Here is a 63,629-nt window from a genome sequence, read left to right as displayed (position 1 = left end):
CCCTGTGACATTTGGGGAAAGTGTCTTTTTGGTTTCCCTCCCATGCTGGAACATGCTGACTCTGGAGAGTTATTCTGGGCACGAGAGCCCTCCCTCCCGGCAGGCCTGGCCGCTGTGGACAGAGGTGTGCCTTAGGCTCCCAGCATTCCTGGCTCTGAACCACGAGCATCTTCCGGAAGGCAGCTCGGTGGAGGAGAGCAGAGGGAATGTCCACTGACCAGCCCATCCCTCAGATCCCAGAGGGCCTCCCCCTGCAACAGCACCACCTCCGAGCAACCTGCTCCAGGAGCAGGCAAGGGGAGGCAGCCACCAGCGCATGGTGGTGTGCAGTGCAAGGCTTAATTGATAGTGGAGCTATGGCTCCTGTGGAGACAGCTGGGGTGTGAGGGACACAGGCTAAACTTCCCCTCTGAGCCTCAGTTTCCTCATTCATAAAATGGGAATGATATCTGCTCAACTGTTTATCTCTTAGTGCTGCTGTGAACCTCATCCAAGAGAAGATTCGTAAAAATGTTCTTTATACTTTGAAGCCCTGCATTCACGTGAGTTGTAATTAGTGTGGGCCCACGATAGGGCATGAGAGCAAGTGTGGGTTAGGCAACCCCGCACACTTGCTCTTCTCCCTCCGATAGTTGGCATCCAGCCCTTAGTTTCTGTAGCCCTGAGCTTCACCCCTCCTGACCTGTGGCTTGTCATGTGACTTGATCCTGGGGGAGAATGCCACGTGAATGTCTGGTGCACCCAGGAGGGTTATTTTCAATACAGATGAAGGAGTTGATATTCAGGTTTGATGTCCCTTTTTTAGCTCTTTAAAGACACCTATCGTGGGTTCAATAGTGGCCCCCAAACAGATATGTCCACATCCTAATCCTGGGAACCTGTGACTGTTAATGTGTTTGGACAAAGGGTCTGTGCAGGTATAATTTAGTTCAGGATCCTAAAACGAGGTCATCCTGGATTATCAGGGTGGGCCCTAAATCCAATGACAATGGGCCTTAATACAGAAAGGCAGAGAGAGGGCTGGCCAGTGTCTAATGCCGAGGTCGCCGGTTCGATTCCCACATGGGCCAGTGAGCACGCCCTCCACCACTAGACTGAAGATAGCCAGCTGCCGCTGAGCTTCTGGAGGGGTCAGGCGGCTCAGTTGGTTAGAGTGCAAGCTCTCAACGAGGTTGCCAGTTCAATTCTGCGTGGGATGGTGGGTGCACCCCCTGCAACTAAGACTGAAAATGGCAACTGGACTTGGAGCTGAGCTGCACCCTCCACGACTAGATTGAAGGACAATGACTTGGAGTTGATGGGCCCTGGAGAAACACACTGTTCCCCAACAATATTCCCCAACAAAGAAAATAAAATAAAAAATCACTTTTCAATACAATGCAGTTTCCTACATAAAAAGAGACAAAAGAGATGTCCTGACTGATCTTTTTTTAAAAAATGCTTGAAAAATAACTCTGATGATACTAAAAATTGTACTTTTTAGATATGACAAAACTATTCTAATTATGTAGCGGAGTGCCCTTAGGAGAGCTAAAATATTTAATGGTGAACCGTCATATTGTCCGCAATGCACTTGCAACATATTTTTGCCAGATATGGCAAAACTTTAACACATTTTGAATCTAGGTGATCAAATTATGGATGGTCACTAAAAAATAAAGTTATAAACTGGCCACAGACTGAGATAAGGAGTGTTTTAACCTCCTGGCGGGACAAATACGCCTTCCTAACACCAGGAGGGTGGTGCCACATGGGACTTTTTGGACTCCTCCGAGTTCCTATTGGAGGACGGTGACAGAGGAGCCCCAGCACAGGACCTTGGGACCTCCGCTTCAGGCGGGGGAGGGCGAATGCTCACAAAGCAGATGAGTTAGACCCTGGGCTCACTTGTGCCTCTCCAGCCATTGGCCCTCAGCCCCAACCGTGCAGCGAGGCTGAGGGCTGGATGCTTGCGGGTGCTTCCTGCTAGCGTCCCCTCCCAGGCCGGGAAGGATCACAGTCCTTCCTTGCTTGTCGATAACTCTCTGACCAAATATTACTGCGGGCAACGGGCAGGGCACGCGACGCCTTTGATGTGCCTCAAAGTCAACAAGCTCCGCTGCAGACTTTTGTACCCAAACTTTGTTTTCTCCCTGAGAGGACCGGGCGAACCCCAGGTCTTCAGCTGCGCAATCTAGGCCAGAAGCCGCAGGGCAGTTTTTCCCGTCTGTTTTCTCCAGGAGCTCCCCTGAGCCTGTGCTGCTCCTGCAATCCTCCTAACGCCCATTCTACAGAGGGAGAAACTGAGACTTGGGTCAGGCTGGGTGACTTGACTGAGGTCACTCAGAAAGCAAGGCGTGGGGCTTCAGACCCCGTCTTTCCTCCTCTCGACAAGGCCCTGTGTCCTTTGGGCGGTGAGGAGGGAAGAGGCTGAGGCGGGAGTGGGCCAGAGCGGTTCGGGCATCTGGGTACTGAGGGGGCTGCCGGCTCGGGCCTGCAGGGAGCCGTGAGGCCACGAGGGGGCAGCAGCATCCAGCCCTGCCAGATTCTTCCTGGCGCTCTGGTCGGAAGGAGACAAAAGTCATATAACTATAATGTCATGGCTGAGATCTAACTACTGTTAGAAGAAACAGCTCTTGTCAAAGTGGGGAATGGGGTCTCGGAAGATAGATCTCGCCAGAGAAGCGACTGCACACACCTGAGGCTGTCAAGATAAGATAAAAGGAAAGAACGCAGGTTCTCAGATCAGTGGACATGGTTCGGTTCAAATGCTCACTGTATGACCTTGGCAGCTTGTTGAGCCCCTGGGGACCTGTTTCCTAGTCTGTGCCGCTGGGGATAATAGTAGTTGCCTGGCGTGGCTGCGTTGGGAATTTAAATACCAGGGTAGAAAATATGAAGTATTACTACCAGGGTGCAGAGGGCCCCAGGGCTGGGCTTCCTGCCACTTTCTGGAGGAGGGTAGCTCCCCCTGGGGCAGGGCCGCTCGGAGTCTCCCTGGTCAGCTCATGACTTTCACACTTGGGGGCCCGCAGTCTTTGTCAGCCTCAGAGCTGGGGAGCTGGGATTTGCAGCCTGGAGCTCTGCCCTATGAATTCCACGCAAACCACTGCCTGAGTCACCAGTGTGGGGTCAGGGATATTAACACCCTCCCAAATCCCTTCAACCAAGGTGGGGGCTGCTGATGGACGCTTTGACAGTTGTCCTCCCCACCCTGCCCCCATCAGCTTTGCAGGGTGGCTTGGGAAGAAAAGCTCTAGGCAGATTGTCACTGCCAGCCTGTCCTAGCCGCTTCCCAGTGGCTCAGGACCCCCAGCCGTGGGCAAGCCGATTGGCAGGCAGAGAGGATGCTGTCAGGATCCTCCCCCACTCATCCCTTGCCAGCCCCAATAGACTGAGGAAGGGTCCAGGGAAGGTGCAAGTGGCCTGGGGCAGCCCTGTGTTAGAATACGGTTGGTGTCTGCAAGGCTAGAAGTTGGAAACGAAGGAGCCAGGATTAAGAGGGGAGGAAGTGTTTATGGGTTTAATTAGGTTAATGGGATTTATTTTATATTCTGATTATAAAATTAACCCATGGTCACTGCAGAAGTTTGAAAAGCTAGGAAAGGATGAAGACAACACAAGTCAGATATAATCTCGTGGCTGAGCTCTAACTGCTGTTAGCGTTTTTTGTATGTCCTTCCAGTCTTTCTTTTCTAGGCACATTCACGGAGATATTTTTAAAGTAAAATCATAGTTAGGAGTTTCTGTTTCTGGCAAAATGACAGGCTAGCTATCCAGAGAGCCCCTTTTGGTACAAAATATGTAAAAATACTGGAAGCAACATTAATTTTAAAAACATTTTTTAATGCATGGTAGAGTTGGCATCTAAGGCCAGAAATAACAAGAATGTCATCCTCATATTTTTGAAGCAATTGGCAATTTGAACACTGATTATAGCAGAAAAGTGAATACTGACGATATTCGGGGATTATTTAACATTTTAGGTGAGAATATGGATATTTTGGCTATATTTTTCAAAGAGTGCCTATCATTTGGATACTGAAGTATTTTCAGATGAAATAGTATAATGTCTGGAATTTGGTTCAAAACCATATGGAGGGCTGGTGGGCTTCGAGATGGGCTATGTGGTGAGTTTGTTGGGGTCATTATACTATTCTTCATATATTTATATATTTTTTAAATTCTCCATTTAAAAAATCAGGGAGGCTGCAGCTGGCCTTGCTCTGAGGGCGTCTCTGAGCCCAGGAAGCTCAGAGCTGGGTAGCCCTGGTGAGGCAGCATGTGAGAGACGGGAACAAAGCTCGGGGTCTGAACAAGGAGGACAGTCAGATCAGGAACCCCAAAAAAGCTGAGAACCCCCCAAAAAAGGACATATCCAGTGAGTGAACAACAAAAATAAGATCTGCCCCATGGAGGGTAGGAGGAAGGCCTCCCTATATTGGCCTTGGCACTGAGTAGTGCAGAAAAAAAATTCTCCCTGAGAATGTCTGAACACAGCCCTGCACTCCCAGGGGTTCGGAGCCAGAAGCCACGTAACACTCACAGTGGGGTCATCTAATATAGTCCCAAGCAGTAGAGCCCCAAGAGGCCCAGCAAAGCAAAGGCAAGTCTGGAGCCAGGGCACTTCAGACCGCGCTCTCAGATGTCCCACCAATAAGATCACACAGTGCACAGAGCACGTGGGAATGAGCCACCATGAGCAAGCGTAGGAGGAAAAAGCCACAGTGACCCAGAGCCCTGAAAACTGGGACCATCAAACTGTCAGTCACAAACTATGTCAAAGTATAATTCAAATATTTAAAGAAATAAGAGGATATTGAAAGTATGCTAAAGAAGTAAGAAACCATCAGATTGGCAGGTAAATTGGAGAGCAGGACTAAAGAGCAGTTCCAGAAGTAAACATTATAATTGAAATGAGACACTGAATGGATCGGTTAAACATGACAAAACCTGTGAATGTACTGGAGGTACCTGGAAGGAACTACCCAGAGTGAAGCGCAGAGAGGTGAACAGGTGAAAAGGAAATGAACTCGCACGTTCCTCGTGGGAATGGAAAAGGGTGCAGCGATTTTGGAAACAGTCTGGAAGTTCCTCAAAACGTTAAGCATAGAGCTTCCCTATGACTCAGCAAGTCCACTCTGGGGCATCTACTCAAGAGAAACGAAGGCATAAATCCACACAAAAACCTGCCTATGAATGTTCATGGCCCATCCTTCTTATTAGCCAAAAAGTGGAAACAACCCAAATGTCCATTAACAAAGAATGGATAAACAAAACGTGATATATCCACACAATGAAATATTATTCATCCATAAAAAGGAATGAAGTACCAATATATGCCACTGCAGGACTAATCTTGAAAACATTATGCTATGTGAAAGAAGCCAGGCACCAAAGACCACATATTGTATGATTCCATTCACTGGAAATGTCCGGAATGGGCAGAGCCATAGCGATGGAAAGTGGATTGGTGATTGCCAAACTCTGGGGAAGGGAGAATGGGAGTGACTGCTGTCGACCAATGGTCCTTCACACTAATTCAATGCCAACAGGAATCCCCAATTGGGGAGGCAGCAAAGGAGGTTTTATTCAGTGCAAACAGCTCAACTGTGATACAGCACAGCTGTGAGGTGGCCCTTCCCAGCTAGTTGAGCTCCACTCCAGACTTGTCCAGTGAGAGGTCTTCAGTGTGTCAGATCCAGTTGAGGAAACAAAGACTTCAGTCTTCTATGGAAAGGGAAAGGAGACTCTCTAAGCCCTCAGGGAGCTGACTTATACAGAGAGAAGTCCCTGCCCCTGGTCCCTGATTGGTCCATTCTCATGTAATTGAGGACTCCAAATCCTCACAGTTTGATTGGTCCAAAAAGTACCGTCCTAATTGGTCAGAATGGAACTGCTCTGATTGGTCAATGAAGATGCTAATGAGGATGAAGCTGCACAGCTTCTATTGAACCAGAAACATCTCAGTCCTATTAGTTAAAATACAAATCCAGCAACACAGTGCGAGTAGGCAGCGGTTCAGTGCAGGAGGCAGGCGGTTTAATGCAGGCCTCTCCCTGAAGAGAAATTTGTGTGAAAGGCACCTGTTTAGCAATGGCCGCTAGAGTTTATCAATTTGAGCCCAGTTAGCCTCCAAGAGCCCTTCTCAACAGGTACGTTCATTCTCGGGATCAACACTGCTAATGAGTATGGGGTTTCTTTCTAGGGTGATGAAAATGCTCTAATACTGTGATGACGGTTGCACAACTCTGTAAATATACTAAAAACTATTGCATTGTGCACTTTAAATGGGTGAATTGCATGGTATGCAAATTATATATATATATATATATATATATATATATATATATATATATATATACATATACATATATACACATATATATGTGTGTGGTTTTTTTAAAGATTTTATTGGGGAGGGGGAACAGGACTTTATTGGGGAACAGTGTGTATTTCCAGGATTTTTTCCAAGTCAAGTTGTTGTCCTTTCAATCTTAGTTGTGGAGGGTGCAGCTCAGCTCCAGGTCCAGTTGCTGTTGTTAGTTTCAGGGGGTACAGCCCACCATCCCTTGCGGGAGTCGAACCGGCAACCTTGTGGTTGAGAGCCCACTGGCCCATGTGGGAATCAAACCGGCAGCCTTTGGCGTTAGTAGCACGGAGCTCCAACCACCTGAGCCACCGGGCCGGCCCCTGCAAATTATATTTTAATAAAGATTTTCTTAAGGTGATTACAACACATGGAAGGTGGAGAAAAGATCTAACAAAGTCAGTGTTACAGAAAGAAAAACCCAGAGAGGGAGCAGAGGCAATATTCAACATGGTAAATGGTTGAAAGTTTTACAGAAGTGAGGAACACACCGAGTCCTCAGGCTCAGAAAGCCCAACGACTCACAAGCAGGATTGAAAAGGAAATCCACACTGAGACACGTGATGGGTGTTTCATTCGGGGTCCACCCTCTGGAGTGCCCGAGAAGCCCTTCACTGTGAGGGTTGCACGGGCGGCCCTTTGCTGAGGAGAAACCCGGAGAGGGAGCAGAGGCAATATTCAACATGGTAAATGGAGGGGAGCACCCAGAAGAGGTGAGGAGCCCTCCTCAACCACCACCGTCCCTCCAGTGCCCACCAGCTCCATTATCACAGAGCAGGCAATGAAGGGTAGGTTTGGGGCTGAAAGGCAGTAAATTAATAACTGGCAGGAGAGTGAAACAGCAGAACACCAAAAAGAAAGCTCTTAAAACCAGCCAGAGAAAAATGACAGAATGCCAATGAAGAAAATTCCAGTTAGACTGACAACGGACAGCAGAGAAAGATCATTAAGGCGCAGAAAATACTCTCAACCTAACGATCTTCAAGAATAGGGACCAATTAAAGACTTTTTCAAACAAACAAAACTAAGAGAGTTTACCAATAAACCCTCAGTGGAGAAGCTGTTCTTCCAAGGCAACGGAGGCCTGAATTGCAGGAGGGAATGGTGAGCAAAGAAAATGGTAAACATTAGGTTAAATCAAAATAAAAGACTACAAAATGATAACAATGTCTAATTTCTGTAAGAGAGGAAACAATATAAGCCTAAGAAACTAGGTAACAGCGTTCTCCCCCATTTATTCATTGTTTGTTTGTTTTTTAAGTTGCTTATCTTGCATTTTCTAGCTATTTAATCATATCAGCTTAAAAAAAAAGAGGATGATTTATCTACTTCTTTTCCAAAGTTCATACGTAGTTCATTCATTTCCTAACTGCGTTTTTCATTTGGATCTTTATATAGTTAAGCAGGTAATACATTCTCATAACTTTCATGAGATACAAAAAAAAATTGCATTTTATTTGTAATTGTTGTCTTTGTTTTTTTCACCTAACATTGTGTCCTGAGCATTTCCCCATATCTTTAATGGTTCTTTAAAAGCATCATTTTTAATAGCTGCTTAATAATTTCTCTCATGGCTATCCTACAGCTTACCTGACCATGCTAAGTAACATTTAGCTGTCTTCTCATTCCTCAGTGTTACACCTAGCACTGCAGCTCACATCCCTGCGCGCTCTTTGCTCTCTATGGCCTCGTGTGGTAGCACGGATGAGTCACCCGAGTCAGACTTTCTTTAGACTCCAGATTACATAGCTGTGGCATAGGGCTGGAGGTTGAGAGAGACTCGGGGGTCAGGGTTCAAATCAGAGCTGAGACAAAGGGTGGAGCCTGATTACACAGCTCCTGTGTGCCTACTATGTGCCAGGCACTGTTCTAGGAACTTTGCATGCCATGCGAAGATCCCTGTCATCATGGAGCTTACACGTTTCAGGTGGGGATGGGGCAAACCACAAGTAATACATGTAATGAATAAAGAAATTGTATACTATGTGAGAAGAACTATAGAAATAAAGAAAATGTAGAGCAGAGTTGGGGGATCAGGAGATGATAGGGTGGTCAGGAAAGATCTCATTGAGAAGGCAGACTACGAATGAAGACTGGAAGGAAGGGAGGATGATGGGTCAAGAGGACACCTGGAGGAAGAGCATTCCAGACAGAACAGCCAATGTGAAGTTCATGGGTTGAGAATGTGCCTGTGTCTGCTTTAAAAAATATGTTTAATTACAAGAGCATTTTCCCATCTCGTTAAATGTTATAAAACTGTTTTCTGAACTCTGCAAATAACAAGTAAGCCTGATGGCCTACACCGCCCCCATCCCCCCACCCCCAAAAATGAGGGGAAAACTCTCTTTCCCACAGTGTTTTCTCTGAGCTATGGGGCTGCATGGCAGGTCCTGGGAATGGTGGCTGGACTGAGGACTGTAGTGCAGTGTCCAAGCCAATCCCAGCACTGGTGTCAGATACCACCCCCCAAAAAAAAAAACCCAGAAGAGTTAATTCTTGACTTCTGAGTTTCAAAACAGACCCTTGAAACTCACAGAAGGGGCAATAAACGCAGAAAGTCAGGAGGGATGGTGAACTTGACCAGCCAGGAGGACGAGGCCCCGAGGAGCACAGCGTTTAGAACCAGGAGTCCACACCTGTGGTCTCGGGACCCCTTGACACTCTTAAAAGTTTTTTCAGGGTCCCAAAGAACTCTGTAAGGGTTTAATCTATTGATATGTACCATATTAGAAACTAAAACTGAGAAATCTTTAAATTGTTTATTCATTTAAAAATAGCAATGATAAACCCATTGCCTGCTAACACAACTCTACTGCCCTTTTTCTCTGGAAGTCCTGCCACTCACCCTTGGGTCTTCTGGATCTGACTTCCAGAGCTCTATCACCTTTGTATTGATTTCCATTTCCACCATGATTTTGTTCTGTGTTGTCAGTTTTCCCATCTGATTTTTCAGAAGGTTCTCAGCAGTGACCATTGTTTTTTTCACTTCCTCTTTTGAATTTTGAATTTTGGAAATGACACCTTTTTCATTTCCGAAAACTCTCTACAGCTCTTGTGCATCATCGCCTTTGGCGTACCACCATCATCACTTTCAAAGCCTCTTCCACGAGTTCTGAGACAGCAGGAGCCACCTGCTCTGGCTGGGTCTCACTCCCTCCAGGTACTCAAGCTCCGAAATGGGTTGCCATTGTCTTCTCTGTCAATGCAAATGTGCAGGTTCTGGATAGAACCGGCTTGGGGGTTCTGGGGTGGGCACTGACAGGCTGCATGGGTCCTCCACGCCCCTTCTCTGGGACCGATGCTGCTTGGAGTGTTGGCAGCCAATCACTCTCAGTGGAGTCCCTCTCTTGGACTTGCTCTTGGATAGTGAAAGTTGCCTCTCCCAAGGTTAAGGCCCCTTTTGGGGGCTGCTGCATTCAATGACTGGAAGCAATAGACACATTTTCAGGCAAACAAAAGCTGAGAGAATTCACAAACAGCAGATCTCACTAAAGGACATTTGTTCAGGCAGAAGAAAAGTGATCAGGCGTGGGAGGCTGGGGAAACAAGAAGGAATGAAAAGTAAAGAAAGCAGTAAACACATGAGTCAGTGGAAATAAACATTGTCTGACAGAGTCATTAAAAAAATATTAAACTGAAATATATGACAATGATAGCACATACATCAGGAGGGGAATAAATGGAGTTATGAGTTCAGAGAGTCTTATAGTATCTGGGAGTAGGAGCAAAAGTATGATTAAGTTTAGACATTGATAAGGTAGATTTTTAATGTTTTAATTCTGAGGGTAATCACTAAAAGAATAGAAACACAGTGCATAACTTCAGCAGAGGGGAGAAGTGTAATAATTTTTTAAAATAATCAATCCAAAAGAAATAAAGAAAAAAGAGATAAAGAAACACTGAAGTGGGACAGACAGAAAATACAAAATAGGTAGTAGTGTAAATTCAAATAAATCCATAATTCCATAATTACACAAATGTAACATAATTACTTTACATATAAATCTATAATTAAATTAGTCCAGCTAAAGACAAATATTGTCAGACTGAATTTTTTTTTTTAATTTAAGTGTGTTTTTCCAGGACCCATCAGCAACAAGTCAAGTAGTTGTTTCAATCTAGTTGTGGAGGGCGCAGCTCACACTGGCCCATGGGGGGATCGAACTGGCAACCTTGTTGTTAAGAGCACCGTGCTCTAACCAACTGAGCTAACCAACAGCCCCCAGACTGAATTTTTTAAAAATTGAGTCACATCTATCTAAAAGAGACATATCTAAAACATAAGGATAGAGAAATATTGAAAGTAAATGGGTAGCGAAAGGTATATCATACATACAAATATTAATCAAATGAAAGATGGTTTATATATTAATGTCTGACAAGATAGTCTCTAAGCCAATTTTTAAAAATAAAGATTACCTCATTAAGAAAAAAAATTCAATTCCCTAGGAAAATATAAGAATTCTAAATTGATATGCACCTAATAACATGGCCTCAAAATAACTAAGGCAAACACTGATAGAACATCAAGGTGAAATAGAAGCTCTACAATCAACAGAAGATTTTAACACTTCTCTCTCAATAACTGATAGAACAAGTAGACAAAACAATCAATGAAAATATAGGCGATTTGAACAACATAATTTACAAACAACCTGATTTGCACACATAGATCTCTGCAGAACATACATTATTTTCAAGCACGCACAGAACACGTACACAAAGTGAGCATATGCTGGTCCATCAAACAATTTCACAAATATGTGGTGATGGAAGGAGAACTGACTCTGGGTGGTGAACACACAATGGGATTTATAGATGATGTAATACAGAATTGTACACCTGAAATCTATGTAATTTTACTAACAATTGTCACCCCAATAAATTAAAAAAAAAAAAAAAAACAATTTCAAAAAATTTCACTGGGCTAAAAAATACAGAACATGTTCTTTGACCACAGTGCAATTAATCTAGAAATTGAAAACGAACAAAAAGAAACCAATTTTTTAAAAACAGTTTCTGATGAGAGTCCCTGGTCAGCTTCAAAGTCCCTCCACCCTCAAGTTTCCATCTCTTGGACCCTGGGCCCTGCTCTCTGGGTTCCTGAAATATAAACATGTCCGGCAGCACCACTGCCCTTGTCCGTGGAGGCGTTGGGCTCTGCAGCTGCGACTGAAAGAGATGCCCCTCAGATTGGCTCAGAAGTTCGCAGTGGAACCGTGACACTGGAGTGTCTGTATTTGCTGCCTGCGAGTCCTAGGGTTTGCCATCAGGCCTTTCTCTGCTCTGCCACCCTCCACCGAGCCCTGGACAAAAGGGCTCTGTGGGGTTAACCCAAGGGCTGAAACTAAGCCAACACACACTGATTGGAGCTCTAGTGTAACGCAAATGTTATAAGCATTTTCTTAATCCCTTCCCCCAGGACATCCAAGCAAGCTATCCATCTGTATTTTTTTTTTTTTTTTAAGATTTTATTGGGGAAGGGGAACAGGACTTTATTGGGGAACAGTGTGTACTTCCAGGACTTTTTTTCCAAGTCAAGTTGTTGTCCTTTCAATCTTAGTTGTGGAGGGCGCAGCTCAGCTCTAGGTCCAGTTGCCGTTGCTAGTTGCAGGGGGCACAGCCCACCATTCCATGCAGGACTCGAGGAATCGAACTGGCAGCCTTGTGGTTGAGAGCCCACTGGCCCATGTGGGAATCGAGCCGGCAGCCTTTGGAGTTAGGAGCACGGAGCTCTAACCACCTGAGCCACCGGACCGGCCCTCCATCTGTATTTTGCCTGGCAACGCAGAGCCAATCCCTCTTCCCTCACCCCCATCCCCTGATGACCACTGATTTTTGTCCGTATATTTTTGTCTTTTCATGAATGTCATCTAAATGGAATCATACTGTACATAGTCTCTTATGTCTGGTTTCTTTATCTTAGCATAATGCTTTTGAAATTCTTCAGGGTTGGTGAATGTATCAGTAATTTGTGCTTTTTCGTGGCTGAGTAGTAGTCCATTGCATAGGTGTACCACTATTTGTATATCCATTCACCCATTGATTGTCATTTGGGTGTTTCCAGCTTTTGGTGATTACAAAAAGGGTGCTATAGACATTTCCATGCAGACATTTGTGTGCGCACGTTTGCATCTCCCTTGGGTAAATACTTAGAAGTGGGACTGCTGGGTCATACAGTAAGAGTATGTTTCACTTTATAGAAGTTAAAGTGTTTTCCAAAGAGGCTGGAGTATTTTGCATTCCCACCAGCAATGCATGAGAGTTTAAGTTGCTCTGAATTGTCACAGGCACTTGGTATTTTCATCTGGGACATGGAAGGGGGACGAGGGGGTCCCCAGGGTGCTGGTTCTGCTCTGTTTCTGATCTGAGTATTGATTACACAGGGGATTCAGTTGGTGAACATTGACCAAGCTGTGAACTTACATGTACACTTTTTTGCGTGTATATTAAGCCTCAAAGTTTTTAAAACCATATCAAACGTCTTTGAATATTCCACTAAATTAACTAAAAATGTGTGAAATTTAAGACATGCTTTTTAAAAAATTGAAGTAAAAGAAAAACTCAGTGTAAATTCATACCATCCTGGTTTCGTAATCTTTAAAATTTTTTTGCCATTTATCCACAGTATATATCTGCAAAGCAAATTAATATTTCTGAACATTATAAGTGACAGGTGAGAAGGACCAATACAAGAATGCACATATATTTCTATCTTCATTAATGGTCCATTTTTTAATCCTCAAAATTCTCATAATTTTAATGCCCTTAGTTTTGTGTTAGAGCCAAAACTTTGATTAATAAATATGACGATAAAGGGTAGAGCGTGAAGGGAAGTGTTGGCTTTGTTTTTTCCCCGAGGAGTAATGGTTCAGTATTCCCTAAGTCAGTGGTCACAGAGACTTTATTAAACAAAACGATCATAATGACAGAAAGACTGTATGATGAACTGAGGCACATAGAGGGTGTAGTCTAAGCCTCTTGCCCGCTGTCACTCAGCTAAAAAGTGAAGGAGCCAGGCTTTGAAGCCCGCTGGTGTTACTGCAGAGTCCTTTCAAATATGTGCAATCTTGCATGGCCTTAAATTCAAATAACATTGTGATTCAACAAATAAGAGGACAAAGCCTTGAATTTGTTATTAGCTATTTCTGCATAGAAAGCATCTTAGATGATCGTGCCCTGAAACAAAAGCTTAAGGATTTAAGTGTATCCTTCTCTTTAATTCATCTACTGCCATCAGAAGAAGCTGGCCCGCCCTGCTTTCCTCTTCATAATACTCTTCAGAAGCAGCTCTGTAGTTCCCAAAGCTGTGCTCAACGGACACTAGGTTCCCGGTGATCCCGATCCAAAGACATTGTAGTACTAGATTCCCGAGAAAGAATGCTTCCCTGTGTTCTAGACCATCTAGGTAAGATACTTCCATTGTTGTCTGAAACTCATTTTCTAGCAACATCCTAGACTGGGGTCGGGGAGAGGGGCAGGGATTGGCAAACACGGACGACCCTGTAAATACTCTGTCAAGGACTAGGCAGTAAATATTTCAGGCTTTGTAAGCCATACAGTCTGTGCTGCAGCTACTCAACTCCGCCCTTGTAGTGCAAAAGCAGCCAGACAATACATAATAACTGTATTCCAACAAAACTTTATTGACCAAAGCAGACAAAGAGCCAGCAGACCGCTGCTCTAGACGGAGCAACTGGAGAAGGAGGGCTGTGCCTGGTGTTTGTAACCTCAGCCCTAGGAGTAAAAATTGTCCCAATTTTGCCAAGAAGGAAGTGAAAACACAGAAAGTCACATACATCGGTTTTGGAAGAAGGCAAACATAAAACGACAACTGGATGTTTGGGTGTATTTTCACTTGTGAACACAGATACTGCCCTTCTCATGTGAGACCTGAGCTAGTTGGGAAAATTAAAGCAAACACAAAGCAAAAGGATCGTTGCCACAAACCCTACCAACTGGCCTAGGCCTCAGCAAACTCATCTTTGCTGGGTAAGTTTTACACAACTTGAAACCATGAGGTTGAATGGGGTAGTGATTGCTTTTCTAACTTGCTTTTCAGGTGTTCCCAGAGCTCAGAGCTGGTGAGTTCATCCTGTCTTTGCAACCCTCAGTTTTCTGTGTCTGGTTTAGTCTCTTAGTCCAGGACCCCTAGACAGCTTATAAAACTGTCTGAAAATAAAATCTTTCGGTTTACTCCCATGTGTGCAGGAATAAGGGGTTCTACGGAAAGTAACCTCACAAGGTCATCTGATCATCAATTTCTAACTGGGCAGTTCATAGTCACGCCCCAGAAGTTATATGCTTTAAGCATGTAACTTAACCAAGTTATGTTTGGCTTAAGCAAGCCCTGTCCATTGTTTCGGTGCATCTACTGCGTTTCCCCGAAAATAAGACCTAGCCAGACCATCAGCTCTAATGCGTCTTTTGGAGAAAAAATTAACATGTGACCCGGTCTTTATTTTAATATAAGACCGGGTCTTATACAATATAATACAATACAATATAATATAATACTGGGTCTTATATAAGACAGCATCTAATATAATATAATTAATATAATACCGGGGTCTTATATTAATTTTTGCTCCAAAAGACGCATTAGAGCTGATGGTCTAGCTAGGTCTTATTTCCGGGGAAACAGTAGGTTAACACACCTTTGAAATAAGCATAACCCTACACTGCACTTTGCCCTATTGATTGCTCTCCCACGTCTTACAATTATAAAACATTTTGTCTCAGTTTCTGCATCTATAAAATGGAGGTGAGGCACCTCACAGTAATTAAACCACCAAAGCTGCAGGTAAATCACCAGGCACAGGGCTTGGCAAACTGTAAGCTGCCACCACTGCTATCACTTACTATTAGGAACCCCCCCCACGCCCCCCGGCCCCGCCCCCCGCTAGCGCACGCCCCCAGGGGCTGGATCAAGTCTGAGGAAGGAGGAGGGCAGGGAGGTGGCACCGTCACTCCCTCCAGCTCGAACCCGGACGAACGGTGGAGCCCTCGGGGTACGTCCCAGCTGAACCTGCCCCAGTCCCCGCACTCCGGTCGCGGCAATGAGGCGCCCACTGCCGGGCTGGGGGCGAGAGGAGGGGTCCAGGCCCAGCCGCTACTACTTGCCCGCTTTTGCCAGAGACCCGACCGAAATAGACACCCTCCGCCTGCGAGCCGCCGCCGGAGCCGCCGCGGTGGGCGGGGCCTGGGGCTGCCACGCCCCTCACGTCCGGCTCCCGACGGCTGCGCCTGGCACGGCCAGGCCCCGCCCCGCTCCAGCCCAGGCTGCCGCGCCCCGCCCCGGGCACGCCCCCGGGCACGTCACTTCCGGGGCAGCCCGGGTGGCCTGACCTGGGGCGGCTACCCTGAGCGGTCTGGCCACGGGCCACGTTGCTTCATTGCCGGCCACGTCCCCACACCAGAGCGAGGGCGCCTCCCGCCCTTCCAGGGCCACCGGGCCGCCGCTGGCCTGCGGCGACCAGGTAAGGCCCGCGCCGCCGTCCACTGCCTTCCCGGGAGCTGTGGTCGCCGCTGCCTGAGCCGGCGCGGGGCTGACAGAGGGCGGTGTGGGGCAGGATGAATGGGGGCAGAAGCGGCAGAAGAGGGGACAAGAGAAGAAAATGAGTGGGGCCCCGCAGTGCAAGAGGGTGAGGGTTGGAGGTGAGGAGGTGAGACACGCCCAAACCTGCAGGGAATTTGTGACTTTATTTGAGCCAAACTGACAATTTCCCGGACGCAGATCTTCACCGACTTGAGAAAATGCTCGGGGAATGGCAGTTTTGAAGCTTATTTTATTCGTTGGAACAGAAGGAGGAGCTGTAAGGAGGGTTACATGAAATTCATGAGTGATGGGGGGGCAGGAGAACGCACAGCGGGGACACCTCTGGGATGGGTACAAAGTGAGAAGGAGAGACACATACTTCTGTCCCATTGGTGGGTACAGGGCAGCTCACGTCTGTGGCACACAGATGGTTTTGGGGGTGTAAGGTAACCAGGAGGAGTTCTGGGGTCTTGTGCTCTGGGGGGGTGGCTGTGCCTGAAGGGCGGGAAAAGCAGATTACGCTGACATTTCAAAGGTGTGGTATCTTAGATGCAAAAAGCAATGCACAGGCTCACGGTGTCAAGGAAGCTCTGAGCCTAGGACGTGACCACCAGCCCTGATCTGCTTTCAGTTAGGCGTTTTTAACAGCCCGTAAAGTTACTTTCTGTCTCTGAGTTTGTAGGGCCCACCATGCTGGTCCCTCCTGAGCGCGGCAGGTTTTGTGTGTGGCCCCTTTCTCGTCCACTACGGCAAGAAACAGGAGGGGAAGGAACAGAAGAAGTCAGTCGGGGGCTCAGACACAGATTTTTACACTTATATGCCTGGCTTGCCTAACAGGCAAAATAACGTCAAATGTACCTACATTGCCAACAAAAACTAGGCCCTTACGGGGTCAACTATGTGGTGATGGAAGGAGAACTGACTCTGGGTGGTGAACACATAATGTGAGCTACAGATGATGTCTTACAGAATCATACACCTGAAATCTATGTAACTTTACTAACAACTGTCACCCCAATAAATTTTAATTTTAAAAAAAAGGAACTAGCTCCTTGATCAGCATTTAATCGTGATACCAAAACTTCTGGAAACCCGGAAGCAAGCAGTGTAATTAAGACAATATCCAGTGTTCCAGGTTGCCATCTGCCACAGAGACATATCCTTTGGACCACAGGACAATGACCATATACACAAAACCACAAGCCTATGTTTTATGTTCCTTGGGTTCTATTACCAAAGTTCAGCCAGGTGACGTGTCAGGATAGGTATTTGTGGTTTGCCCAGTATTTGCTTCCACCGTCCCTACTCCTTGGTATGTATAGTTTCTCCAGCTTGGAGTAGGGACTGGGGCCACGTCGCTACTGATACATAAGTATTAACCCGAGTGATGGAATGTGGGGTAATGGTGTAGTCCCTTGCCAAGCCGGAGAATTACTTGTTTTGGATCTTAGGAACCTGTGTAAGCCAGAAGAAGAATTAAGCAATTTGCAGTCTGGTTTTATGTAATTTGCACGCAACACCCTACCTATAACAAATAGGTTCATAAAAGAGTTTAAAATCAAGCCAAAGTTGGGAACACAAGAAATTGGGGACAGGAGGTGTTGAGGCATCACCAGGTGAAGGGCCAGAAAAGGATCAGAAGTTGGCACCCAGGGTCCCAATCTGGGGTGCTTTCTTGATGGAGTGTCGCTCAGCTCAGGTCTGCAAAACTTGTGGGGAGCTGACCTCTGAAAAGGGGAATGCCCAGCACCAGCCAAACCTGCTTTCCCTCTGCCCTCGTCTCCTATTTAATGCTGACTTCATTCTTTCCTGCTTATTCCCCTCCTGCCTCAGGGGTCTCTTTCCTTTCCATCTATTGTGGTCTGAGACCTTTGTCTGTCTAGTCTCCTTGTATCAAATAATAAAGAGAGTACTGGCCAGACCTTCTTTTAAGGTTCACTAAAGCCTTTGCAGGGGAAATTAGTATTTTAAATCTTGTTAATGGTTTGTCCATTGTGAGTCAATTTATAAAGTTTGACACAGGTCCCTGCATATGCATCTTGACATTTAGACTATGCTGTTGGAAAGTGGAGGCAGGACCATGCCAGAAAGATGATGTCACGGCCCAGCGAGGGCCAAGTCCCGTCTCTGTGGGAGTGATCACCAGCCCCCTGGCTGGGAGTATGAATAAGCAGTTACTGTACCCAGCGGAAGCTAACTGAGACGCTTGTGGAGTTTTCCTGACCTCACCTTGTGGAGATGCTCCACGTGTCCACTCGCCTCTGTGCATGTAACTGTGTGTGTGTATGATTATTTGCACATATGCATGTGTACGACTACATGTGTATGCTTGCGATTGCATGCATGTAGAGCTGTGAGTGCGTCAATATGCGTGTGGCTGTGTGCACACACGAGTGGGACTGCATGCTCGTGTGTGTGCCTGTATATGCACACATGTGTGTGCACATGTAGGCATTTGTGTTAGGACGTGGGCCCACGGTGGTCCTCGGGCATCCGTACCTACTAATATCTACCACGTAGGAGGTGATGGGTTTCTTTAATCTCCTCCTGAGTTTACATTAACTACTCATCAGTGAGAGAATCATTTGTGCTGGTTAATATCTTTGCGTTACCACTGTACTCTTGGATCCCTCTAGTTTTGATTGGCTCCTCGAAAAATGCATCTCCTGATGTGTAAGTCATGAAGTTTCTCTAAATTATCAAAGTCTCTCTATCAAGTGGGCCTCCTCGGTGCCCTTCTGCCTGGTAGGTTAGAGTACTTGAAGACAATCACATGGTTAGCCCTTCATCAGAGCCTTTCAGAAGTGTTTTCCAAAAGTGATACTTGTTTATAAAAAGAGAGAGAGAGAGGACGTAGAAAATAAAAATCACTTGTAAATCTGTTCCCCAGGGATAACCCTTATTGGCATTCTGGTATAAATCTTTCCACATCCTTTGACACATCTGTTTAAACAAAAACGGGCTCATGGTGTGTGTACTGTTGTGTGACCTGCTTTTTTCATTTCATGTTACATGCTGGGCACCTTCCCACGTCAATAAGTAGAAATTTGTATATCTTTTAACAGTTGCCATAGTGTTTTATATATGAATGGGACCATATTTTACATAATCACTCCAATGTGTTTGCTGTTGTAAATAACTGTGTGATGGAGATCTTTGTAGATCTCCTCCTTTGGACATCCGTCCAGTTGCTTCCTTGGAAGAAATTCCGGCAGTAGAAAGTGCTACATCAGGAGCTGTGGCATTGGAAGTTTTGATACATAGTATCATTTCCCAGGATAACGATCTGTGTAATGATATTTTGGTGTGTCCTCCTCACTGGCTGTTTTTCCTGTGCTTTTCCTAAGGAGTGCTTACTCTTTTTCGAACCTTAGATATGTCCATGAGCAGAGTGGAGCATCGGCCTGTGTCCCACGTGGGCCACAAAGCATGCCGGGGTCTGGGAGTGCCCCTCGAAGTTGCTCTCGCCTCCTGGAAAGCCAGACCTCACCTGGTGAGCACACAGACCTCGCCTGGCGAGCACACAGTGCCAAGCCCGCAGCTCTCCAAGGAGGAAGATGGCCCAGCCTGGGAGCACACCCTGAGCAGCTGCCTCTGGTGAGTGTCTGAGGCCCTGCAGGCCGGGGCACCAGCTTGGGGACGGGACAGTGAGCTTGGAGAGGGTACTGAGGGGCTTTGCCAGCCCAGGGAGGATCAAGGGGAAAGGACCGACAGCAAAGCCCAGAGGGCTGAGCTTCCAGTAACCAGGAGGGGCCCCGTATGTGGCTCTTCCCTTCAGAGAGTCCGCCTTCTGAGGTGGTCCAGGAGGATGGTCCACAGGTGGGGACAGATGGGGACCGAGTGGTCCTCTGTGGCCCTCATCTGTTTCCATCACACGAATGCCAATCCCCACAAAAGGTTTTCTCTCAGCCTGTGTCGCAATACCATAATACTTGTGGGAGGGGGGAGAGGGGTTGTCACTGTGTGAGGAATATAAATGACAAATGTCTAACTATATTACATTGTTTTGTGCACGTGAACCTAATAATAATAATAAAAAAATGTTAGGAAAAAAACAGGAAAAAAATACTTGTGGGAGACCCTCTTGACACATTGCCAGAGTACTGCACCTCACTGACGCCGGGATGGAGGAGGTGCCTTGTAGCAGAAGGGACCCTGGGAGGAAAGCGACAGAGGCTGTCCCAGGACCAGGCATGAAATGGTCCGCATCTGTTCCAGGGTGAGGCAGGAAGGAGAAAGCCCACTCAGCATATCGGATCAGGGTCCCCCTGCTTCCAAGAACTCTGAAGTTCACTGCTAGAGCAGCGGTTGGTAAACGACAGCCTGTTGGCCACGTCCCGCCTGCCACCTGTTTTTGTAAATAAAGTTTTATTGGGACACAGCCACGCTTGCCATGTACCCGCCATCCATGGCTCGCTCCTTTTGCGTTACAGCAGCAGACCTGAGTCGCTGAGGCAGAGACCTTATGGCCCACAGCGTCTAAAATATTTGCTGCCCAGCTCTTCACAGACAATGTTTGCCAACCCTGCTCTAGAGATTTGTAGTGAGGGGACATCGGAGTGCCTAAGGCCTGGGGTGCATCCAGGAAGCCCCTGACACATTATCCCCCCCAGCGGACCCCAGCTCCAGACTCAGACCTGGGGCCCTGCATTCAGCACACGTGACTGGCCAGAGACAGCCTTTGCAATACACTTATTTACCCAGAGCGCAGCTGCATGGCTTCAGCTGATGTGGGAGTGAGAGCTCTTTGTGCCCAAGACCGTCTAGTTTGAATTCTTCCCTCCCCCATAGTGTCTGTTTCTTCTCTCCCCACCCCCACTTGTTTTTGCCCAAACAAAGAAAGCTTTTGCACTCCAGAAAACAGATGTAAACCTGTGGTTGGTAGAGCTGAGCAACTTTCTAAACCTGTGAGATACTGGGAGTCCTTCCGGACGATTCTGGAGGCATAGGGCAGTGTGAAGCTACAGTGAGGTTAGTGACGCTTGGAAAGGGGTCAGAAGCATCGGGGAATGTGCCCGCCTTCCGGAAGAGCTCGTGCTCAGATGGGTTTTCCCAGTCACGGGGCCACCCTACAACAGTCCCCACTGGTCCCAGGAGGCAGAAGGCCATTGTGTGGCCATCCCATGTGCTGCACGGGGGCTGATGGCTAAGCCAGGCTCTGGCTTGGGAACGACAGGTGTTTCTCGTGCCCAGGGGTGGGAGCGTAGGGGAGAGGCCCCTGGGGCCAGGTTTTGAAGGTCGCCTCAGCCGGGTGAAGGCGCTTTGGGGTTATTCAGGGAGAGTAAGGGGTTTGAGCCGTGGAGGCAGGCTGAGCTCTGTGGGTTACCAAGATCTTTCTGGCAGCTGTGGGCGGGTGGTGCGGGTGAGTAGGGCCAACATGGGACGCTGGAGGTGATTCGTCTGAGACCCTGAGGCTGATGGTTAAAGAGCGAGCCTGTCGTGGTCACGGCAGCCAGCCTGGCTGCAGGGCCATGGAGAGCAGCCAGAGCATCCACGCTGGGCTGAGGTGCTGCTCAGGACATTTCCACCCGGTGCCTTTAGGCTCCCTCTCGTGACATCCTGTGGAACTCAGGACTTTCACAGTGAGGGCCCAGTGGGGAGACCGAAGGCCTAGGGTATCTTCAGGCAGGATTTTGGAGGCACCCCTGGGAGCCCCAGTCTTGTCACCTGCCCTGAGATTCCCAGCAGGCCTGCCCTGTGCCCAGATCGAGTGGTTCGTCACGAGATGAAACCTGACTGTGTGTGGCCAGGCCATTGTCCGCAGAGGGCCTGGGTCTCCAGGTGGCCGCGTGGGACTCGGGCAGTTAGGCAGGGCTGAGGGCGGCATCAGGGTGCACCCACAACGAGCAGGACGTGAAGGGATGGGACACTTGAGGTCACTTGGCCCCTTGGCTCCCTGTTGCACCCCTGCTTCAAGGAATCCCAGCCTGCTGGCAGGAGGGGAATTCCCAGAGCGAGTGTGAGGAGACCCCCAAGTACCCGGGAAGCCGGCTCTGGCTGGGCCCAGGTTCGTCCTGTGAGCCTCAGCCATGGTGGCATCTCTGGACCTTCCTACAGTGCACTGCCTCTCACAGTGGCACCCCGTCCACCCACCCACCTGCATCACCTGCCTCCTCTGGGCCCTTATAGTACCCCTCCTCCCCCAACCTCACCAGCCATCTTCGGGTTCTTCGCCCAGAGAACCAGCCTCCAGCTTAGCCTTCAGGTCCCGCCCAGCTGCCATCTCCATGCTTCCCAACACTGAGTCACGCCGCTGCTCTCCATTTGTGCCAGCCGGCAGTGACCGCTTTTCTGTCTCCCACTGGGTGGCAGGCTCCCAGGAGGAGGGGGTTGTGTGGCTTTCATCTTTTGTCCCCAGGGCATTGCCTGGCACATGAACAGGTGCTCAGAGTCTTGGATGATGGCTTGGAGAATAGACGGATGGGTGATGGCTGGCGGGCTAAGTGGCATCTCCCACATGAAAGGTGTGGTCGGCTGTCATGGCCGCAGTGGGCCTGATCTGTGCCCTGCAGACCTTGGGAGAAATTGAGGAGGAAGACTTGACCAATCTTGGTGATCAGAATGCTGTGCCCTTCTCATGTGACCAAGTCTTAACCCTCTCTCCACTGCTCTTTCAGACTCTGAACTCGGGGGTGGGACGGAGGGGTTGAGACTCATTGCGCAACTGGGTTGAGAAGTGCTATAAACCCATCACATGCAGGCGCTGGTGAGGTCATTAGACCATCATGGCTGAGACGCTTTACGCTCTTCCTGGGGGCCAGGCTGGTTGGAGCATGTGGCTCGGTTGGCACGCTGGACCCTGCCACAGCCCCGCACACAGGTGCACTGCCACACCCTATGCCCCAGGCCGGCCTGTGTTACTGACCAGATGCCTCTGTTGACCACAGATCCCTCGGCCAAGCAGCAGGGTGTCATTGGCAGCCTGAGAGCGTCTGGATGGGAGCCTCGGGGACCGCCCAGCCTTGCTACTGGCTCACCTGCAAGATGTGGACAGCTCTTGTGCTCATTTGCATTTCCTCCCTGTACTTCTCTGAAAGCCAAAGTGCATCCCTGGATCCACGTAAGTGAGAAAGCTGGGTGACTGCCGGACAAGGCCCACCGTGGCCCCAGAGCATCCTGAGCCCAAGGGGTGTCTGCAAGGCCAGGCTAGCGAGTGGGGAGCCCCGAGCTCCCCAGTGCTGGGCTGGGAAGGGCTGCCAGGCTGAGCTCCAGGCCCAGCGTGGGTAGGGAGCCCCCCAGTGGAACAGGCCTCAGCCCTGAGAGGACCACTCGCTTGGCCCTGCAAAATCTCCCTTCTGTGAACCCGGTCTTCGGTGAGTTCATCCATTCCTGCCTCAGATATTTACCTGCGCTTCTGTGTGCCAGGCACTGTTCATCTCCAGGGAGACCTGCAACAAAGGCTTCTAGAAAGCCAAGAATGTCTTTACAGTTGGAATATCTGGACAGCAGTTTATCTGCTTCGCAAACCCGGTGTGTGTCTGATGTGTATTAATGGTGAATCACACCTGTAATGGGAAACTTTCACTCTGTCTGGTGTTTTGGGAATTGGATCAAAGAGTGAAGCTCTTAAGCCTTCGATGGGCTTGGGGTTCCGAGAGGGCAGAGGCACTTTAGAGTCAAAGTGCTGAGTGTTTCTGGGCTGGGCTGCAGGCCAGATGTGTGCAGCAAGGAGATCAGAGGGCCGCTGTGTACACAGCCCCTCCCTGTGCTCCCTGGGCCGAGAAGCCGGGCACAGCAAGGCCGTGCGCCAGCCCGCGTCTCAGAATAATCCACAGGATTGAAAGTGATTGTGTGTTTTTCTCCCCTTTCTGACTTTAAGGGCAGATACGGGATAATTTAGTCAAGAAAAATGTATCTGAGGAAACAACTAAAAACGACTCTAGTAAAACATCTGAAAACACGACCATGACAACACCCTCTCCTGTTACGTTGACCAAAAGGACTTCGGTAGGTGACAGCAGTTCTCTGGCCATCCCAGCAGGGACCACACACAGGACAAATGTGAACACGTCAGCAGTTGTGACAAATCTCCCTGACCACACGGCCTCTGGTGTGCCCATGCCACCGGCCCCGACGCCAGGGCAACCCCCTCGGTCCCCCACAGCTGCTCTCAGCACACCCGGCACACAGGCGCCCAGCGGCAGCACATTGACAAAAACAGCGCCTCGGGTGACTCAGGCCACCAGCACTCAGCTCGCTGCTGCCCTCTCGGCGAAGGCAAGCAGCCCCATGGACACACAGAGCCCTTCGACTCACACACCCAGCCACTCCACAGCCAGCCCCGTGCCCCCAACGACTCCCCAAGCAGTTGAGTCCACACAAGGCCCCACGACCCAGACCTGGCCTGTGGTGGACACGGCTAGCAGTCCCAAATCCCCACTCGTGAAAACAACCCCAAAGCCCAGCTCTCCCTCTGTGGCTTCCATGTCCACAACAGTGGTGACCACCACCAAGGCACAAGCCCAGGGGCCAGCTGCCACCACAGTGCCAGCTCCTGTGCCTCATACCAGCCCGACCCCTGCCACGTCCCCCACTACACGGCCAAGCCCTACTCCACATTCCCAGGAGCCCACGGGGTCAGGCACGCCCCAGACACTGGAGCAGGCCACAGGTGGTACTGCTTCCACCAGGCCAACAGCCGAGAGCTCAGGGGACTCTAGAATGCCAGTCACAGACTCGTGCCAGCTCAGCACCCAAGGCCAGTACCTGGTGGTCACCACCAAGCCCCTTGCCCTGTCCGTGAACAGAAGTTCCCTCCTGGCGGTGCTCTTGCTGGGTGTGACCCTTTTCTTCACAGTCTTGGTTCTATTTGCCCTGCAAGCCTACGAGAGCTACAAGAAGAAAGACTACACGCAGGTGGACTATTTAATCAACGGCATGTACGCGGACTCCGAAATGTGAGGGAGCGGGAAGCCGGCCTGCGGCCTCTTGGATCCTTGGAGGGCCGGGGTCCTTCCCCTTCCATTTTCCCTTGGAGACCAAACCAAGTGCTTCCAAATTCTTTGGTGCAATTTAGGAGCTATGCCAGATGCTTAAACATGTTGAATTACTGTCAGATTAATTCCACGATCACAGAGAGTTGTGCTTTTCTCATATTTATTTTTGTAAACAATCATGTTGATGGAGCAGGCAGTGATGGGGCGGGGGGCGGGGCTGGGGAGCCCCAGGTGTCAGGTGCCGGCCAGAATTAAAGTGATGACTGCTTTCCGTTCAGACCGTGTCTCCCCATTTGTGTGGGCCTTGTCCTGCCCACCACTGCCACAGGGGAGCCTTTTCAAAATACACGTGATGGAGTTCGGTTTTGTAAACGCTGAATATCATGTGGGCCCCTGGCAGCCTGCTGTGTCGGGCCGGTTCCTTGGGCTTCATGCTTATGCCCAGAGCTGCCCTCACCTGGCATCTGGCACCATGTGGAGAGGCAGCTCTTTCCTCTAATCCCCTTTCTCTGGACCATTTGGTGGTGAGCCACACGCTGTAGCAGGTCAGCCAGGACCTGCTCAGACCACACTCGTGGTGACCCTGCACACCTCGTCTACACTCGCCTCATAGAAAGGCTTGTGCGGTGGCACGGTCATTACTGGCACCTTACCCCAAGTCGCTCTGGAACCTGGGGAGCCCCAGACCCCAGTGAGTGCAGGGCCCACTTCCCTCAGCAGGATGATTGCCCAGGGTTTCAATCCCCAAACGCCCTCAGAGCCACACATGCTGTGTCCTCGTCATGGGCTGGCCACCGTCCTCATGCTTGATGCAAATAACTCATTTAGTCACCGCCCCCAAACCAGGAGATCAGCTGTGATCCCCATTTTACAGGCAGGGCCACTGACGCATAGAGGAGACATTGCATTCCTGATGGCCAGTCAGGGTTAAACCAGCTCTTGAACTACAGTTGACCATTGAACGGGGCGGGGGGGGGGAAGAGGGGCAGTTAAAGGCACCAACCTCCCCCACGGGCAGAAGTCCTCGTAGATGTAATGCAGCTCCCTGCGTATTCAACTGCAACCTCCCAGCAGACCCTTGAACAAAGTGGGTTTGAACTGCACGGCCAAATGAAACAATTGTCGATAAGTGGACCCACAGCGCAGGTCAAGACCGCCTTGTCCAAGCGTCAACGACTCTGCCTTACCGCCTGCCTGCTCTGAGCTTGCCCTTGACCTTTCTCTGTCCACCTGCTCAAGGCAGCGAGAGCTGGTGGGCAGCATGTGAAGCTGTGTTCCCAGGCCGGGTCTGCAGCTGCTAACTGTCACTGGGAACAAGCATGGAATGTTCTGGAGCTCCGCTGCTCCATCAGTGAAATGGGGAGACAGAATTGCATCTTTTCCAGACGGGGGAGGGGCAGCAACTCCGGCTTCTCCACTACGCAGCAAAAGAGACTGATTTTGTCTGCTGTCTCCAGTTCCCCATGACAGGTCTCTGGAGCCAGGCCTGGGTGGCCACCTCCTCTTTTTTAAGTTCTGCCTCCTGCAAAAAGGATTTCAAATGGCCCGTGATAACGACTCAGATAGTAACCCCCAGATCATTGGAGATCATGGAAGAGCCAAGGTTGGAGGGAAAGGGTTAGAGCTGCCGTGCAGTCCGCGCCTGTCTTCTAGCTGCATCTGGTTGGTCCAGCAGGCCCAGCGGCCCCCTTGCCCCTCAGGCCTCTGCCTGTCTGAGCCATGCTGTGTACACTGGCAGCGGGACTTCAACCAGCCTGAGCCCGCCTGTTTCTCCCTTCCCTAGCAGATGCCAGCACACGTCTGCACATGTGATCACAGGTGCTGGCACTGGCCGTGGTTGGGAAGGTGGCTGTTCCAGCCCCCGGCTTGTCACCCTCTGTCCTGTGCTTCCAGCCAGCTTGCAGCATTGTCTTGGGACAGGCAGCTCTGCACAACAGGTTAGAGAGTCGGGTTTTAGAGCATGCCCTTTCCTCCGCCAGCCGTCACCGGCCACGTGGGCGGGTCCCACCTAAGAAGGGCACGTTCCCCATCCTGGCCGGTTAAGGCCCACCTGGGAGCCAGATCCCTGGACCCACATGACGGGTGCCTGTTCCTTTCTGGGCAGGTAGGACAAGGGGCAACCCACAGCGCTGCTCAGCCTGTGACCAGGGGCCTCTGCCTGGCACCCCTCCACCCGAGGAATGGGGAAGTGGGGTGTCACGGGGCCTACCTGTCCCCATTCCCCAGCCAGGGACTACTACATCCTGTCATCTGAGAATTCACCGCACTCCCCATCCCTCTCTCCTTGGGGGGCTTATCCCCAATCATCCACCATTATTGTGGCTCCCCTAGTGGCCCACAGGTGCCTCAAACTCATGACTTCCAAGGCCCAGCTCAGCATTGGCTCTGAGAGTGTGTTGGGCACTAAGGGTTCTTCCTAAACTGAAGGGCATTTCTGCTTACCTGGCTGGAAACCTGTGCTTCGTTCTTGGGTCCAATGGGCCTTCCTAAATATTCCTACAAGCTAGTGAGCCACTCCCTTCCCCGGGCCCCTACTGCTGCCTGCCCAGGGGCCCCAACCCAGCTGTCCCCTCCCTGCAGCCAGGGACCCCTCAAAACACAAACCTGCACACCTTTCCCTTCCTGAAATAAAGGCCACGCTGCTGTGCCCGGCATTCCAGGCCAGGGCAGACCCTCCTAGTGGAGCACAAGGCCGAGAGCTGGTCTCCAGAAAACTCCGAGGAGGTGGAGACCACGGAGTGCCCCTCCATGCAGGGCTGCCCAAATCTAGGGGGTAGCAGGTCTGAGGCCCCAGCTGTCCCTCTGCCTTGTAGGCCACCAGACTGCAGCGACGGCCACTCCTGGCCTGCAGGAAAATCCCACTCTACGTTAGCGCCCCAGGAGTTTAGTGGGGGCTCCCTGTTTGCCAGCCAATTGGGATTCGGAGATGAAGCTGCCCTCTTAGCCCGCAGCAGCTCACGGTGTGGTGGGTAAGATGTGAGAAGCACTGGGAAGAAGGTAGGAGGTGGGCACACAGGAGGCATGTGACCCGCCTCGGGAGCTCAGGGCAGGCTGCCTGGCAGAGGGCACTCGGCCTCTCTTCCAGGCTTTCTGCTCCAGGCAGGGGCGGTGGCGGGTTCAGTGCCCATGACAACACGGACACAGGAGGAGCCGGGACCTATTCGATGGGTGAGAGTCCACGTGGCAGGCCAAGGCGGAAGTGAGTCACAGACGGGCTTGGCCCCGAAAGGGGCTCTCTTCTCTTCACAATGAGGAAACCGAGGCACGAGAAGGCCAAGTCACCTGCCCACGGTCACCCTCCAAGCAAGTGGCAGGACAGGAGTCACTCCAGGTTTGTCTGTCTGTCTACAAATGTTGGTGGGGCAGGAGCCCAGGCAGCCCTGGGGAAGAGTGGTTCCTTCTCGGGGGCCACACCCACTCCTGGACACAGCAGCAACCCTGCGCATCCACGCCTCAAGGGAAGTCCAAGGGCTCCCCCTGGTGGCTGAGGCTCCCTCCAACCTCCTTCCCTCACCCTGCGTGCTGCCCCTGGCCAGAGAGGTGGGGTCCCGCACTCCACCCTGCAGCACCCCCAGCCCCCAACATTCCCCAGGGGGAACCCCCCCAACCCAACTCCCCCGGCACCGGGAAGCCTTCCTGGTTATCCCCCCGCTGGAAGAACTCTCACCCCCTCAGTGCTCCTAGACGGGGTAGTAGGTCTCTTCTGTGAGACAGAATGCTCTCGGTGGAATCATGTCACTTGTGCCTGGGACTGTCTCCCTGCCAGAGGGAAGCCAGGAGTTCAGGGGAAACACAGTAACCTCACATTACAGGCCTCTGGGCTTCTGTCCCAGAACCAACCAGCTCAGTCGCTTGGGGCAAACCATGTCCACGCTCAGCCACAATTTTTATATCTACAACTTTGCTTAAAAATCATAGGGACCATCTATTCAGTACAAGGACCAGCAACAGCTAATATTGTTTTTGAGCACTAACTGTGCACCCGACTTTGAAGGCCTTAGAGCCATCGTCTCGTTTAATTCTCTCAGACGACGATCTTCCTGCTCTCCCACCCCCACCCCTAACTCACACAGCAGCCAGATGGTATTTTAAAAATATAACCCAGATCATGATACTCTGCTGCCTGGACCCCTTGGATGGCTTCTCAATGAGAGTAGGAAAAGTCCAAATGAGAACTGAGAACGCATGTGGCCAGAGGGAGGCATTCCTGAAAAATCGGGGACAGGGACATGAGGGATCCAGGCAGAGTGATGTGCGAATGCAGAGGCCCTGGAAAGACAGGAGCCTGGCGAGTGTGGGCAGCAGAAGAGGCAGCGGAGAGTGGAAGACACAGGCCAGGGCCAGGGGACATGGGCCAGCGCGGGCCAGCCTGAGGACGTGGAGGCCCAGGCGGGTTTTCAGCAGAGAGAAAACATCATCCGATTTCGGGGTTAAAACTTATTTTGTTGCCCCGAAGTATTTATCGATGAAGTGATACGCTGTCTGGCTTCACGAGGCGACAGTGATGGGGGAAGATACAGCAGGAGGCGTGTTGTTGCTGTCGAATGTGGTTGCTGGGCTCATCGCGGTTCTTTATCCTCCTCTATCTCTGTTTGGGTAAGTCTGGAAATTTCCATGATGAGAAGTTAAATGATGGAGAGAAAGGAAGGGAGAGGTAGAGTGGTGATTGCAATCCCTTCAGTAAGTGCCTGTTTGGGTTGTGACATGGAGGGCGAGTTGGGGGCCGCGCATGGGGGACCCAGCTGGGAGGCTCCTCAGTTGGGAGCAATAGTGCGGCTTGGACCAGGGAGGGGCCACACAGGAGGGGAGAAGCCAGTGAACTTGGGGACGTGTTTTGGAAGCTGAGTCAACAGGACTTCCACTGTTTCTTTTACCTTTTCTTTTTTTATTGGGGAATATTGGGGAACAGTGTGCCTCTCCAGGGCCCATCAGCTCCAAGTCGTTGTCCTTCAATCTAGTTGTGGAGGGTGCAGCTCAGCTCCAAGTCCAGTCGCCATTTTCAATCTTTAGTTGCAGGGGGCACAGCCCACCATCCCATGCGGGAATTAAACCAGCCACGTTGTTGAGAGCTCCCGCTCTAACCAACTGAGCCATCCGGCCGCCCCAGCATATTTGTTTGTTGATGAGAATGAGCCAGTAAAGAGGCAGACTGTCGATGAAGGGGAGGAAAAGGAAGACTTAATTGCAGGAGCTTCGTTTCTGAAAGTGACAGGGCAGGGGTTTGGCACAGAGCAGCCCTTCAGCCACTCTGTGGTGGGAACGACTATTATGCCCGTCTCCAGGTGGGAAAACTGAGGGCGGGGAGGTTAGGTGACTTGCCCAAGGCCACACACAGGTCAGGGCTGAGCCAGGCTTTAAGTCCAGTCCGTCTGGCTCCCAACCCCACGCTCCCACCGCTGAATCGACCTTAAGTGCCAGATTCGCCAGTCTGGCGTTCTCAGTGAGTAAGCTGTCTGTGCCCCAGGAGCAGAGCACATGGCAGGGGCTCGGCTCCACCTTGCCGACCATGGAGTTACCCCGTGTGACAGGACAGGACAAGGGGAGCAGGCACAAAGATGTCAGGTGAGCAGAGAGACGGCTCTGAGGGGTTAGGCCCAGTGCGAGGTCCGGGGCCCTGTAAATGGAAACGCATGAAACAGGAAGACCCCACCCGCCTCCAGCCTTCCTCCTGCACCTTCGGGAGACCCCCAGCTCTGCATCTCTGAGAGCCCCAGAGAACAATCCCACTTTATTCCATAAGCCCCGAGCAGCCCTTTGTCCAGGCAGCCTTTGATTGCAAGGAGCAGAAACCTCAGGCCTTCCCAGAGAAAGGGGGACTGTGGCAAAGATAGAAGGGGAGCCAGGACTCACGGGGCCTGCTGTCCACCCCTCATTTCCCATCCCCTTTCCACGTCTCTGCCCCTCTGCAGGACCCCTGCCTTTCCAAGACTCAGGGTCTGCTTTCTCCAAGGGGCTCTGGCTAGTAGTCTTGACACCAACAGTGACGTCCAGCTCCCAGGACCCTGTGGTCCCATCCACTGTGGCCAGGAGGCTGTCCCCAGTGGGCTGTGGGTGCAGGCCTGCTGCTAAGGGGTGTAGGCTGAGAAGAAAGTATGCCCACATCTTGGTGGGTTTCTGTTCCACGTACCAGCGGAGCTCTGGGCACACAGATGCCAGGACGTGCTTCCTGCCATCAAGGAGTCACAGGCTGGGAGGAAAGGTGATGGAGGAAAGAACAAGGGTTACAGGAGAAATGGATGCCCCCAGGCCCTGCTTCCAGCACGGCTCCATGCAGGCACTTTTCAGGGCAGTTGCCTGCAGTATTAAAACCACAGATGCAGCTGCAAGTCTGGGTTTCTGCCCAACAGAAGCGTGTAGGAGGCACTGATCACAGTGCTCCTAGCAGCATTGTTGGTAATGGCGAAAGTCGGCTACAGTAGCACCGCAAAGTATGAACAGCCATCAGAAAGAATGAGCTAAAGCAATCTGTAACAGAATCAGTGGTTTTCTGAGATGTATTATTGAACAAAACAAGAAGTTACTGATAGTACAATACAATACTGCTCGCATTATGGAGTTACCTATTTCTCCATAAACACGTGTATCTCCACAAGTGTAGCTGTTAAACACAACACACACTGATTATCACAGTTTCTGTGAGTCAGGCATCCAGGGACTGCCCCGCTGGGTCTTCCGCCTCAGGGTTTCACAGTTTTAATCACGGTGTGGGCAGGGGCTCTCTCCTCACGTGACGCTCACCTGGGGAAGGGTCCGCTTCCAAGGTGACATGGCTGTCAGCAGCATTCAGTTCCTTGCAGGTCGCTGTCCCGGCTGGAGGCTGGAGGCTGGGGACTCCCTCACCTGGCCACATGGCTCCCTCCATAGGCAGCTTGCAACATGGCAGCCTGCTTCTTCAAAGCCACCAAGGGGGAGTGTCTCCAAGCAAGACAGGCATTAAAATATTTTTTTATTGTCATAAAATACACATAGCATCAAATTATCATTTTAACTATTTAAAAATATGTAAGTTCAGTGGCATCAAATACACTCAGTGTTGCGTAACTGTTTCTAGAACTTTTTCATGATCCCAAACAGAAACTCTGCACTCGTTAAGCAACAACTCTCCACTTCCCCCTCCCCCAGCCCCTGGCAAACCCTATTCCACTGTCCATCTCTGTGAATTTGCCCAGTCAAGGTGTAGTGGAACCATTCGATATTTGTCCTTTCATTCCTGATTTCAGTGATTTGAGTCTTCTTTCTTTCACTCCTAGTCCATCTAACTGAAGTTTTGTCAACTGTGTTCATCTTTTCACAGAACCAACTTTTGGTTCGTTTTTCTCTATTGCCTTTTGATTGTCTTTTTTGTTCACCTCCACTCTCATCTTTATTATTTCCTTCCTTCTTGTGGCTTTGGGTTTAGTTTCCAGTTCTTTAAGGTGTACAGTTAAGTGATTGATTTGAGATCTACTTTTTGAATATAGGAGTTTACAGCTATAAATTTCCCTCTTGGCACTGCTTTCTCTGCATCCTGTAACTTTTACAATGTTGTGTTTTTATTCTCATCCATCTCAAGGTGTCCTCTAATTTCCTTTACGACTTCTTCTTTGCTCCATTGACAGTTTAAGAGTATGTTGTTTGATTTCCACATTTTGGTGAATTTTCCAGTTTTCCTTCTGTTATTGATTTCTAGTTTCATTCCGTTGTGATCAGAAAAGAGACTTTGTATTATTTCTTTTAACATTTATTAAGACTGGTTTTGTGGCCTAAAATGTGATCTACCTTGGAGAATGTTCCATGTCTACTTGAGAATGTATATTCCGCTGTTTTTAGGTAGTGTTCTAAATATGTCTGTGAGCTCTAATTGGTTTATAATCATTTCCTTAGGTTTTTTTTAAATGTGGTTGTTCCATCCATTACTAAAATGAAATATCTATTTCTCCTTTCATTTCTGTCAATTTCTGTTTCATCTATTTCGGGACTCCTTTGTTAGGTGTGTATCTGTTTATAACTGTTATATGTTCTTGCTGGGTTGAATCTTTTATCAATATGAAATGTCCTTATTACCTCTTATCATCTTTTTTGACTTAAAGATTATTATATCTGAAAATAATATGGCCATCTCAGCTCTCTTATGTTACTATTTGCATGAAATATCTCTTCCCATTCTTTTACTTTCTACCCCTCAGACTGGATAGTTTCAACAATCTTATCTTCAAGTTCACTGATCCTTTCTCCTGCACGTTGAAATCTGCCATTGAACCCCTCTAAGTGATTTTTTTAAAATTTAATTTATTATACTTTTCAGCACCAGAATTTCTGTTTGGTTTCTTTTTATATTTTCTATCTCTTTATTAATATTCTCGGTTTCTCCAAACATTGTTTTCCTGATTTCCCTTAGTTTTTTTCCATGGGTCCCTTTAGCAAATTGAACATATTTAAGACAATTGATTTAACGTTCTTGACTAGCAATTGCATTGTCTAGGCTTCCTCAGAGATGTTTTCGGTCAAGTTCTTTTTTTCCTGTTTACTTGTATGTTTTGTAATTTTAGTTGAAAACTGGACATGCTGAATATAGTATTATAATGTAGTGACTCTGTAAATCTGAATCTCCCACTCCTCAGGTATTGCTGAGTTTTGTTTATTGAAGGCTGGAGCAGTCCATTTGTGACTTTTCCAAACTATTCTTGCAAAGTGTGTATTTCTTGTTGTGTGTGATCACAGAAGTTTCTGTTCCATCACATTAAATCTGTAGTCAGCTTGACAAATATTTCCTTAAATGTCTGGCTCTACCCTTTCTCCCACAAATAATGAAGGTTCTGTGTCTTTAAATATCCCCATAGATCCTGTCAGGGGAAGCTGCTGCAACAGAGAAGGCTGAAACCAAGGCAAACATCTGCTCTGGCCCCTCAGAGTACTGCCAGACAAACCAAAGCGGCCAATCCCAAATTTCTGGAGAACAAAAACCCTACTGCCTACCCTGGCACCAGCCAGCCACTCCAGGAATGTGGGCCACCTCCCCATAGCTGTGGCAGGACTGAGTAGCAGAGGATGGTAGATGGTTAGTATACACTCCTCTCTCCCTTTTTAAAACATTCCTCTTATTTTTATAAGGGGTCATCAAGTTCCAGAGTTCCAAAATGGTTGAGTCCAGGCACTTTTTCCAGCCTCATCATCGCTTCAATGGAGGGATCCCCTGCTAGAGTTTCCTACTCTGCCATATTGTGTGACATCACAATCGCACGAAATGTAATCCCTTACATGGAATCATGGACATCTCGTCACCTTGGCTGCTTTCTACTACTTAGAAGAAGCAAGCCACAAGTCCTTTCCACACTTGGGGGGAGGGGTTACATAAGGTTATGAATTCCAGCAGGCTGGGACCGTGGGGCCGCCTTAGTCTGTCCGTCACATTGCTTATGTAATACGTTATTTCTAAATAAACATACATATATTTGTATGTGAGAGAATGGGGGAAGTTCTGAAAAAAGATGCACTGAACTCTAAATAATGGAAGGAAAGGGGCAAGAATTGTTTACAGGGGATGGAAAGAAGTAAGAAGGTAAATTTTTTCTAAGAAAATATATTCGATTATTAACAAAGAATGACTAAAGATTGTAAGCAACTCCTTCAGAGAGGAGACAAGTAGTAACATTTGAGCTGAGCCTGGAGTGCTTCAGGAAGAAGGAAACATCTATTAGCTTAAGAATTTCCAGTGATTCCCTTTGCCCCAAATATATTCAGGGCCCAGCCCAAGAGTATTAATAGAAGCACAAAAACCATGTGGCTAAGTATTTAGAAGTTAGAAGTCTTCTACTGTGTCTTTTTTTTCCCCCTTCCCATTTTGCACAATTCAGTTCAGAACCCATTAGGTAGGGCAGGAAATAGAAGCTCTTCGCGTAGGTGATGGAGAAGCTGTGATACCCTAGAGCGGGGGGAAGCTGGCAGGACCAGGACCAGGACCAGGTAGGGTGAGGGGGAGGCAGTGAAGCACTCACCTTGGGTGAACATTTTAGAAAGGTGCCAAAAACTCAGTAATTAAGATAACATTTAAGTATTTTAAAACATCAAAATAAGTGTAAAACATCCATAATGAGCAAAATATCAAAATGGTAAACTCAGGATCAGTATTATGGATTTTTCTTTTCCTTTTAAAAATTGTTAGTCAAATATAGCTAACACACAATATTATATTAGTTTCAGGTGTACATCATAGTTATTCAACATTGATAGACCTACAGAAGTGACCACCACGGGGCCAGCAACCATCTGACACCGTCCCGCGCTGTCACAATGTTATTGCCTATTTCCACACGCTACACATTACACCCCCGTGACTTACTTGTTTTATACTTGGAAATTTGAACCTCCTATTTCCCTTTACCTTTCCCCCTCCTTTTAAAAAAATGTTCAATTACAGTTGATATTTTATATTACTAATATTGTTTTATATTAGTTTCAGGTGTACAGCACAGTGGTTAGACATCTATATAGTTTACTAAGTGATCTCCCTGACTAGTCTCGTCCCCACCTGGCACTATACATTGTTATTACCACATTATTGTCTATATTCCCTATGCTGTACTTTACACCCCCATGACTATTTTGTAACTACCAGTTTGTTTCTTGATCCCTTCACCCTTTTCACTCTGCCCTCCAACCCCCTCCCATCTGGCAACCATCACCTTGTTCCCTGAACCTATGAGTCTGTTTCTGTTTTGTTTGTTCATTTATTTTGTTATTTAAATTCCCCACATAAGTGAGATCATATGGTATTTATCTTTCTCTGATTTATTTCACTTAGCATAATCCCCTCTAGGTCCATTCATGTTATGTTGTCGCAAATGGTAAGATTTCATTCTTTCTTATGGTCGATAACATTCCATTGCATATATGTGCCACATCTTCTTTATCCAATCATCCATTAATGGACACTTACGTTCCTTCCATATCTTGGCTACTGTAAATAGTGCTGCAATGAACATAGGGGTGCATACATATATCTTTTCAAATTAGGGTTTTGGATTTCTTTGGATAAATACCAGAAGTGAAATTGCTGGGTCATAAGGTAGTTCTATTTTCAATTTTTTGAGGAACCTCCACACTGTTTTCCATCGTGGCTGCACCAATCTGCAATCCCACCAATAGTGCACGAGGGTTCGCTTTACTCCACATCCTCGCCAACACTTGTTGTTTGTTGATTTGATTTTTTCTTTTGTCTCAAGCTCAAATATGAGTCAGTACGACACTTAGTTATCCTTCAAGAGTGCATTTGTGTGGCATATGGCCTAATAGGGGATGTCAGAGCCTCACTGGGGTCCATGAGTCGTCCACATGGGGAGCAGCTCAGCTTGGGGTTTCAGAGCCTGAGTGAGGGAGGAGCTGTCCGCATAGATGGCAGCTTGGTGCAGAGTGTCAAGCCCCAGATAGATGAAGAGGACACCTACGTGGTAGTGGCCCGGTGCAGGGGGAGTACCCCAACAAAGATGAGGAAAGCATCCGTTCAGGATAGACCAGTGCAGATACTCAGACCCCAGAAGGGCTGAGAAGAGCTTCCAAGTGGCTGTGTGTGTCCCAACATCCATTGTCAGAGTCTGGGTATGGAAGGGACAGCATTTGTGTTGGGGAGCTGCAGTGGTGGGGTTAGTTACAGTGAAGGGAATTGATCACGTTCATAAATAGATGAAAGTTTTAGGGAGACATGTTTCTCACAGTTGGAGACAGAAGGTACAGATTTGCAAAGCGAGAAAACTAGAATGAAACCTAGAGTGTCAGGTTAGAATTGCAGGCACTGGCATGACATCTCAGTTTTCAATAAACTTCCAATTTCTCCATCTCATCCTTTGTGCTATATTTTTATCACACAGCTCACTTTTACATATGCTGAAAGTTATACATTGTTACTATTTTTGCCTTAGATAATTATATGTCAGACAAATTAGAAATTAGAAAAAAATGTATTTTATATTGACTTTTGACTTTATCATTTCCAGAGTTTGTTTTTGTGTGTTGATCAAAGTTTCTGTTTGGTATCATATCCCTCCTTCCTGAAGAGCTTGTTTTAACATTTCTTGTAGCACAGGTCTACTAGCAAAGAAGTCTCTGTTTTTAGATTTTCTTTAGACATTTTTGTTTCACCTTCGTTTCTGAAAGATATTTTCCCTGTATAGAGAATTCTGGATTGACAGGTTTTTCTTTCAGCATTTTAATGATGTCACTTTATTGTCTTCTGGCTGCATATTTGCTGATTAGAAGTTGGCTCTAAGACTTAGCTATGTTCTTTTGTCAGTAATGTATCCTCCACACACCCCATGGCTGTCTTCAATATTTTCTCTTTATATTAGCTTTTCATTAGTTTGACTATTAGGTGTCTAGAGGTGTGTGTGTGTGTGTGTGTGTGTGTGTGTGTGTGTGTGTTATATTTATCCTGCTTGGGTTCTCTGAGATTCTGGGATCTATAGTTTATTATCTTACGTTGCTTTTGTAAACTTCTGGGAGACATTCTTCAAATATTTTTCCTGCCTCATTCTTTCTCTTTTCTTTTGGGACTCCAATAAGACATTTTTAAACCTTTTGGTATTATCCCATATCTTTTAGATGCTCTGTTCAACTTTTTTTCCACTTTGTATTTCAGTTTGGGCAGTTTCTATTGACATAATTCAAGTTCACTGATCCATTCCTTAGCTGTATCCAGTCTTCTGATGAACTTGTTGAAGGAAATCTTCATATCTGAAACTTTAAAAAAAAAATGCATTTTATTGTACTTCCTTTTATAATTTCCATCTGTCTATTGGGATCTCCCATCTGTTCATGCATGTCGCCCACTTTTTCCATTTGATTGCTTTCTGCAGTTATTGTTGTTTGCATTTTCTAAAGCTTTATATAAACAGAACAATACAGAGTGTGCTTTCTTTTTGTCTGGCTTCTTTCACTTAGTATGTTGTGTGTATCAAGGATCCATTCCTTTTTATTTCTGAGTAGTATTACATTGATGGATATACCACAATTTCTTTGTTGATGAACCTTGGGTGGTTTCCAGTTTGAACTGTTAAGCTACTATCAATATTTGTGTACACGTCTTTCTGTGGGCATTTGCTTCCTCTAGGAGTGGAATGGCTGGATCCCTTGCTTCCGTGTTTAACTTTTTAATAAACTGCCAAACTATTTTCCACACTGTTTGTACCATTTTAAATTCCACCGTTAGTGTATGAGAGTTTTTGTTGTTCCCCATACTCACCAACATTTAATGTTGTCAGTGTTTTTAATTTTAGCCATTCTAATAGGCTTATAGTGGTATCTCATTTTGGTTTTAATTTGCATCTATCTAATATCAAATGCTTTGAACATAGTTTCCTGTGCTTATTTGTTATGCATGTATCTTCTTTGGTGAATTATCTATCAAAATCTTTTGACTTTTGAATTAGTTTGTTTTCTTATTATTGAACATATATTATATATTATATATATATATGTACATATATATATATGTTCTCAATACAAGTCCTCTATCAGCTATAATTTGCAAAGATTTCCTCCCCATCCATGGCTTATCTTTTCATTCTTTCAATTATGTCTTTTGAATAGCACAAATTTTTAATTTTGGTGAAGTTAGTTTTATAAATTATGAATCATGTTTTTGGTATTATATCTAAGAAAGTTTTGCCTAACCCTAGGTCACAAAGATTTTCTCCTGTTTTCTTCTAGAAGTTTCATATTTATATATTTTACATTTAGGTCTATGACCTATTTTGAGTTAATTTTTGTATATATTGAGAAGCATGGATTGTGTCACCTCTTTCATGCCTGAAATTGGTAATTTGTATCTTCTCACCTTTATTCCTGATCAATATAACTAGAGATTAATAAATGTTATTGATCTCAAAGAACCATTTTTGGATTAGTTGATTTTTCTCTATTTCTGTCTTCAATTTCACTGATTTCCAGTTTGATCTTTATTATTTTCTTTCTTCTGTTTATTTTGGGCTTAATTTAGTCTCCTTTGACTGGTTCCTTAAAGTGGAAGCTGAGCTCTTAGATTTGAGACCTTTCTTCTCTTCTAATATACATATTTAGTGCTTTAAATTTTCCCCTAGATACTACTTTAGCTACATCTCACACATTTTGATATGTAGAGTTTAATTTTCATTCAGTTTAAAACACTTTCTTATTTCCCCTCTGATTTCGTGACCCATTCATTATTTATAAAGGTGTTGTTTAGTTTCCAAATATTTGGAGAATTTCCAAAGCTCTTTCTGTTATTTTCTAATTTAATTCCATTATAATCAGAGAACATATTTTGTATGACCTGAATCCTTTTAAAAATATTGAGACTTGTTATATGGCTCAGAATATAGTCTAGCTCAGTAAACGTACCATGTGAACTTGAAAATAATGTATTCTACAAAATAAAGAGGCAACCAACTGAATGGGAGAAGATTTTTGCAAACAGTGCCTCCGATAAGGGACTAATGTCCAAAATATACAAGGAAGTCATGAAACTCAACAACAAAAAAACAAACAACCCAATTGAAAAATGGGCAGAGGACCTGAAGAGACATTTCTCCAAAGAGGACATACAAATGGCAAATAGACATATGAAAAAATGCTCAACATCACTAATCATCAGAGAAATGCAAATAAAAATCACAATGAGATATCACCTCACCCCAGTCAGAATGGCTTTCATCATCAAGACAAATAGTAACAAGTGTTGGAGAGGCTGTGGAGAAAAAGGAACCCTCATACACTGTTGGTGGGAATGCAGACTGGTGCAGCCGTTATGGAAGGCAGTGTGGAGATTCCTCAAAAAATTACGAATAGAATTACAATATGACCCAGCAATCCCTCTCCTGGGTATCTACCCAAAAAATCTGAAAACATTTATACATAAAGACACATGTGCTCCAATGTTCATTGCAGCTTTGTTTACGGTGGCCAAGACATGGAAACAACCAAAATGTCCTTCGATAGATGAATGGATAAAGAAGTTGTGGTATAATATATATACACAGTGGAATACTATTCGGCGGTAAGAAAAGATGATATAGGAACATTTGTGACAACATGGATGGATCTTGAGAGTATGATGCTAAGCGAAATAAGTCAGACAGAAAAAGCAGAGAACCATATGATTTCACTGATATGTGGTATATAAACCAAAAACAACAAGAGAACAAGACAAACAAATGAGAAACAAAAACTCATAGTTTAGTGGTTACCAGAGGGCACGGGGGGTGGGGGTGAGAGATGAGGGTAAGGGGGATCAAATGTGTGGTGTTGGAAGGAGAACTGACTCTGGGTGGTAAACACACAATGGGATTTATAGATGATGTAATACAGAATCGTACACCTGAAACCTATGTAATTTTACTAACAATTGTCACCCCAATAAATATTATTTTTAAAACTGCAAAAAAAAAATGTATTCTGCTGTAATTGGGTAATATGTTCTATAGATGTCAATTTGTTTGATAGTGTTGTTGAGGTCTTCTGTATCCTTACTGATTTTTCATCCGGTCCTTCTATCAGTTATTGAGAATGGGTATTAAATTTCCAGCTAAAATTGTAGATTTGTCCATTCCTTCTTCTAGTTCTTTCAATTCTTGCTTCCTGTATTTTCAACCTGTATTTGTTGTTAGGTGCATAAACATTTTGGATTGTTACATTCCCTCAGTGAAATGATCTATTTTTCATTGTGAAATAACATTCTTGATACTTGGCAATATTCTTCCCTTAAAGCCTACTTTCATATCAATATAACATCCCCAGACTTTTTTTTTTTTTTTTTTTTTTTACCGGTGTTGGCATGGTATATCTTCCCTATCTTTTTGCTTTTACCCTATTTGTGTCTTTATATTTAAAGTTGATTTCTTGTAAGTAGTGTATAGTTGCATCGTTTTACAAATACAATTGAGCTATTTCTACCATTTAATTTGGAACTTTATGCAATTAAATTTAATGTAATCTTTGATATAGGTAGATTTAAATCTATCATTTTGCTAGTCGTATTCCATTTGTCCCATCTATTCTTGGTTCCCTTTTTACTTTTTTCCTGCTTTCTTTGGTATTCATTGAGTTTTTTTTTTTTTACAGGACATTATTGGGGAACAGTGTGTACTTCCAGGACTTTCTTTTTCCAAGTCAAGTTGTTGTCCTTTCAATCTTAGTTGTGGAGGAGTATTTTTTTAGGATTCCTTTTTATCTCCTCTGTTGGTTTATTAGCTAAAACTCTTTGCTTTTGTGTTTTAGGGGTTGCTTTGTAGCATACATCTTTCACTTACCACAGTCTACCTCCAAGTGCTATTGTCCCACGTCACGTGTAATATAAGAAATTTACAATAGTGTATTTCCACTTTCTCCCTCTTAGTCTTTATGCCATTATTATTACATATTTTACTTTTACATAAACCTTGCAACAATTTATTATTATTTTTGTTTAAACAATTACTTTATAATGAGACTTAAATTATAAGAAAAAAATCTTATATGGTCACCCACATAGTTAGCTTTTCCAGTGCTCTTTGTTTCTTTGTGTAGCTCCAGTTTCTCTCTGATACCATTTTCCTTCTGCCTGGAGGGCTTCCTTTGACGTGTTAGTTCCCTAATCTTTTCTTCTGCCATGTCTCCTCTGCTGTTAATTCTATCCAATGTGTTTCATCTCAGGCACTGTAGTTTTAATATATTGAAGTTCAAATTGGATACTTAAAAAAAAATAGTTTCCGTGTCTGTAATTAATATTCTTAATCTTTCCTTTAATTTCCTTAGCACATGGGGTACAGTTCTAATTATTATTTTATTGCCCTTGTCTGCTAATTCTATCATCTGTTATTCCTGGTTCAGTTTCAACTGACTAGATTTTCTCCTCATTGTGGCTCATAGTTTCTTGCTTCTTTGCATATCTGGCAACTTTTTTGGGATTCCATATACCATTTGTGTTAGTTTTTAAAATAATTGTACTTTGTTGCAAAATTATTTGTTCCTTTTGTATTCATATAAATATTGCTGAACTTTTTTCTGGGACACAGTTGAGTTCCTTGGACATAGTTTGATTTTTATTTTTTTTCTAGTCTTGCTTTGTTAGGCAGGACTAGAGCAGTGTTTAGTCTAGGGCTGATTTTCCCCATGACTGAGTACCTTACCCACAGATCTCTAAGACCTCCACTCTGACTGGCAGAAGCAGGAAATATGTTCCTGGCCCTGTTTGAGCTATTGTGATTGTTCCCTCTGATCTTTTCGTGTGTTTCTTTCCCTGGCCTCAGCATTTCTTTACATGCACACGTTGATGGGTACTCAGCTTAATTACATCTCAAGGGCTTGCAGATCTCCAGAGTGTCTCTCTCAATCTCTCTCTCTCTCTCTCTCTCTCTCTCTCCCCCCCTTTTTCCTCCCCCCTTTCAGTACTCTGCCCTGTGAACTCTGGTCTAAGCCTTCCCAGATTCCCAGCTCTGACTCCTAAACTCAGGGGGAATGCCAGGCTATGCCTCAGTTCTTCCTCCTTGCGCCACAGACTCGAAACTCTCTTCAGACAGTAAGACGGTGCAATCATTAGGGCTCACCACATTTGTTTCTTCCTCCTCAGAGATCACTAGGTATAAACAAAAACAAAACCAGTCCCACTTACAATAGCTCCTAAAAGTTTTAAATACTTCAATTTAAATCTAACAAAGTAATTATAGGATCTGTAAGCTGAAACCTACAAAATGCTGATGGAAGAAATAAAATACAACCTAAATAACTGAGAGACATACTGTGTTCATGGTTTGGAAGACTTGGTATATATAGTCAAGATGAAAATTCTCTCCAAATTGATCTATGGATTTCATCCTATCCCATCGAAGTCCCAGCAGGATATTTTTGTAGGTATCAACAATCTGATTTAAAAATTTACATTGAAAGACAAAGGAATTAGAAGAACCAAAACAAATTTGAAAAACAACAAAATTGGAAAACACACACACACTCTCTGGATTTTTAACAAAGTTGAAAATGCAAGTCAGTGAAAAAGGATAGTCTTTCAGCAAATGATGCTGGAACAATTGCACATCCGAGAGAGAGAGAGAGAGAGAGAGAGAGAGAGAGAGAGAGAGAGAGAGAGAGCCTCAAGCTATACCTCACACTTTATACAAAAATTAACCAAATATGGAGCACAGAGTTAAATGTCAAACATAAAACTATAAAACTCTTAGAAGAATACGTAGGAGAAAATCTTTGTGATCGTTAGTTGGGCAAATAATTAGCTATGACACTAAAATCATGATCCTTAAAAGAAAAAAAATGATAAATTGGACTTCATCAAAATAAAAAACTTTTGCTCTGTAAAAAACACTGTTAAAAGAATTAGAGGGTAAGATGAAGATGAGACATAGTCTGGAAGAAAACATCTATAAATCACCTATCCAAAAAAGGACTTGTATTTAGAATACATAAAGAACCTCAAAACTCACAATAAGAAAATAAACAATCCAATTTACAAATGCTTGAAAGAGTTGAGCAGACTCTTCAACAAAGAAGATACAAAAATGGCCAATAAGCTCATGAGAAAATGCTAGGAAAATGCAAATTAGTCACCAGGGAAATGCAGATTAAATCCACATGATACCCCACTCCAGACCTATTAGAATAGCTGAAATAAAAAAGACTGACCATGCCAAGGGTGGACGAGGATATGTCCAGAGGGGCTGGATCTCTCACACGTTGCTGGAATGCAAAATGGTACAGCATCTGGAATACGGTTTGGCAGTTTCTTGTAAAATTAAACATGTACCATTTGGCTCAGCAATCCCACTTCTGGTTATTTACCCGAGAGAAATGAAAACTTACGTTCACACCAAAACCTATACATGAACGTTTATAGCAGCATTATTCAGGGTAGTGAAATTCTGGGAACACTCCAAATGTCCTTTAATGCTTTAATGGGACAATGGACAGACAAAGGAAGTGCATCCGTACAATGAAACACTCCTCGGCAATGTATAGACACCGACTCTTGATAGAATGACAACATGAAAGACTCTCAAAACCGTTGTGCTAAGTGACATTAAGCTTATATGACATTCTAGACAAGGTTGGAGAACAGATCAGTGACTTCCAGGGTTTAGGAGATGGTCTGACTATAAAGGGGAGGCATGAGAGAAGTTTGGACTGTTCTGCATCTTTACTGTGTGGGTGGTTCCCCAAACCTATGTATATGTTGAAACTCATAGAAGTGTATATGCCTCCCCCCCAGAAAAACTACATCTAATTATAAAAAATGTCAGCTACACGTTGGAAATGATGTTTGTTATATTCCGTCCATCATTTCCAAGTGTTTGTAGCAGAGGAGTTTTCAGGCTACCTTACTCTGCCTTCTTATCGGAACTGGGCAGCTTCCTGATACTTTGAACCCTTTATCTCCAGGCCTCTTCCTCCCTGCAGTCCAGCTACCCACTCCCACGTCCACACCCTGGATCTTACTGCCATAAACTACTGTACCTCTGAAACATGCTGTAATTCGGCCAAACCACTCTCTGTGCCATCCACAGGGCTGATGTTCCTCCAGAGGGCATTTGGCAACGTCTGGACACATTTATGTTTGTCGTGACTTGGGCAGGATGGGTAGAGGCCAGGGATGCTGCTAAACATCCTGTAATTCTCGGGAGAGCACCCAGGACAGAGAACGGTTTAGCTGCAGCTGTCAAGGGACCTGAGATTGAGAAACGCTGCTTGAGCCTGTCCTTCCTCCTTCCAGAGCGTTCATTCCATAGACTCCCCTGCAGCCATTTTAGCCTCGCCTAGCCCATGCCCCTCTGGTCTTCAACCCTCTTTCTCCAGCTTGCAGCCCATGGTAAATCACCTCAGCCACTCTTTGGTGAATATTATTCTCCTCTTAATCAAGACTCTTACTTATAAGAAATATAAGGCAAATCAAAATAGGTAGGGCAGGGCTGGCCCGGTGGCTCAGGTGGTTGGAGCTGCGTGCTCCTAACGCCAAAGGCTGCCGGTTCGATTCCCACATGGGCCAGTGGGCTCTCAACCACAAGGTTGCCAGTTCGATTCCTCGAGTCCCGCAAGGGATGGTGGGCTGTGCCCCCTGCAACTAACAACGGCAACTGGACCTGGAGCTGAACTGTGCCCTCCACAACTAAGATTGAAAGGACAACAACTTGACCTGGAAAAAGTCCTGGAAGTACATACTGTTCCCCAATAAAGTCCTGTTAAAAAATAAAATAGGGCAAAAAGGAGACTCGATTGGGACAACTCGGAGGTAAAACAATGACGGCTGAATGAAAACGAACATTTACTAGGCACATACGTGGGCCATCCCTCATCGTCACAGCAACCTTCAAGGTAGGTATCATACTATCCCATTTTACAGATGTCATATGGACCCCACAGGCCGGACGGCTGCTAGGCTGCCCCAGAGTTTGGAGCAGGAAACTAGAAACAAAATAGCAACAGAAGTGGCTGTTCTGCAAAATCTCTCTGGGACCTTTCTTTGCAGAGCTGCTCTCTTCTCTCTGGAGACCAGTTTATTCCACTAGCCCAGGAACATCGCATCAGGCAGCCAGCTGAGGACTGCCTAGCTCACTGGACCCGAATTTAAGAGACCAGCAGGGTACAAATGGCATTTCTAATTGGCAAATTCAAATGCGGTTGTTTTTCTAAAATTCAAAACTTGTTTTTAGAACAGTTTTAGAGCTACAGAAACATTGAGCAGGTAGTACACAGAGTTCCTATCTACCCACCTACCCCACCCCCACAGTTTTCTCTGTTAACATCTTGTGTTAGTTGGTATATTTGTCTCACTTAATGAACCAATGTTGACTCATGGTTATTACCTGACGTCCGTAGTTTACATTAAGGTCGCTCAGTGCTGTACGGTTCGGTGTAGCCCCCACTATGGTATCACACAGGACAGTGTCACGCCCTAGACGTCCCGTGTTCCACACTTCCTCCTTCCCCGCTGCCCCAGCCCCTGGCAGCCACTGATCTCTACCGTCTCTATAGTTTTATCTTTTCTAGAATGTCATAGAGTTGGAATCCTATAGTATGTAGCCTTTTCTCGTTGGCTTCTTTCATTTAGCGAGATGCATTTAAGGCTCCTCCATACCTTTTTGTGCACAGAAATAAATGATAGTTCATATCTTTTTATCACTGAATAATATTCCACTGCCTAGATGTACCACAGTTTCTTTATACTTCCATCTGTGGAAGGACATTTCTGTCACTTCCGTTTTGGCCAATTATGAATAAAGCTGCTACAAACATTTATGTGCAAGGTTTTGTGTGGACCTAAGTTTTCAGCTCAACTAGATAAATACCAAGGAATGCAATTGCTGGATGATGTGGTAAGACTATGTTTAGTTTTGTAAGAAACCACCAAACTGTCTACCAAAGTGGCTGCAGCACTTTGCAGTCCCGTCAGCAGTGAATGAGAGTTTCTGTGGCTCCACGTCCTCAGCGGCATTTAGTATCACCGACGTTTTGGATTTTAGCCGTTCTGGAAAGTGTATAGTGGTAGCTCATTGTTGTTTCAGTTTGCAGTTCCCTAAATGACACGATGTTGGGAAGTATTCCTTTCTCTTCTATTTTCTGAAAAAAAGTTTGTATAAGACTCAGATTATTTCTTCCTTAAACACATACGAGAATTGACCAGAGAAGCCATCTGGGCCTGAAGAGTTTTACTTTATTTTTTCCATTTTTGCTTTTGGGGTGTGTGTGTGTGTGTGTGTGTGTGTGTGTGTGTGTGTGTGTGTAGGATTTTCATAAAGAATTCATTTACTCTGATAGATTTAGGGCTATTCAAATGTTTGTTCTTCTTTAGTCAGCTGTAGTATTTTTTTCTTTCAAGAAATACGACCATTTTACATAATTTGTCAAATTTATTAAAATAAAGTTGCCTATAATATATATGTATAAGACTTGTGTTGCAAATAAATAAAGAATGCTGAGAATGAGAGTTCAATCATACGAAGACAAAATAATCCAGTTAAAAATTGGCAAAAGGTTTGAAAAGACGCTTTGCCAAAGGAAGATACACAACTGGAAAATAAGCTTGTGAAAAAAAATATCATTAGTCATCAGAGAAATGCAAATTATAACCACAAGGAAGTACTATTACACACCCTCTGGAATGACCAACATTAAAAAGACCAAGGGGACCCAATGTTGGTGAGGCTGTGGAGAAAATCCAGCCCTCATACACTGTTGGTGGAGATGTAAACTGCTGTGGCCATTTTGGAAAAGGTTCAGCCATTTCTTATAGTTAAACACCGAACTACCCTTTAACCCAGACATTCTACTCCTAGATATTTACCCCAAAGAACTGAAGATATTTGCCTACAAAAAGACTTGAGTACAAATGTTCACACTGGCGTCAGCCATAATAGCCAAAAACTCCAAACAATCTAAAAGTCCATCACAGGAAAATAGACAAACAAGTAACGGTATTTATTCGCTGTATCCATATAATGAAATACTACTTCTTAGCATCCAACAACCTGAATGAATCACAAAAACATATGCTTCAAGTCTATGAAGTTCTAGAACTGGCAAAACTACTCTAAGGTGAAAAAATGTCAGGACTTTAGTTACCTCTGGGAAAAGGTACTGGGAAGAGACATGAGAGAACTTTCTGGGGGTGATGGAAATATTCTGTCTTGATAGGTTGTGGACATATCAATTTGTCAAGACGAATCGCATTGCATACTTAAGATTTGAACATTTCAATATATATAAATTTTACCTAAAAAAAAAAAAAAAAGATCTGCAACTAACTATTGCCCTCCTGTGAGCAGGCTAGCTTTTCACAGTGGAATGGGTCAGTAACTTTGAAGCTACCTTTTGTGTATTTTAGACTTTTGAATAAATGAGCATATTTATTGAGGTTAATGGGAGTCGGGTGTCTCACCGTTGGGAAGGGAGTTACAAGTCTGAAACGAGAAGGCATCTGTATGAGCTCATGGTATTTGATTGATAGACTATATAGAAATATACATAGTTATGTGTGAAATGTATGTGAATCTGTGTGTTAGCTATGTTACATGTTTTCTACCATGTCTGCTAACAGCCTAGAAGCAGTGACACACCCTTGGAAAGCAGCAGCTGGTGCCAAGATCTTGCTTTCTAGATCCATCCATTGTTCATGAAAAGGAAACAAGCCTTCCCAGAGATATGATTGGCTCCAGGGTTGGGACAGGAGAAATAAAAGTTGATGTAGGATTTCTTGTGGCTTCGGAAAGTAAGGAAGTAGTCTAAGAATCACAGGAACATGTCCAGAGGGACAGGAGCCAGGTTGAAGGGGATTCCACAGGCCAAATCTGGGGCAATTTGAGCATCAAAAGAAGTAATGGTGGTGTCATAGATGAATATGTGTGTCCCCCCAAATTTATATGTTGAAGCCTAATCCTCAGTGTGATGGCTTTTTAAGGTGCTTAGCTCATGAGGGAGTAGTCCTCATGAAGGGGATGAAGGCCGTTATAAAAAAGACCCCCAGATTCTCATCGCCCCTCCCACCCTGTGCGGACACAGGGAGAGACAGCTGTCTCTGAACCAGGAAGCAGGTCCTCACCAGACACACGATCTGCCAGCACCTTGATCTTGCACTTCCCAGCCTCCAAAACTACGAGAAATAAATGTTTTTTAAGATCTCCAGTCTACGGTATTCCGTTACAGCAGCCCAAGCCGACTAAGACAATAGTAACGGATTATAACTGTTGGGGAAGGGAGTTACAAATGCGGAAAGGGACAAAACGAAAATGAACCTGTGATGTCGGAATGGAATTGCTTTAAAATCTATGTTTATACATAGATATGCCAAGATAGATGTAAATGTGTTTATAAATATATATGTACACATACAAACATGTGTGCATATTACATATATTTATACATGTACACACACACACACGCACACTTACACACAGTCTCTGTCTAGATCCACTGAGAGCGCAGGAAGCAGCTTCACCACAGCGGCCCTGTGCACACATAGCACCCAGAGCTTGGCTCCCCTAAACGGAACCATTGCTTCTTGGAGAACTGATTAATCGTGCGGCTGGAGCTCACAGAACAATGGTAACAAAGAGACACAAGCCCATTGGAAGAGGTTCTCACTGGCCCAATCTGGAGCAATTTGGGCATCAAAATAAATAATGATGTCGTGGGTTGAATGGAGCCCCCACCAAACAAGATGTGTCCACATCCTAATCCCCAGAACCTTCCAAATGTGACCTTACTGGGGAAAAGGGTCTTTGTGGAGGAGACTTTAAGTGACGGATATCGAGATGAGAACCTGCTGGATTACCTGGGTAGGCCCTAATTCCGATGACAAGTGTTCTGAGAGAAAGGAGAAGGGGGTCTGACACAGAGCGACACAGAGGGGAGGCCGTGTGCAGATGTAGGCGGAAACTGGAGGACGTGGCCGCAGCCCAGGGACGCCTGGAGCCCCAGAAGCCTGAAGAGGCAGGAAGGAGCCTCCCCTGGTGCCTGCAGAGGGCACACAGCCCTGTGACGCCTGGATTTCAGACTTCTGGTCTCCAGAGCCACGCGAAGATAAGTCTCTGTTGTTTCAAGACACGGGACACTAATACAAGACACGGTGACAGCCACCTGCCTCCCGGATGAGCCCTTAACAGCTTGAGCGACTCTTCCTTTCTCGGTTTAAAGCAAGACACAGGCCATGGGAAGAGCCTGTGCCTGGGGTCAAGCTGGAGTGAGATCCCGTACAACCAGTTGTGCCCTTAGAGGCTCAGACGTAGGTTCCCGGGGGCTGGGACCAGTGTGCGGCTGCTGCAGCTGCTGTGGCACTAGGAGCGACGGAGGGACCTATGCCCGCCCTGCGTTGCCCCTGCGTGGACCACTCCAACACTAGGGAACTCGCCCACTCTGCCCTTGGGACCCATCTACAGGTCCACCTGGCCTACTCCTTGGGACCTCCATCTCTCCAGCAAGTTCTGGCTGGTTCCCCCAGCTGTGTCAGGGCATCCTGCTGCCCCAAACTGTCTGGGCCTGAGTTGCTGGCGGGTCCAGTCTCCTGAGGGTCCCCGCCGAGGCCTGGGGCCTGGGGAGTGGATTTCGTGCCTGTGGATTGTAGGAATGAAGGAAGGAAGATTCCAGTTCCCTGTTGCTTACCCTTTCGGCTGGCTCACTGGGGCTTGTCACGGTTCTTCTACTCTTCGATTAAAGGGAAGAACTATCACGGAGACATAGTGGAAGCCCCCCTTTCCCTCCGTGGGCTAGCTCCCTCCCCCAGCCTAAGGCCTTCTTAGGGGACCCCACCTCTGAAACCAGGGTCTGCATCCCCAATGTCAGGGCTGAGACCCCAGTCACCTTCTCTGCCCGGCCACCCAGAATTCTCTAGAGGAAAATCATCTTGACTTTTGATTCAGGAAACACCACCCTAGGAATTTACCAGGGGGCAAGCCAACAGCCGAAAGTCTATCTATCTGTGAGGTATGACCATGGGGATTAAAGGTGACGACATAGAGCAAAAAGCTGACTCCACGTGAAGCACAGAGATCTGGCCAGAGAACACCAATGTCCCCTTAAAACTGGCTGGAGTCCTTGAGTCCAGTGCAGGCCCGACAGCAGCAGGGAGGTGGTTCTGATGGTACCAGTTTCCATCAAGTCTACCAGAACCAAGGGCAGTTTTTCCTCCCCTCTTTAGATAAAACTCAGCAACAGCCAGCACTGATGGTGCCCAGAGGGAGGAGCGAGAACTTTCTGGTCCCTCACCTGCACTTTGAACCTGGGTCATTCCCAGAAGCAATGTCTGGAAAACACCCGAGGAAAAACTATTGTGCAAAATGTACTCGTCCGCAAGACCAATCATGGAAAAATTGGAGAAGTTTTCACTGAGCAGTAGCCCAGTTCAATTCACGTTTTTCCCTCCTCTGTTTTGAGTGTATAGAACTTACTTACGGTTTGCAAGTTTTCACATATGCACCTGGTAAACCACTCCTGACATAGGATGTTTCCCGTCACACCACAGAGTTTCTCGTCAGTGTTTCTCAGTCCCTGCTTATTCAATCCCACCTGCCCAGAAGTAGGTGACTCTTCAGATTTCAATCCCCATTTGGGTTCTTTTTGTTGTTGTTCTAGAACATCACAGTTTGGAATCAAACGATTTGTACTCTATGGTTTCTGGCTTCTTTTACCTCAACACAATGTTTTTGAAATGCACCCATGTTGTTGCTTGTAACCGTAGCTCATACCTTATTATTTTTGAGTAGGATTTCATCCAGCCCATAGACCACATTTGTATATCCTTTCTCTGTTGATTGGTATTCAAGTTGTTTCCAGTTTAGGGCAATTATAAACAAAGCTGCCACAAATATCTTTGAAGAAATAAAGGAGGGAGGGAGGGAGGGAGGGAGGGAGGGAGGGAGGGAGGGAGGGAGGGAGGGAGAGGGAGAGAGAGAGAGAAACAGATTATAACCTATTGAACAAAATAGGAACCCCTAAGTCCATACTGTTATAAATATATTAATACATTAAAGGTATGAAGAGCAATGGGATGTTTACATCCTCTCAAAGTACCTCTCCCCAGAATACTTATTACAAAGGGAAAACGAGTGACTTTCCAGTGGAGAAGCCTGGCAGACATCCCTTTATCAGGTGACCCAAGAGGACATCATCAGTTATGGGTCGAATTGAATCTTTCGCCACCTGGTAGGATGCGACGAGAATACGGCCTCACTGCTGGGACATTCTTGCCAAACACACTTGACCTTAAAGTTGACCTTGCCAAAGATACTTGAGGAACCATCAGAAAAACCTCAACTGAGGGACATGCCACAAAATAGCTAGCCTGTAACCTTCGGGAGTATCAAGGTCATGCAAGTCTAGGAAAGGGGGTAAAACTGCTCCAGAGTGAAGGAAGCGGAGGAGACCCAGTAACCAAAGTAAAAGGGATTCGAGACAAGCCCCCTGGCTGTGAAGGACACTGTGAGAGTGGGTGCCGTCTGAAGGCTCTATGGCAGCGGCCTACGAATGTTAACTTCTTGATTTTTATTATTATTTTTAATTTCTTGCTTTTGATCCTCGCAGTCTGGTTTTGTAGGCGGCTAGCTCAGTTGGAAGGAAACATACCGTCACACGCTCGGCAATCATGGAGCATCTATCTGGGTGGCGATATAGTCAGATGGTCAAGGAAAACTAGTTCTTGTGTTAAACTTGGAACCTTCCTGTACGTTTGAAATAATTAAAAACCAGTAAGAGTACGCTTTCCCTACCCTGGAGGAAACCAGTTTTTCAGCTGCCATTGGTCCCTTCTGCGTTACTTCTGTGTTACGTGTGTCAGTAAGGACAGGGGTGAGTAAGACTGGCCTTCTTTTTGGTGGTGGTGGGAACCTGAAAAGTACCATCCCTCAGGGACACAGGGCTGCACCAGCTGATTGCCCAGGTGGACACAAATCCCTGGGCACCCCAATCTTGAACGCAGGGAAGGGCCTGTGCATTCCGTGGGGGTCGGTGGTAGAGAAGCCTCCTCTATGGAACAGCTTGAGCCCGATCCAGGAGAACAGTTAGAGACCTGCTTCCGCCTCCTCTGAGAGGTTAGAGACCTGCTTCCACCTCCTCTGAGAGGTTAGAGACCTGCTTCCGCCTCCTCTGAGAGGTTAGAGACCCGCTTCCACCTCCTCTGAGAGGTTAGAGACCCGCTTCCGCCTCCTCTGAGAGGCTAGAGACCCGCTTCCGCCTCCTCTGAGAGGCTAGAGACCCGCTTCCGCCTCCTCTGGTCCCTGCAGCAGTCCCAGGAGGTTAGCGCCATCCTTGTGTACTGAGCCTCTACTCCAGGGCCCCAGGAGCTGTTCCGGATGGGAGATACAGCAGCAAACAAGGCGGACAACGCCCCCTTCCCTCAAGGAGCTCATAGCGGGATGGCCCTGGAGAAGGCCAATAAAGGATACAGGATGCTAGATGGGGATATATACTAAGGAGGAAAAAACAAAGGCCATTAAGGGAGAATGGACACTAGGTACTAGACGTGAGCAATGGGAAGAATATCTGCCCGGCAGGTGGAAGTTTCCATGAGTGTGTATTCAATTTCAGCCGTGCTGTATTTGAAATCTATTTATTAAACAGCTAAGTGGTGGTGTCAGAAGTTCAGAGAAGTCCAAGCTGGAGACAGGAACTTGGGCATCTTACTTACATAAACAATGTCAAAGGTATGAATGAGATTACTCAGGCAGGTCCGAGGACCGGCACCTTTCACAGGTGAGATGCGGTGTGTAGACAGGCTGCATCTTCTGCCCCAAAGCACATGGCTGGTAAGCCGCGGAGCTGGGGTTCAAACCTCGGGCCAAGCCCGTACAGAGCTGCCATGAAGTCTTGCCGCTGTTGACTGTGGGCCCATGGGTAGGTCACTCGGCTTTTCAGAGGCTTGTTTTTCTCATCTATCAAAGGAGGGGTGGGCAGTGGAGGGGCAAGTGGAAGGCAAGGATGGTACACGGTGCCTAGTGGTGCTCAAGCAGGTGGCCAGGGAGCCAGCAGCCGCCCAGATGGGCCACCAGAATGGTCCTGGGTATGCCCCACCCTTTTCCCACCAGTCTCGGACACATGCTCTCATCAGAACAGCCCTTTCTTCCGGGAAGGGGTGGGTTGGGGACCGGGTGAGATTCATGTGCAGAGTCCAAAAGCCAATATATCACTTTACAACAAGAAGCCACCTGCCATCCCACACCTGGAATTCTGGGGTCAGCATAACTTGTGTGGGCCCTTCCCGTGGACATAGGATCCCAGCAAGCAAATCCCTGCCAGCCAGTCGCTGGGTGGCTGGCATTTGAAGAAGGGAAGCTGGAGAGTGATGCAGGGATGGGGGGACTAGGCTGGGCCTCTGGAGTGTCCCTGGGCTTTGCTCGGGGACTGGAATAGGCTCTGTATCCTCAGCCAGCGCCCTGGGAAGGGCGCTGCTTCCAGGTCAGCTCCGGGCTGGGCTGGCAGTCCCGGTGCTTCCGGGACTGCCCGGGGCCCCTTCCGCTGACTAGGTCTTTCTTTAGAGTTGTTAATATCTTTCAAGACTTGGTGGGGGCCCCACTGCCTCTGTGGCTTAGGACTTCCACTTTGGGGCATCCAGAGGCTTCACAGTGTAAATGCCAATGGCTCCTGTCACATGGGGGCTGGGCAGGTGCCTGGCCACACTACTTCCTGTCCCCCCCCTCCCCTGCCAGCTGGCAGGAGGAGGACTCCAGCTGGCCAGGCTCCCTGTGGGGAAGTTGAATTTCCAGTCTCCCCCAGGAGGGCGGCTCCTGGCTGTGCCCTCTGACCAGTGCAGCCCTGGGCTCCCCAGTTTGAGATCCCCAAAAGGCACCAAGGCTTCAGGATGACTCCAGGGAAGTCCTGAGCGCCAACTCAGCGTTGCCAGGAGCCCTGGCCTGCCCTGGGCCTCTTGGCTGAGGCTGGAACAGCAGCCAGCAATGTAGGGGGCTGGGAGACCCGCAGCTGGAAAGCCTGGGAGGAAGCTGTGCTTGGGTTCACTCACTGTCTCCCCTGCCAGGCTCTGGGCCTGGCCTGCGCCCTTGCAAGTCGCTGCCCAGAATACTTGGCCTGGCACTGGGCAGTGACTAAATGGAGGTGTCAGCCTCTTGGGGGTCTGGGGGCTTTACAGGGCTGGGATTTGGGTGTCGGCCCCAGGGGTCCGTGGAGAGCACCAGCGTGCTGGAGTGGATTCTGGAAAACTTGTGTGGAGGACACTGGCATTTGGGGCTGTGAAGGGCTGCCCAGGGCATGGTGCGACATGGGGCCTGGGCACCAAGACGCTGGAGGGTCGACACAGGGCTGTGTCTGCTCATTGCGGGCACATGTGCGCGCCTCTGTGGGCATCCAGTGGGGGGCGGCAAAGGCAGTCTCAGTGGGATGCAATTTGAGTATTTGGAGCCAAGCACTATGAAAACCTTGGGAAGAAAATTTAGTGATAAATCAGAAACTAATAGAAACAAAGCAATCATGTGTTAGGTGTGTCTGTAAACAGGAACATGGCAAGACGAATTCTGATATCACAGGTGTCCCTGAGGCTTGTAGAGTGAAAGGGCAGGAAGCACAGAGCAATGTGCCCGGTGTGCTTCACCTGAGGGGTGGTGAGGCTCTGTCCCCCCGCCCCAGTCAACCTCCAGAGCCCCGCAAGGAAGTCGGGAGGGAAGGTGAGGGGGATAGGGGGAGCTCTGGTTTTGCAGCTCAAGACCTGCCCCTGCCTGTTAGACACATGCCCTCGGCAAATCACTGCGCCTCAACTTACCCATCTGTGGAAGGGGTAATAATGTCTACCACCCAAGGTCGAGGTGGATGGAAAATGGGTAAGCACCATGTTGTTGTTAATGGACCACAGTCCTTGCGGCCATCCACACTATCCACTGCCCCATTCTGCATGGTGTGTCCACTCTGTGCCAGGCCTTGGGGATGCAGGGGAAACCAAGGCACACCTGCGGCTCTTCCTGGAATCTACTTGCCTGCCCTACCTGCCTCCTCTCTGCAGGAACCACGCTGGGCAGTTCTGGAAGACTCAGCCTCTTTCCCCTCTGAGGGCCTTTGCACTTGTTGGCTCCACCTCCCCTAAGCACCCCCTTTTCCTAACATACCCCAATCTCCTTTCGGTCTCAGCTTCCCTAAGGACACCTTCCATGCATCTGCCAGCCTGTGGCACCTTAACTTCTCCTTGAGGTCTGTGTTTTTCACTAGAGGACTGGATAAGGGCTCTGGCTGAAGCTCTCACTGGCTGTCTTAAAGCTTAAAGCTAACCTCTCTGTGCCTCAGTTTCCTGATGTGTAACCTGGGAACCACAAGGGTCCCCACCTCCTGGGGGTTGTAAGGAGTAAATGAGACAGGGCACCAAACTGAGAACCGTAGCTGTTCTCAATTTGTATGTATCCACCAAAGGCTGTGCACACATTGCTCTCATTACTATTTTGTGGTCCCGGTTATGGGACTGCGGGACCCCAAGGGCGACCCCCTGGCGCGTGTGAGCCACTCAGCCGCTCCCCCACCTGCCTGGGCGCCTCGAGGGGATTGCCTCTTTGGTCCTGGCACTGCCCAACCAGGGAAGTGGCAATACCACTGCTTCCCAGAAAGCCTCGCACACAGTAGGCACTCAATAAATGGCCAGTCGACACTAGGAAGCCCGTGGCCCAATTAATGCTCGCTCCCGCCCTCCTCCCTCCCACACTCCGCGGTGGAACGCTCAGGCTGCCCACATGGTTTTTAAGGGTGTATCTGCTTCCAACGACACCCATTTCCACAACAAAGAAGCTCGCTTCCGTGGGACCACCTCCCCTCGGCGCAACCGGGAGGAGCAGTGGGCGCGGAACCTGCTGTCCCCGAGGGCTGCCCGACTCCTGGCTCAGGAGCTGTCCGCGGTGGGTGCAGCTACGCGGAGGGTCTGGGGGGGAAGGGGTAGGTGGGCAGACCCCGCGGGAACAGGACACGCGAGTGGGCCCAAAGCCGGGGTGGCGCCCAAGGGGCGCGCGGCGACGCCGCCTCCAGCCGCGATTTAAAGGGCAGCGAGGGGCGGAGGGATCCCTGCCTATTGCCCGGCACGGATCCCTCCGCTACGAGAGACGCGAGGCAACGGCTCGGCTGGTGCCTCCAAATTCGCTTTTTGTCCCTCCGCCGCGAGGGCACCCGGCGAGGGACTCATTTCTTTCTCGGGTTTCTCCGCCTCCCCCCGCAGAGTCCCGTAAAAGCAACAGAGGCGGCCGGCACAGCGCGATCCGGTGTGGTGTCCCTTCGCCCGGCCGAGGGCACTCATTTTTGTGTCCTTCCACCGTTCCCGGGCGGCGTCCGGGCGGCTCACCGGGGGCGGCGACGCGACTGCGGTGCGGGCGGCGAGGCTCCGGGGCTATGAGGTGAGGGCGACCGGGCTCCGGAGGCGGCAGCGCGGCGCCAGGACCCAGGACGCGAGCCCCGAGGCTGGCGGCTGCCTGTGGGACCCCGCGGCCGCGCGAGAGGCGAGGTGAGGCGCGGGGGGCGCGGGGGCGCGGCGCGGTGGGGGCGGGGGGCTCCTGCCGCGGCTGGGACTCATTTCCTGACAGCGGATGGAGCGGGCGGTGCTGCGGCGTGCGCCGCCATCTTGGATTTTACTCTCCATTTTTCTCTGGAATTATTTTTTGGTGATTAATTTTTTGGGGGGACGGGGAAGTGTCGCCGAGCAGCGCGGGTCCCCCAGCGCAGCGGCCGGGCACGGGGCCTCGACGCGCCTCGAGGAGGAGCGGGCAGCGCCCGGCGGTGAGCGGGGGGCGGGCGCCGGGGCGGGGGGCGGCGGGCGGCGGGCTGGGGGCGGGCCGCGGGCGCGGGGGCTCCCGGCCGGGCGGGGGCCGAGGCCGCGGGCGGCGGGGGGGGCGCGGCGGCCGGGGGAGGGGCGCGGCGGCGGCGGCGGCCGGGGCGCGGGGCCTGCAGTGGGCAGCGCCGCCGGAAGGGAGCGGTAGCGGCCGCCGGGCAGCGCCGGGCCGCCCCGCGGCCGCACGAGGGGAGCAGCCCCGCCGCTCGCGATTGGGGGACTCTGTTTTCCCTCTTCTCCAATGGGCAGCCGTGAACGGTCTCGCCCAATCTGCTCCCTCTGCCGCGCTCCGCTTCGGCTTGTTTTTGTTTGGGCTCGAGCCTCCTTTCTGCGCTCTTCCCGGGCGCGTCCCCCACCCGCCGCCGTCTCCCGGTTGACAGCGGCGGCGGCTCCGGCTGCTGAGCGGGGCTCGCCGGCCTGGCCCGGGCCCCTCTGCGCTTCGGCCTGGCCCCGCTCCGTCGGCCGGCGCCTCGCGCCCCGAGAAAACGCGTGGGTCCTTGCAGGGCGATTGTCCTTCCACGTACCCAGGGATGAGGTGTCTGAGCGTCGCTCCCACCTGCGGGGGGGAAACGCGTTGACAGCTCGAGCCGACTTGTTGGAACGGCGTGGACGCGCGTTGGCCCCGCGGAAATTCGCTCGCTCCATTCGGGTCCATTTGACCCGGTTCTGGAGCTCTTCGTTCCCGTCCATCGAGTGGGGAACTTGAGGGGGGATGAGGGGGAGAAAATGGGTTCTTGGAAGTTAATTTGTAGGAACTTGCCAAGTGAAATCCCCCCGGGGGGGAGGGAGTCTGCAATAGTGGGGAGGCGAGCTGGGCGGTGGTGATGGCGCTTTTCATCAGGACCTTTTGAAACTATTTTGATACATAGTTTTAAACGTGGCATCAGCCGAAACTTTCTCCCTTCGGTCTTCAGGCCTGTAACTTTTGATGGTTCGTTGGAAAAGCACAAACGCTTTGGAAAGGGAGAGGGAGACCATTTTTGTGTGAAGTAATCACAGATAATTGTACATATTGAAAAGCGGCCTTGAAGAATTGCTAGCGCAGATGCAAGTTTACTTCGCAGTGGAACGTGGAGCAACTTGAACCGAGGTGTGGTCCCGTCGCTGTCGGTGTTCCCTGTCTATTAATATTTTCCAAGATGCATGTCCATGAGCACTTTTAAGGCCAACGTGTTTGGGAACTCAGACCCATTTTCCAGTTTTTAATCTTAGACCTTGTACGTCTGCTCTCCCTTCCCCAAGCTGTAGCCCCACGAGTTTCCCATGCCTGGTGCCCTTTGGGCACATCCTGCCCAGCTTTCCTACACCCTCTCCCCCCATTCACACTCATCCTTCAGAAAGAAAGGCCCAGTGAGAATGTCACCTCCTGGCGAAACCTCTTCCACACACACGTGCAGTGGCTGCCCCACTCAGGAGAACGCACACTTCCTCTGTGTTGCCCCGAGCAGTCATTACCTTGTTTTGTATTATATTTGGTTGTTTCCTTGCCCATCCCCTCAGCTTTCTTGTGAGCTTGTTGAGTTATGAAAGTGTTAAATTTATTTCCAAGTTGTCAAGTTTAACTGTATATAGTTCAGTTTTCAAAATATCCTTTCTAATGTCATTAAAAAACATGGTAGTCATTAGCAAAGCAACTTAGTTTGAGAGAAAAATGAATATTGTGGATATTCATTTTTCAAGAAGAGAGTAGAATAGACCTGCTTTTTACCCATGAATTCTGAAAGCAAGCGCTCTTTCCAAGTTCTTTCCAAGTGATCTCTTGCCTATGTTTTCACCCGTCTTCCCGTGCACACTGAACAAGCTGCTTATGCTTTGAGCTCTACATGCTTGAACCAAATACTGGGCAGTATTGGGGGGAGGTGGAGGTGGGGTGGGGAGCGCATCAGAATATGTATATGAAGGAAGTAGTAGCAGGTTGTTTGCGTGTCTTTGAGCAGTTTTGTGGGTGGGGGATGTTGGCGCGTAAATTTGACCCCAGGGTCATATAAATCTGGCATTGAACCTGATTTTTATTTACATGAGTATCAGTTTGTTATAGGACATGAATACATGGTCGGTTGTGTTGGCAAAGGGTATATTGTGTGTGTGGCATCTGAGCAGCTCCCTGTCCGTAGGAACGCCCTACCCATGGCCTTTGAGAGCAACTCCTTTCAAACAAACCACCTAGATTCCATTATTTTATACTCCTGCCTACCACATGTGAGCCTTACTTCACTCACCAAAATCCCTCTCTATGGGCAAATTACAGGACTCTTGTAGACCTAGCACACTCTTAATTATTGAGTCTTCCACACAGTGTTAAAGACAATGGCAGGTATCTTTGTTCCACTCTAACACACTTGGTTACATGAATTTACTAAGTAAACCAGGGAGAACGCGCACGCGGTGGCTGTATTATCTCAGATACAGCTCTCCACTATAGAAGTAAGTTTTATGTATAACATGTACCTTAAGTTTTCAGCCAGATTTCTAGTTGCTTTTTACTGGGGGATGGGTACTTACATGTCTTGGTTTAGGAAATGGTTTTAATTGCTATAAGAAGCACAAACTCATTATTACAAGAGAAAACTTAAAACCAGCCAAAGCACTTTAAATTGCAAGCAGTAGGAAGTTCTAAGCATTCGAACACAGTGATTTGAAAAGTAATTTCCTTCTTGGATAGACTGCCAACTTTGAACTCTTAAAAATATGCTTTCTGTTTGAAGCTCTTAAATTTGCAATGTGAATTAAACCGAGAGCTTTCAGTGACTGAGCTGCACTGAGTGAGCTTCCAAGGAAGGGTCCTAGCAAATGAGGGAGTACCTAGGGCTTTGTCCAGAAGATTCTTAACAGGGGAAAGTGTAACAGCTTTGTTTAAATTCTTTCTGCCAACTCTATATCCCACCCCACCCCAAAAAAGAAAACCTCTACAAATCTGTTTTTACTTTAGTTCTTACTAGAATCCCTTTTCTTCCCCATAATTAGGTGTTTCCTAGAAGTGTCTGCTGAGAGGAAAGGTCATGCCTAATCAATATCTAATCTTGTATTTATCTAATGTGATCAGACTTTCTCTTTGTCCCAGTCAAATTAAAGAAAGCGCTTTTCACTTACAAACATATATTGTTTTATTCAGTACACGTTCCCAAATTTTAGTTACGCACATCTTATTTTAAATGCATTGCAGGATTTTACTGTTTTAAAGGCATGCTATAGAGAGGATCCATCTGTACAGGAAAGAATCATCACCTTATTTTTGTAAATCCACATTAATGTCTAACGTTAACTTTTTTTAAAACTTTTTCTCTGTTCCCCATATTGTTCGGAGGCAGTAAGTAAGTACTTACATAGTTGGTGATGGAACCAGGAACTATTTGCATTAACTCTGAAATATTCTCACAAAAGGAAAAAGAGCACTGATTTCCATAGTCATTGATGCTCTAAATTGTGTTTTGCTTCACAATTTCCTTTCCTTGTGCTAAAGGGTTCCTAGGACCGTCGGACCAGTTTGGTCACTCACTGCCTCTGGCTCCTTCATCTGCCAGCCAGATGTGGGGCTGGCAGGTGTCTGTGTGAGACAAACTCAACCACCACAGTCTTTTAGGGTTGTATATAATTATGACTATATATACATATAATTCTGGGACTAGATGCAAGACTGTTGGAGTAAGAATCAATTCCTGGATAGGACCACACCTTCGTTTCTTCATCTGTAAAATAATTAAACAATACCTGAGATCACTTTCAATCCTAAGTTATAGTTTATCTTTTACACTTAATTGCCACCCTGCTTTCTTACTTCTCAGCGCTGTTTTAATTATATGTGATATCTAATGGGTTTACATAGTTCATCTGTATAGTCCATGTAGTTTTTCCTTCCTTTTTTGAAATGTTATTAAATTGGTGGTATAGCTTATGATCAGTTGGGTTTAGACTTGAGAGACTCGGGTGTATCAATGGTCCCAATAGTGTCGTTAAGGTCTGTATGGCTCCTACTTGTCAGTTGCACCTCTGCAAGCTGTCTAATTTTCTGTATTATAACAGTTCACTAAAGACGGAAGTAACTAGACCTGGGGAGCATCCTCAGTGCTCCACCTCTTTACTTATGGTCAATGCACGTGTGGCCCAAATAGTGGAGTAAACCCTAGAGTAGTTGAAACACTAGGGTTTTAGACCTGGCCTTACCACTTAATAGCAATTTGACTTCAGGAAAGCAACTTCATTTCTGAGCGTTAGCCATCTCATTTGTAGTGATAGTACCTCTCACCTACGTTATGGGGCTGCCAGTCTGCTGACCTCATGGTCCTGGGGGTTAGGGTGAAACAAACGCCTGTGTGCTAACTGGCGCTTCTTTGTAGGAGCACCTGGTCAGCACATCTCTAATAGCACTGCGATTGTCTCAGGTCTTAGGCAAAGACCCCTTTGGTGAAGGGTCATCCTGCTTCCTGTCTGGCACCTTCTGCCCTGTTCTTCAGGCACCCGGTTTTCACGTGCTTCCCGTTGGTTTTGCAAGGTCCCCCACTCACCTAGTAGCCCTGCCTGAGCTTCCTGAAGGCTGGTGCTCTCATGCGCCCTCTGGTGTTCTCCGGGCGCCAGCAATATTCCAGCACCACGAACAGTGCCTGGTGGCTCCCAGTAGGTTCTGGATAAATGTCGGATTGAGTGGATTCTGGATCTGCAGAATGAGTCATTTTGTCTGTGTGATTTGTACAACAAGGTTGGAATATCTGGTACAGCGTAGTGATCTCTGAGGAGTATTTTTATTTTCAAGGAAATGCTTGTGTTGCATGAGGTGGAGGGATATGTATTTTTAGCAAGAAGATCAGCCTGATCTTAGGAAGACGGAGCCCCCCAACTGAGGAGTGGGGGGGGGGGGCTGCTCCTTCAGCCACAGAGCCAGTCGAGTTTGGGGCTAGAGAGACCATATGGAAACCTTCTCCCTTCCCCTTAATAAAGAAACAAAAACAGACTTCAGTTGGGGCCCAGCAGAATTTAGACAAAGGCAGTTGCCTCAAAAATTGTTTGTGGGATGTACATAGATACCAGGAGAGTTTTGATGGAAAAAGGGGATTGTTTCTATATTTATACTTTTGATTTATTTTCCCTGATTATCCAATCCACAGTCTTTCCCATACTATTCTCCTAACATCCTATTTCTTCCCTTTATAGTTCTTACCAGAGTGTATGGTCTCCTGCTTATTGGATCAGTTGTCTCGCTTCCCACATTGGACTGTGAGCTCCATGAAATCAGGAACCATGTCTGTTTTGTTCTAGGGTCTTTCTCTTTAAATATGAGGCAAAGTACAGTAGGTCCTGGCTGAATGTCGTCGATAGGTGACTTGAAGTGAAATGACGTGATGAAGCCAGTTGTACCACAGGCTAGTTGGTATACACAAAGTTAAGCTCCCGTGGCATCTGACCAGTGTTGTAACAAAACGACGTTATTTGAGGACCTGCTGTATGTTTAAAATTTTGAGTCAGGATTGTTTTGCTTTCTTATATTGTGTCAAGAGTGTACAGTCTCTGAGTCCCAGCCTCGGCTTAATGTTTTCTAATTCTTTCAGGCTTGCTCTCATTTGTAAAATGGGGGTGATGATAGCAGTATCTTGTATGTCATTGTATAATTCAATATTATGTTAGTATATTTAGTATGTTGTGTATGTTAAAAGGCTGTGATGGGCACATATGCTACACGTAAAGCTATCAGCATAGATTCTGGATCATATAGAGCAGTTGTATGAAATAGTGCCCAGAAAACCAGTGCTAGGAGGTGTCTCTGTGTCATGCCCAGGACTGCCAGGTGGCCTCCCGCAGTCAGCTCTTCGCTCATGTCTTGACCAGACACCTATTTAGCTGTGTGTCGGACACTGAGCTGGGCACGTAGCAGTACATATCCCCAAATGCTGTGAGTGGGGGTGCTGCTTTGCAAGACGTGTCTCTCTCTTTCTCTCTCTCCCTCTCCCTCTCCCTCAGTGCCATTGTGTCTCTCGTCATTTTATTTCCTCTCCCTTCCCCTTTTTATTTTCATTTAACTGCCCAGGATAAAGCTCAAAAGTTGTTTTCTTTCTTTCTCTTTTTTTTTTGTTTCACGCATTGGTAGCCATTATCTTGTCAGAAGAAGTGAATTACTTTGGGCAGGTAATTTATCTCTCTGAGCCTGTTTCTTTTACTCTAAGACTTTCTGCCCTGAAATCCTGTGATTGTTTGAATTGAAATAATGTTGGACTGCTTGGTAAACTGTGAAGTCCTTTTTATTAATGTTACTCTTTCCAGTCCCCACTTCCCCCCTGAGTTCTAACATCTTACGGCAGCTCCACCTGAGTGGTGTCTGCCTCTTCAAATTTCGTACGTCCACACGTTCTCCTCTTTCCTGCAGGCACGTCCCTAGCTCGGTCAGTGGCAGTCTTGCAGGCACCCCAACTAGAGAGTTCCGACTCGTTTGGAATTCCTTTATGCCCCTCACCGCCTGTATCTTACCTATCTTGCCGAGGTATTGAAGCCCCAGAGCTTTTCTGTCTTCCTGTTGCATTTAATTCCCTAACTGGTCTCTCTGCCGCCAGTCACATGCGTTCCCACCACTGGGACCCTTTGTAGAGTACAGTTGGGTGAATC

At 47.4% G+C, this 63,629-nt stretch overlaps 2 protein-coding genes and 1 long non-coding RNA gene across 12 annotated transcripts in view; 2 read left to right on the top strand and 1 right to left on the bottom strand.

The window, feature by feature from the left end:
- Window positions 1–6,371: 6,371 nt before the first annotated feature.
- Window positions 6,372–15,249, bottom strand: LOC141572296 (uncharacterized). Its single transcript, XR_012497659.2, has 2 exons — window positions 9,195–15,249; window positions 6,372–6,672 (listed from the first exon to the last, which is right to left on the bottom strand). It is a non-coding gene; the product is annotated as an uncharacterized LOC141572296 (long non-coding RNA).
- Window positions 15,250–15,318: 69 nt separating this feature from the next.
- C14H11orf24 (chromosome 14 C11orf24 homolog) lies at window positions 15,319–24,965 on the top strand. Its single transcript, XM_019717505.3, has 4 exons — window positions 15,319–15,828; window positions 19,262–19,484; window positions 22,775–22,947; window positions 23,707–24,965. The coding sequence occupies exons 3-4, from the start codon at window positions 22,824–22,826 to the stop codon at window positions 24,786–24,788; spliced, it is 1,206 nt and encodes a 401-aa protein (XP_019573064.3). The 5' UTR covers window positions 15,319–15,828; window positions 19,262–19,484; window positions 22,775–22,823; the 3' UTR covers window positions 24,789–24,965.
- A 30,974-nt stretch (window positions 24,966–55,939) lies between these two features.
- KMT5B (lysine methyltransferase 5B) overlaps window positions 55,940–63,629 on the top strand; it is a 53,158-nt gene continuing 45,468 nt past the window's right edge. For 2 of the 10 annotated variants that reach the window (XM_074336829.2, XM_074336828.2), the window contains exon 1: window positions 56,308–56,717. The gene's annotated coding sequence lies outside the window, so the exon portion shown is untranslated. Of the gene's footprint in view, window positions 56,122–56,307; window positions 56,718–56,810; window positions 56,990–57,949; window positions 58,132–63,629 lie in introns of those variants that run through there. The other 8 variants (XR_012497658.2, XM_074336824.2, XM_019717498.3 and 5 more) reach the window with 8 other exon arrangements.

Source organism: Rhinolophus sinicus, chromosome 14 (assembly GCF_057876585.1).
Source record: "Rhinolophus sinicus isolate RSI-liver-muscle chromosome 14, RSI-T2T, whole genome shotgun sequence".
Classification (NCBI taxonomy): Eukaryota; Metazoa; Chordata; class Mammalia; order Chiroptera; family Rhinolophidae; genus Rhinolophus; species Rhinolophus sinicus.
Note: the sequence above shows the minus strand (reverse complement) of the source record. Positions and strands in the feature narration are given on the sequence as shown.

Coding starts and splice junctions, on each gene's coding strand:
- C14H11orf24 (XM_019717505.3), top strand. CDS start 22,824: ATGGGAGCCTCGGGGACCGCCCAGCCTTGCTACTGGCTCACCTGCAAG. Junction 22,948..23,706: donor AAGTGCATCCCTGGATCCAC/GTAAGTGAGAAA, acceptor TCTGACTTTAAG/GGCAGATACGGGATAATTTA.